General features: G+C 36.8%; 1 protein-coding gene and 1 long non-coding RNA gene across 2 annotated transcripts; one reads left to right on the forward strand and one right to left on the reverse strand.

The window, feature by feature from the left end:
* Positions 1-21,787: 21,787 nt before the first annotated feature.
* Positions 21,788-26,390, reverse strand: LOC113322619 (transmembrane protein 120 homolog). The gene is made up of 10 exons (XM_026570748.1): positions 25,945-26,390; positions 25,712-25,790; positions 25,522-25,616; positions 24,055-24,159; positions 23,830-23,909; positions 23,266-23,356; positions 23,078-23,185; positions 22,647-22,733; positions 22,423-22,491; positions 21,788-22,291 (listed from the first exon to the last, which is right to left on the reverse strand). The coding sequence occupies exons 1-10, from the start codon at positions 26,164-26,166 to the stop codon at positions 22,136-22,138; spliced, it is 1,092 nt and encodes a 363-aa protein (XP_026426533.1). The 5' UTR covers positions 26,167-26,390; the 3' UTR covers positions 21,788-22,135.
* On the forward strand, positions 26,120-33,419 carry LOC113322621. Its single transcript, XR_003347244.1, has 3 exons — positions 26,120-26,182; positions 29,729-29,731; positions 33,407-33,419. It is a non-coding gene; the product is annotated as an uncharacterized LOC113322621 (long non-coding RNA).
* The last annotated feature ends 38,670 nt before the right edge of the window (positions 33,420-72,089 follow it).

Here is a 72,089-nt window from a genome sequence, read left to right on the forward strand (position 1 = left end):
CCACCAGATTTGGCTCGTCTTATTTTTCTTTAGGTGGATCGGTTCGAACAGCTATCTTTACCGTCATCTTTCCGACTTGAAACGAGGTCGCTTTGACCACCATATCTCCGATTTGAAACGATTTTGGGTGTTGTGTTACCGTTTGAATCTTGGTCTCGTCAGTTTCGACTGCAGCTTTCAAATTCTTGGTGAAACGCTTGAATGGACCAGCGCCCCACTCACATCTCTTGACAGCGTCCGTGTTGGTAATTGTACTGAGTCCCCATGACGGGATAAGAGAAGAGATGACTGGTTGTAGAGAAGATTGTTCAACCAGACTTACTTGCGTTTGGAATCTATGAGTCAGCGCCAGCGGGCTTTCTCCGGGTGATCTAGTTCCGTTGATAAGTCGTTGACATGGAAGCAGGTTGGACGGCTTGTTGGAGATTCTTTCGGGTGTCGACATCGGCAGGGGAGATGTTCCCAGTTTTGCTTTGTTGACGAATACCCACGAGCTCCCCAAGATCATGTCGTAACTTAGTTCTTTGACAATGTGGAACTTGTTATGCGTTATGGCGTCTCCCATCTTAATCTCGAAGTTAACGTATCCGTACGCGTTCAGGGCTTCTCCCTACGGGTTCTTGATTACAGACGGGTAATGGGTAGCCTCCTGCTTCAAAATTCCCGCAGCTTTCAGAGTCTTGAAGGTAACGATGTTGAAGTCAGAGGCCGCGTTGATTAGTGTGTTGTCGAATTCAATGCCTCTTAAATAGGCCGTGGTCAGCAGTCCCCAGTTACGCTTTTCAGTACCGCTTCCTGTGAGAGCTTGGGCTCTTGGCGCGGCTTCCGTAGTAGGAAAGAGTCGCTTTCCCGACACGACACGATTGAAAGCCGTGAAGATATCTTGACGTTGCGCCTTGGAAAGTTAGCGAATTTCGCATACATGATGCATTATGGATTGTACAGTCTCATGCACGGAGTCCCCATAGACCCCTCAATTTCTGAATGTAAGTGGATCTTTATGCACTCCCTCATTTACCAGCTGAAGTTCCCTTGCTTCAACCTTTTCCTTGAAGATATGCTTTAGTCTATTGCAATCACTGGTTGGGTGATGAACAAATCTGTGATAGTGGCAGTATTTAGGGTTTGCCATCTCGGCCTTGGTCGGTGGGCGCTTGGGAGATGGTAGTCTGATAACATCATCTTGAATCCATGCCTCTAAGAGTTTGTTCACCTCCTCGATGGGAAATGGAAAATCCAAAACACTTCCTTCAGCTTCCTGATGAGGCATGGGAGCTTTAGCGGCGTCTCACCGTGGCGGAGCTGTTCATCGTGCTGGCGCCACGCGTTTAGGCTACTGGTCTGCAGCTGGGGCCTTCCTTTTTCCTCCCTCGTCTACTACGCTCACAGAGGAGGGACCGGTGTTGTACTGCTTGTTGACGAGACGTCTACTCCCGCGAGTTTCGCGTACGTCTTCGGCTCTGGTTGGTCTAGCTCTTTCTAATAATGTTGGTGATGTCCTGGTTGATCGCTTGGAAGTTTCATGGAGTACGGAAATTTCTGGAAACATAGGTTCTCTAGAAAGGCGCGGTAAATGGGAGCCATACCGTTGATGCAGGAATTCACCAACTGCTGCTCGGTCACGTTTGGGTCATGACAGTCTAGTGCTTGAACCCTGAATCTTTTGACAAAATCATTTGCATGTTCGTTGTCTCATTGGTACATCCTTCCCAGGTCCGAGAAGGTAACTTGCTCAGACACGAAGAAGTACTTCTTGTAAAATGCGGTAACCATGTCACCCCAGTTGGGGATGCTGTTTGGCACGATGTTTTTGTACCACGTGTATGCTCTTCCGGTAAGTGATTTCGAAAACTTCCTTAGACGAAGAACGTGATTGTATTCGTGTTCGCCTAGGGACTCCAGGAATCGAGAGATATGCTCACGTGCATTTCCGGTGCTGTCGTACAGAGTGAATTTAGGAGAAGAGTATCCTCTTGGAAAAGGAATTCTTTGTATTTCAGGTGGGTAAGGGGGTTGATGCTGATGCATGTCTATTTCATCACTTTTGATTCAATTCCGAAGAAGTTGCTCCAAATCCTCTCGTGTGACAAAATTGGACGGCTGATTTCTCTCCAATGGGGTTATGGCACGAAGCTCTTCGTCCGCGAAGATACGCTCTGTTGAGGTGCCAGCGCCAGGGATGTTGTAGGCATTTCCCATCGGTTCTGGATGGCGTGACTCCTGTGGTAGCCGTTCTATCAGGGCTTTGAGAAAGACGAGTACTTCTTTCTGAATCGAGACCATGTCCGTCTGGGCTCTAACAAGAACCTCCTTTGTAGTGATTACTGCTGCGGTGAAGCTCTGGATGGTATGAAAAAATGAATGGCAACATTTCTTGGTAGCAAATGTAATCAGAAGAGACTACATTGTCGTGGTAACAAAGTAGGTTGGCTAAAATTGTATGGGCATCCATGGAAGTAAAAGGATTGGATGGATGCGTAAGCGGGCAAACTTTCCATGGTCACGAGTTTTGGCAGGATGGATCAAAAAGTGGCCATGACTACGAAGATTGGCTGGCTGGGATCATGGTCCTTGACATGGGAAGTGTGGGACACGACCCTTTGCGGGAAGGAGTGATGTTGAAGCGGATTCGGCTCTTGGAGAGGACGTTGAAACTTAAGGATCCAAATACTGTTTCGGATCATGGAGCAGCTTATGGAGATATCGCTGAAGCGAGCGGCTGCTGGAGTGAACGTTGAAGCGGAGCGGCTGCTGAAGCGAACGTTGAAGTGGAGCCGCTACTGGAGAACGTTGAAGCGGAGCCACTTCTGGAGAGAACGTCGAAATGCCGCCTTGAAACTCTCAGAACCTTGACGGTTACAATGTTGAAGCCGGAGACTGCGTCACTCAGCGTTCTGTCAAACTAGACGTCCCTCAAGTGAATAGTGGTTAGAAGTCCCTAGTTCCATCTATCGATCGTGCTTTCCAGGAGAGGTTAGGATTTGGGAACGACTTCCCTGGATGGAAACAACTTCTTTCCTGATGTAGTGTGGTTGAGGGATGCAAATATGTCTAAAGGATACGCCTTGGAGAAATATAGAATCTCACATAACTGTTTCATCATAGACTGCACGATTTTGTGGGCGAGGTCCCCAGAAATCATGCATCTCCTGACTGGAAAAGGGTCTCTGTGAATTCAGGAGGGTTGCTGATTTCCTTTGCCTCGATTTTGGAGAAATTGTTCCTGATCTTTACGTGTGATGAAATTAGATTGTTGATTCCCTTCTACTGGGCGTTCAAGAGCAATACGAGCCCCTTCATCTGTAAACGCACATCCTGCTGAAGTGCCTGCGCCGGATGTTAAAAGTATTCTTTGTCATCTCCCTCTTGGGTTGACGTGACTCTTATGGTGGACGCTCCGTCAGTGTCTTGAGGAAATAAGTATCTCTTTCCGAGTTATAAACACGTATGTCTGAGCCTTACGAGAACCTTTTGTCTTTTCATCAAATCAACAGTGGTAAAAGGAGGTCGGCTTCTTCCGTCTCTTCCAGTATCTTGCCCTGATGGTGGAGTAGCAGCGTCTCTGGTGATGGTTGGATTTGTCATACTTAAAGAAACGTTGGGGTGGCGGAAGCGGCTCTGGTTCTAGTGATCGTAGGTGTATCGTGCAGAGATGGCATGGTTTTGATCACGGAGTGTTGGAGCCATGGCGCTGTTTCGAAGGGTGAGGATGGCACGACTTTGGATGGTTGTGGAGCGGAGAAGATGGCGCTGGAAGGGTATAAGTTGTTAGCGCTGGAAAGGATGCAATCTGCTGGCGCTGGAAAGATGCAAGATGTTAGTGCTGGAAGGATGCAAGTTGTTAGCGCTGGAAGGATGCAAGCTGCTGGCGCTGGAAGGATGCAAGTTATTAGCGATGGATCGGCTTCGAATAGGTGCTGGCTTGGCGTGGGCGCTGGCTTGGATTTGGTACGGCGCGGACTGTTGGTTGGGCATGGTGCGGACTGTTGGATTGGCACGGCGCTGGCTTGGCGTGGCGCGGATTTTTGACTTGGCACGACGCTGGCTTGGCGTGGCGTGGACTGTTGGGCACCGTGAGGCTTGTTCTTGCGAGCCCAGTTATCTCTTTTCATACGTAGCTCAAATAGGAAATCCTTTCCTTATTCAAATTCCAAAAGTGTTATGCCTATAAAAGGGGTTGGCTCTCCCTTTTTCTTTGAAAGGCAAACAAAGCGCCTAATTTATGGTTTTGGTTTGAATTGATAGATAAAACTGTTATCTATGAGGGTTTTGGATTATTCTTTTGGAATGAATTGTTTTAGAATAATGTTGTTTTGGTTATGACTATAACTAGCAGAAGTACCCCGGGAAATATACGGAATTGTGAATGTTGTGCGACAGTAGAAAGCATGAAATGAAACATGAGAACAATATAGCTATCGGTTTTTATCATCTCTGTGAAGATTTGAAGTAGTAGACCATATATTTTTCCTAACAAGACTTACTCGGTTTTTTGGATCTCCTAACGGAATTGGATCTCCCGGGTGCAAGTCCGAGTTTTGTAGGAAGCGTCGCCGTGATCGCGAGAAGTCTCCGGTCACTCCTTGTCGTGTGATAGCTGATAATTGAGCCATTGAATCCCGAGGGGATTTTTTTCCTTCTACCATCTTGAGATCAGCGTTTGAAAGATGAAATCAGGAATTGAAAATTAATATTGTAACCGAGAGATTAATCTCCTACTGTGGTCGCCAATTGTTTGAGGGTGAAAACGGTTTCTGCTAATTTCGGTAATTTCGCGTGAGTGGGTGAGAAACGAGTCTAAACCCTAAACAATGTACTGCACAGGAGTAATTTAGATTCGAGAGATCAATCTGTAAAAATCCGGCCTAAACCAAGAAATGGCCGTTCCAGACTTGATTCGGTCACAAAGTGAATGGGAAGGGTTGGTTTTGGGGAAGGAAGCGAAGAGAGTGTTGAAACCAGAATAGTTGATTCTGGAAGAGTAGTTGTTTGACGACTTGTATCAGTTAGTGGAAAGCTAACAGATGGGGAAGCTAAAAATTGATTTCTGAGTGTTGTATGCTCCTGACCCAAACTTGTTGTTCGGTGGCAATAGGTAAGACCTATTTATACAAGTCGATGTGAAACGTACTCTGATCTCGTAAGAAATGAAAACTGATGAGTAAATGGGAGGAGGTGGTAACTGGTAATGCCTGGAATTGAAGTTCCATAATGAAGGAAAGCGTTTCATCATTACTCCCTTTATTTACTAACCGCCTCATTCTTATGACACTGTCTTGTAACGAGCGTAGTGTACGTCGCACGCTGTAAACCGCCAAATCAATACCCTAATGAGCATCCCCCAGTTTGTGTCATGTGTTGATGTCTCGAGTATTTTCGTGGAAAACATATAGCATGTTGTTGTTGTTTGGAAAGTTGAGCTTGGGAGACTTGCCGGCTCGGTGGTGACCCTCGACGGTCGAGATTTGCATCTTGAGAGGAAAGGTAGTCGTTGATTATTGCAACCCTTCGTTTGGTAGCAAGCGGCGTGAAAGTATGGACGGCATGGCTTTGACATGGTTAGGCGTGGCCAAGCTTGGATTTTGGCATAATTTAGATGCGGCCGAGAACTAGGGTTTTGGCATAGTTTGGGAGCGGCCAAAATTAGGGCTTGGCGTTGGGCCAAAGGTCGCCACGCGTTAGCTGGTGACCTTGGACGGCTAAGATCTGCATCTTAAATGGAAGGGTGTCTGTTGATTGTCGCAACCCTTCGTTTTGGAAGCCAACGACATGGAGAAAGGCTGGCATGGCTTTGGCACAGCGTTGCGGCTGGCATGGTTGGCATGCCTTGGCGTGGAGATGTGGCTGGCATGCCATTGGCACATGTGGAGCGCCGGCATGGTTGGTATGCTTTGTGCGCGGAGATGTGGCGCGGCATGTCGTTGGCACATACAGCATGGTTGGCATGCCTTGGCGTACAGATGCGGCTGACACGGCATGCCATTGGCACATGTAGCACGGTTGGCATGCCTTGGCGCGGAAAGGTTGCACGGCATGCCATTGGCACAGGTGGTGCGGCTGGCATGGTTTAGGCGTGGCCAAGATAGGATTTTGGCATAGTTTAGGCACAGGCAAAAACTAGGGTTTTGGCAAAGTTTGGGCGCGGCCAAAATTGGGGCTTGGCGTTGGGCCAAAGGTTACCACGCGTTAGCTGGAGACCTTGGACGGATAAGATTTGCATCTTAGATGGAAGGGTGGTCGTTGATTGTTGCAACCCTTCGTTTTGGCAGCCGTGAAGGAAAGGCCGGTCATGGCATGATTTAGGCGTGGCCAAGCTAGAATTTTGGCATAGTTTAGGCGCAGCCAAAAACTAGGGTTTTGGCACAGTTTGGGCGCGACCAAAATTAGGGCTTGACGTTGGGCCAAAGGTTACCACGCGTTATCTGGCGACCTTGGACGGCTAAGATTTGCATCTTATATGGAACGACGCTCGTTGATTGTTGCAACCCTTCGTTTTGGATGCTGTGAAGGAAAGGCCGGTCATGGCATGATTTAGGTGTGGCTAAGCTAGGATTTTGGCATAGTTTAGGCGCGGCCAAAACTAGGGTTTTGGCATAGTTTGGGTGCGGCCAAAATTAGGGCTTGACGTTGGGCCAAAGGTTACCACGCGTTAGCTGGCGACCTTGGACGGCTAAGATTTGCATCTTAGATAGAAGGGTGGCCGTTGATTGTTGCAACCCTTCGTTTTGGCTGCCAGCGGCATGTAGTAGGGCCGACATGGCTTTGTCATGGAGATGTAGCTGGCATGGTTTTCCATTGGCACGGTGGCGCGGATGGCATGGTTGGCATGCCTTGGCGCGGAGACGTGGCTGGCATGGTTTGCCATTGGCACGGTGGCGCGGCTGTCATGGTTGGAATGCCTTGGCGCAGAGACGTAGATGGCATGGTTTTCCATTGGCACGGTGGCGCGGTTGGCATGGTTGGCATGCCTTGGCGCGGAGACGTGGCTGGCATGGTTTTCCATTGGCACGGTGGCGCGGCTGGCATGGTTGGCATGCCTTGGCGCGGAGACGTGGCTGGCACGGTTTGCCGTTGGCACATGTGGTGCGGCAGGCATGTGGGCATGCCTTGGCATGGAGGTGTGGCTGGCACGGCATGCCATTGACACATGTGATGCGGCTGGCATGGTTTTCATGCCTTGGCGCGGAGGTGTGGCTAGCACGGCATGCCATTGGCACATATGGTGCGGCTGGCATGCCTTGGCGTGGAGGTGTGGCTGGAACGGCATGCCATTGGCACATGTGGTGTGGCTAGCATGGTTGGCATGCCTTGGCGCGGAAGTGTGGCTGGCACAACATTCCATTGGCACATGTGGTGCGGATGGCATGGTTGGCATGCCTTGGCGCGGAGGTGTGGTTGGCACGGCATCTCATTAGCACATGTGGTGCGGCTGGCATGGTTGGCATGCCTTGGTGCGGAGATGTGGCTGGCACGGTATGCCATTGGCACATGTGGTGAGGCTGGCATGGTTGGCATGCCTTGGCGCGGAGGTGTGGCTGGCACGGCATGCCATTGGCACATGTAGTGTGGAAATTAGGGTTTGGCCTATCGAAACCCTAATTAGCATTAAAAAAAGGTACCCTGGTAATTTTCTCGCAGACATATTAAAGGGTTCAGTAAATACGCTTGGTGGAGACATTATCACTCAAGTTATGTGACGTCACTGTTTGACTAGAGTTTTACGATTTTAACCCTAAGCTAAAAACCACCATCAACAGCAGTATTAATCTTTATGGTTTTATATATTGCAATTTTTATAGGATATGTGTGTTTGCGTCTGTGAACTATGATTGTCCCATACCTTGTCAAAAGTTAAGTCTGTCATATGTTGATATGCATGTATTGATAAAAGAATGAATGGACTTTTGACAAATACAAAAGTTAAGCCTATTATGTCATTATTGATGGAAGATAGGTTAAAATCTTTTGTTTGCAAGGATTATGTCTATTGTATGTCGTTATGCAAATAGTGATGGAAATAGAATGAATCCTTGTGTATTCCGCAGTATTTATCTTCCCTGATCCATATTTTTTATGTATTACTGTGAGGCTCCGTAAGTATGCTTATGTTGAGCACTATCGACTGAGTTGATTATTCTCTTATGATTAACTTAGTTGTTGCTCCGTAAGTTCTCTTTTATCGAGCATGACAATTAAATTCATCACTTTTTGTGGTTAATTTGGTTGTATATTTCCGATTAGATTAATTATGAGTCTCTTGTGGTTAATCTAATTGAGTATTTTTGGATTCATTGTTGTTCTTTCGGGAATGACATATTATGGGGGAGAGTTCTTAATTGAACTTGTGCTTAGTTACCAAATCTTTGTGGGGATTGCGGCAGTGGAATATTATAGGGGTTATCTTGTATGTTTATAAACTTCTTGATGGAAGCATTTAGCTTCGGCTATATGATTGCATCTAAATAAGTTGATATGTGTTTTCTTTTGGTCATGAAATGTCTCTTTCGGAAATTTCATTAGGATCTTGTTCTTGTACCTTTGCCAATGACAAAAAGGGGGAGAATTAATATGTAGTTCACACCACAAATACGTATGGTTTACGGATCATTATGTAAGGTTGAGTGGTTTCCATGTGAGATGGAGTATTGACTAAGGAGGAGTGATACATATCACTATAGTATTGTTGTTGAAGTTGTGATACAATTGAACTTCGACGATGTGTAATGATATTATGACACTGTATAACAATGATCGAGAACTCTGTTTTCTCATTTTTATAGCTACGGATTTTCAACAACGATGATGTTGAACTTACAACCTTTGGGATCATTGGAGTACTTGGAAGTGACGAAGATTTCAAGTAATGTTGAAGATTAGGCATGTGGAATGGGAGCTACAAAAGTTTGTTTATATTTTTTGTATTCCATATGTATTGATAGTGTTGTCACTAAAATTGACAAAGGGGAGATTGTTAGAACATTTCTCGGTCGAACTCGCATGCGTTGCTATCTCAAGCATGTTTTTCAATGTTAGTGATCAAAACTATAAGTCTTTATTTCTAGTCTATTATAGCTAAGTCTCGGACAAGGATAGAAAGTGTAGTTGAGCTCAAGAACTCCATGGCGAATCATCATACAAGATAAAGAACTACTCAAGGAACCGGTGGAACTTCATCGACAAAAAGGTATGTGGAGACTTGAACTTATCTATCACTCAAAAGTCTATCTACTCTATCTCCTATCTAGAGACAAAATTCGTGTTGCTATATAGACTTTGATTATACACATTTGGTATTTCGAGGTGAGATATGTGTTGGTAAGCTTTCGCTTTGACCAAGTTCATCTTTACCTAGTGACGAAAGTCATGATATGTTTCAATCACTTTGAAAATTGTTTTGACGAGAAACTGTTTGTGAATAACAACTATATAACGTCCTCTAAAAATGTTTCAATGATTGAAATGAGATTTTAGATTATATAACCATTGACGGATATAAGCATTGTGTGGAAATACATATATGTATAAGTCTTTATTCCTTGAACCGAAGTTTGCGAACTTTGTTGATCAAGAGAACCAGAACAAGAGCTGGGAACTCGGTCCGCGAACTGGCGGAAGTTCTCGACCCGAGAATATCTACTGGAGTTTGAGAACTCCTTCCGGGAACTTAAGTCCGCGAACCCAGACCGCGAAACTGAGTTGGTTATATTTAAAGACGGTTGTTTGTGAACTTATATTTATATAAACTAAGGAATGCAAATTGCAAACTGTGGCTATAAAGTTCATGAACCGATTCGAGTGAATCAAATCGTTTTTTCTTCGATTGTGTCTTGTGTAGTTACATAAGATTTCCTTGCAATTGAACAACTCTCTAACTAGTTCATTTGAGTCATTTGAACTAGTTATGGTGAAGAAGAATATGGTTAATATGAAATTGTTCATATGGCTAACCATTTGGTTAACTATTGTTGAACCAACAAATGTACAAGTTTGGGTATGGTTACACAAACCTAGAAACGTGCATTTCATTTGTGTGTAACAAGCTAAGTTTTCGATCTAACGGTTGAAAGATCTTAGCTTGAATCTAATAAGGTTTTCATCTAACGGTGAATATTGAGTACTTTGTTACTAAGCTAACATTGATTGCAAACCCTGATTTGAAAGACTCTAACAACTGGGAAACCTAATCACCACACCTTCTGTGTGATACTAGTTATGTTAGCTAAAGTCGATTCTCCAATACATCAAAATAGGAAAACTAAACCTAAGTCCAAGTCTACTAAACAAGCCCATTATACAAGGCCTGGTCCACTAAGGTTAATTAACGTTCTCTAACAGTCAAAAGGATCAACTAACATTCAACGTCAAAGTCAAAAGGTTCACTGAGTCAAATCGGTCAAGGGTCTAACTCAGGTCAAGTCAGGGAAAATCGATGAGTCGACTCAATCCACAAGACTGATTCAGGTTATACAAATCAAAGCCCTTGCACAGGCCAAACTCTCTGTTGTCGTAGTTTCATTTCCAACTCTACTTCATTAACATTTCAAATCTACTAAACTCAAATTATACATTCATTCTTAAACAACTTTGAATTTCAATTACAAATGTAAACTAAATTTACCTGCATTTGCAGTTCCAAGCTTTCACGCTTCCTACTTACGACGAACTCTATGTTCAACCATCTAACCTCTCTTCATTCTACAACATCATACAATTTCACAATTCTCAAAGCATCAACACATTCTCATGAACTGTAATACCATCTCAGTTCCATCACCTAATACATCTTAAATACTAAATTCATCTCACACTTCTTGATCCACTAATCTTATCTCCAACTGTAATTCAAACTCAACACAAACAAACCCACCACCACTTGCAATATCAATTGCATTCATCTTGTTCATCCACAACCAAACCATTACAAAAACATTACCACTAATCATTCACCCAACACAGATCAAACAACATTCTCTTCTCTACTTACACTTCTCTTTCAGTTCATAACTTCCTTGCAACCACCACACCAGTAATAACATTAACAAACTGACTACTCCATTCATCACAATAAATCACCAAAGCTCAACATACCAGTTCATTCCATTCATCCGGACCTCACTGCAACTCTAAGCGATTCCAGCTCCATTCACATATTCTGCACCACTATCCCTGGAACTAAAGTTCAGCTCCATACTCAACTCAGATCAACTCCTCCACCAACAGTTCTATGCTTATATCTCAGGTCTCGTTCAACTTCAATCATTAACATCTCAACCTCAACTGACATTCATAACACAATAACACCATCACCAGTTACTCCCTGTAGCTCAATTATAATCTAAATCTCATCCCACAAGTTCATTGTAAAGTAATCCCAAACTTAATTCAATTCGTAATCACACAAGACCTCCAACAAGTACATCTCCAGCCAACCATTCTCCAGTGAATACTAACACTAACAGCTCCATCTCTAAAGCCATGTTACTCATAAACACCACCACTTGTAAACATTCTCATTCCTGCAACACTAATTCAACCTTCATATTTTCTTGCACTTTCTTTATTCAATCTAGTTCAAAGTAAATCAATACAAACCTACTTCATCCATAGTTCCACTCCATATCCATATCATAACACAATTTCAATAACAACTATACAACTCAACAATTCAATGATTCATCCTTCATGTATCAAAATTAAAGAAATTAAAAGCTTACCCCAGTAACAACATCCATTGAATTGACATTCCTTCACACTTGCATCTCAAACCCATGAACCCTAACTGAAATTGCTTCTTTCTTCTTTCCAGGAATATCAACTCCACAAACCCTAATCTCAATCTTTCTGCTACAACTTCTTTATCAACACCAGTTTCATCTTTGAAATACTCAATCCATGAAGTTCGAATCTCAGAAACTCTAATTATCTTTTCCTTTCAGTTCAACTTCAGAAGAACTTCACTTCATCAATTAAACACCAACTCTGTCCTCAATCAGCCAAACCCAATCTTTAATTCTTCTTATACATCATTAATTTGAACTTTAATTCAATTCTCTGAGAAACCCTAACTTGGTTTTCTGATTCATCTTCAAAACGATCTCAAAACTTCAATTAAACATCTACCCATGCTTTCTCATCCAATAGTAGCTCTTTAAATCATCTTCTTAATCTTCAGAACATCAAACAAATCTATAAACCTTAATTTCGATTTACAGCAACTCAATCTTCTCCTTCATCCCGTGCTTAATATACCACAACATCATCACCATATTCTACTTAATATTCTCTCCATCATCAACTAGATCTCTCAAACCAAACTCACAACTCTCAACTAACTCGCAGGCGAAGAACAGGAAGAAGAGAAGAAGAAAGAACGAAAAGAAGAAAGAAAATTGAAAAAAAAAAAAAAAAAAATAGAAATGAGAGTTTATCTTCTCGGTCAATTGGGGATAAGGCCGACCAGAAATTACTGAGGTACCCAAAAGCTTGTTTAAGGGCAGCCAGGTCGGTCTAAAGAGAATTACTAATTTTCCTTCAAACTAAGCGAATTATATCTTCTTCGTCCGGTATCTGAATGATGCGTTCGAATAGTCCATTCCACGTAACTTTTCGAGATCTACCTAATTACACTAGATTCGTATCTAAATCGTTGTTATATTAATTTCTATTAATTATCATTCGTGTTAAACTAATCGAGTTATTATTGACTAAAACATCTCTTGACCATTGCTAGACCAGTCAAATAGCGTTGACGAGCTTGAGGGTCCTTACATTCTCCCCACCTTCGTCCTCGAAAATCAAATCATCCTTCTGGTCTTCATAACTCCCCACCTTATAGAAATAATCCTATCTCTTATCTAAGCGCAAACAACAAGAAATCAAGCACAAACCTATAAGGCTTTCTACTACTAAAATTTGTGGCTTTATGTTCAATAGATAAATTTCTATTCCAGTAAGTTACTAATTCTAATTATGAGAGGATACTCTATAATAAAGTTTCTAAGTAAAATTTGGGATCTATCAGTCAACTAATAGAAGCAAGTCTCCCTTCAATGCCTAGTGATACAAGAATGCAGTTGCCCTGTCTAGGTTCGCGACGCCTGACAATGCCTACCTACGTAACAAGTATCACCCGAACACATCAGAATTACCAACCTCACTATTCCCCGGTGCTGGATTAACTAAGTATTAATTTATTAAGATTAATTAGTCTCTAAACTTTTATCGTAATAGGTGTAAGTCTTATAAATTTACTTCACAATATATATAAATAGTTTACATCAATTTAGGTACTTTAATCTTCCAAATTATTATTTTTATTTTTATTTTAATTATTTTTTTTTATTTTTTGTTAATTATAAAAGAGGACATCAGAGGCATATAAGTAATTGGTGTAAGTTTTAATTATTATTATTATTTATCTTATCAGTTAAGTAATCCAAATTCGATTTCACGTCAATTTATAATATCTGATATTTTAATTTTAGTGTAATACAATATATAAATTAAATTTTCCAAATAATATTTACTATAGATTTGCTACTAGCTTAATTGCTCAAATATTATTATCAACTGTAGTATTATTGTCATTATTCTTAAGTTGATAGTCCAGATGGTATACTAAGCATTAATCTTCTAATAAGACTCTACATTCACATAAAGATTGATATAATAGATTTTACTTATCAAGAATGAATCTGTATACTATATCTTGTTATAAATATTAGCGTTGGTAAGTTAATATGGTTTAAATTTGAGTCTGCATAAAATTATAATATACCTTAATAGTCTTTAGATTTTGCTACTAATGTAAAGTATTCTATTGATATACGAATTTACTTCCTTTTTAAGTCTAATATTACGCTAAGCATTCGTATACTATTATTACTATTTCATGTATATTTGTTTCATTCTAAAAATTTACTTCATCATTTGTAAAATTAAAGATAATTACGGTACAAGGTTACTAACAAGTTGAGTCCTTTTATTTTGTATGTTATATCCTCGCTTTCTTAAGTCTAACGCCTAACAAGTATTATATTAATTATCTAGTTTAAACGAAAAACATATATCCCTAATTTGTCGTTAGTTTAATTTACAAAACATAAACATAGATAAGCGCTATTCATTTTTCCATAACTATTTAATCATAATTATTATTTTCATCATTATATATCTTATTGAATTTTAGTTAAATTGAGGTCAATATGATACTAACTGAGAAATGCTAACATTACTTATTAAAATTATTATTACTATTATTATCATCTATATTTACTATAATAATATTTTTATTATTAACGTTGATGGTCAAACTATTATTCTAACTGCTCTTACAAATATTATTAAGTCCCAAATATACTAATAACATTGATGTAATTATAATTTGTTGACTCTACGTATAAGTCAAGGTACTCAATAAATTTCTATGTGACTTTCAAGATCTATCAATAATAGTAATCTCACTATTTTTATAATATTGGATTGTGTACGTGTTCATAATTTCAAACTAATTATTCTCCAATCTTTATTAGCTAAAGTTATTGGTGTACCCCACAATTTTTACTTCATTACACATGCAAACAACCAAACAAACAAATCTATCAATCAAATAATTTTTTTTTAATTATTGATAGCTTTTAGTGATTAAGATTTATCTCACAACCCAACCCAGTTCCAAACTAACCTATTTCACTAACTAGCAGTGGATATTCCTATCTTTTCCCATATAAGATCTAATAATGAGCTCTAATATCAACATTGTAGCACCCCCAAAGCTAGCAACTGACTAATCCAGGAGATTAATTAAAATACAAAGACACAAAGAATCTAAATCATATACTTAAGCATTCAATTAAGAAATCTAATACAAAACTTAACCCAAAAGCTAGCCCCGCTCTGAATATGCATATATACAAAAACTCCTCTCAAATAATACATATACGATAGTTGTTTGGTTTACAAATATAATATACAACATAATAAACATAGCAGAAATTAATCAACTAACGAACTCAACCCTTGAAGATTTCGCTGCGCAACTCTGATCTGTCTCTGAAACTGAAAGTGGGAATGGGTGAGCACATCATCCCTAAAAGGGGCGCCCAGTAAGAATAACAACTAACTTTCAAGTAATCATTGAAAACTGATGAAAACGCGGAATACAGTAAACCACAATGTATAAATTTTTCAAAGTAATTAAGAAGAACAACAAACATCCATGTATGATACATGTGTTTCCCGCACAATACTAAAGAATAATATTGAGGTGTATCTCCCTAGTCGTATAATATTGTGGTGTATCTCCCTAGCCGTGTAATATTGCGGTGTATCACCCTAGCCATAGAATACTAGATATGTAAAGTTTGGGGCACACGTCTCACACTCAACATTCAAACAAACAATCTTGTATATGGAACTAACTCCTTCATCAAACAATTTATAATATTTGTGTTAACCACACTCAATAATAATATTGCGGTGTATCGCTCTAGCCATGTGCATAAAAGATGAATTCATGTAGGTATAAAAGAAGGAGCGGTATTCTATATATTACAAATGGAAATTATTATTTCCCATAACAATTCATAATACAAACAAACATTACAAGTCCTTTCCAATCCATGGAAATATTAAAAGAATCAACAGAACTTTCATAAACCAAAACTAAACAATGTATGGAATGCATAAACAGACAATGTACGAATTCGATAAACATAAACTTTTGTAAAAGAAAACAACAATGGTCACAAAAGGGTTAAATGTAAATTCCCACCTCTTTCGATGACAAGCCATGCCTACCTCGAGATTCACGATCCACTGGTTCATCCTTTGAATCGATCGTTGTTAATATAGTCTAACTGTTAATCACACAAGAAGTCTAAGAAGCTAGCCAAAATGACTCACACAAGAATCATACAATTCTATCTAATGATTCTAAGTCCATTTAAAGTTCTACACCTTTTATTTATCTATCTCTAGCAAATATAAGGTTTACTAACTCAATTAGTTTGGTTTTATAGTCCATTAGCTAAGTTTTATGAGTATCTACAACTTTGTAAAAGAAACCAAAGGCCAAATCAGACCATAAGGGTCCAATACATCAAAATAGGAAAACTAAACCTAAGCCCATGTATACTAAACAAGCCCATTATACAAGGCATGGTCCACTGGGGTTAACAAACGTTTTCTAACAGTCAAAAGGCTCAACTAACAGTCAACGTCTAAGTCAAGGTCAAAGTCAAAAGGTCCACTGAGTCAAATCGATCATTCAGGGAAAATCGATGAGTCGACTCAGTGCACAAGACTGATTCAGCTTATACAAATCAAAGCCCTTGCACACGCCAAACTCTCTGCAGTCGTAGTTTCATTTCCAACTCTACTTCATTAACATTTCAAATCTAGTAAACTCAAATTATACATTCATTCTTAAAAAACTTTGAATTTCAATTACAAATGTAAACTAAGTTTACCTGCATTTGCAGTTCCAAGCTTTCACTCTTCCTACTGACTACCAACTCTATGTTCAACCATCTAACCTCTCTTCATTCTACAACATCACACAATTTCACAATTCTCAAAGCATCAACACATTCTCATGAACTGTAATACCATCTCAGTTCCATCACCTAATACATCTTAAATACTAAATTCATCTCATACTTCTTGATCCACTAATCTTACCTCCAACTGTAACTCAAACTCAACACAAACAAACCCACCACCACATGCAATATCAATTGCGTTCTTCTTGTTCATCCACAACCAACCCATTACAAAAACATTACCACTAATCTTTCACCCAACACAGATCAAACAACATTATCTTCTCCACTTACACTTCTCTTTCAGTTCATAACTTCCTTGCAACCACCACAGCAGTAATAACACTAACAAAATGACTACTCCATTCATCACAATAAACCACCAAAGCTCAACATACCAGTTCATTCCATTCATCCGGACCTCACTGCAACTCTAAGAGATTCCAGCTCCATTCACATATTATGCACCACTATCCATGGAACTAAAATTCAGCTCTATACTCAACTCAGATCAACTCCTCCACCAACAGGTCTATGCTTATATCTCAGTCTCATTCAACTTCAATCATTAACATCCCAACCTCAACTGACATTCATAACACAACAACACCATCACCGGTTACTCCATATAGCTCAATTATAATCTAAATCTCACCCACGGCTTCATTGTAAACTAATCCCAAACTTAGTTTAATTCGTAATCACACAAGAACTCCAACAAGTACATCTCCAGCCATCCCTTCTCCAGTGAGTACTAACACTAACAGCTCCATCTTTAAAGCCATGTTACTCATAAACACCATCACTTGTAAACATTCTCATTCCTGCAACACCAATTCAACCTTCATATTTTCTTGCACTTTCTCTATTCAATCTAGTTCACAGTAAATTAATACAAACCTACTTCATCCACAGTTCTACTCCATATCCATATCATAACACAATTTCAATAACAACTATACAACTCAACAATTCAATGATTCATCCTTCATGTATCAAAATTAAAGCAATTAAAAGCTTACCCCAGTAACAACATCCATTGAATTGACATTCCTTCACACTTTCATCTCAAACCCATGAACCCTAACTGAAATTGCTTCTTTCTTCTTTCATAATTCAATTCTAGGAATATCAACTCTACAAACCCTAATCTCTATCTTTCTGCTACAACTTCATTATCAACACCAGTTTCATCTTTGAAATACTAAAGGGTTATTTTGTTTTTGGTACTAAGGTTTTGTCCAAATTTTGAGTTTGGTCTAACATTTGTCCAGCTTGGTGTTTGGTACTTGGAATAAACGTTGACTAGCGTTGACTCTTTAAAAACTGTACTTCTGTTTAATGTTTATAAATAAATTTAAATAAAATTTAATTACTATGGATAATTACTATTATACCCTTCCATTTTATTAATATGGACCAAGAAGTATAATCTACAGATTCCTTCGTTCTTTCTCTTTCTTTTAGAAGCTGTGAGAAAAAGAGATGATTCTCCTAGTGGCGGTTTTGATGGTTTTGGTTTAATCGACAATGAAATCGATAGGAGAGTTAGTGAATGCTGGTATTGTTGTAGTTGTTGTTGGTAGTACTGTTTTGATACATGTATTATGATTCTAGGGTTTTGTCAGTGAGGAAGAAGAGTTTAGGTTCTCGGAGACTGTCGCTGCATGATGAGTTGAAGCAGTGTATGAAGAGATAGTCCACAACAACAAAAAGAAGAAGACGTCCAAATGATGAAATGAGTAGTTGTAAAAATTGATGATTTCTTTTGATTCATTTTGGGAATTTTGTTAAATTAGGGTTCTTTTGTTCCTCATGAGATTAATTTTTTTGATTTTATTTTATTTATTCATTATGATTTTGAGTTGATTTATTGAACTGAAGAAGAGGTGAATTTGGTTTAATTTGAAATCCGCTGGAGCTTATTCAGTGTATTTAAGCTTATTTTTCTTTTATGATTTGATTAAATTGATTCAGTTCGAGATATGGGTTTCAATTAGGGTTCTTGAGAAATTAAATGGGTTTGACACTTTCAGTGTTACTGAAATTGAGAATCTGGTGGTGAATCTGAAATCAAGTTTGGCGAGATGGAATTGGGGAAGAACATGATAGATCGGGGTCAACTCAGTGGGTATACTTGTAATATTCTCATCTCTCTAATCAGTTCAATTAAAAATCATAAACAAAATCAGAACATGTATTTCTTCGTTCTTAGCTTCATCACCTCAATCATTATCAATAAAGTTAGCTCATGTTGATTGTGATAGTAAGATATATTAAAGAATGATTTGTCAGGTAAGACTTTATTTCTTAGATTGATTTGTGTTGTTTTTTAGAATACAATGGGTATAATTTGTTGAGTTTGTGGACCATGTAAGACATGAGTTATCCCAGAATGGGATTGAACTAAGTCTTGATGTTATCTGTTACAAGAAAAACTTACATGTTTAAGATTACAAATACTGTACTATCAACTTCGATTAGTTTTGGAATTCAAGGTCATAATTTAAAGTTCGTTGAATAGTGGTGGTGGAGGTGATGGTGACAGATATCAAAAGACGGAGAAGAAGATTTTCCAAACATAATATTTTTTTGTCAATATTTGTAAAGTAGAAGGATATAATAGTAAATTTGTATATTAATTAGATTTTATATAATATTTTTAATAATTACTAAACATAAGTCAAAAGTTAACCAAGTCAACCCTAGTCAACGTCTTTTCCAAGTACCAAACACCAAGCTGGACAAATATTAGACTAAACTCAAAAGTTGGACAAAACCTGAGTACCAAAAACAAAATAACCCAATACTAAATCCATGAAGTTCGAATCTCAGAAACTCTAATTATCTTTTCCTTTCAGTTCAACTTCAGAACAACTTCACTCCAACCCTTTCCTCAATCAGCCAAACCCAATCTTTAATCCTCTTATACATCATTAATTTGAACTTTAATTAAATTCTCTGAGAAACCTAACTTGGTTTTCTGATTCATCTTCAAAACGATTTCAGAACTTCAATTAAACATCTACCCCCTCATCCAACAGTAGCTCTTTAAATCATCTTCTTAATCTTCAGAACATCAAACAAATCTATAAACCTTAATTTTTATTTACAGCAACTCAATCTTCTTCTTCATCCCGTGCTTAATAGACCACAACATCATCACCATATTATACTTAATATTCTCTCCATCATCAACTAGATCTCTCAAACCAAACTAACAACTCTAAACTGACTCGCAGGCGAAGAACAGGAAGAAGAGAAGAAGAAAGAACGAAAAGAAGAAAGAAGAATGAAGAAAAAGAAAAATAGAAATGAGAGTTTATCTTCTCGGTCGATTGGGGATAAGGCCGACCAGAAATTATTGAGGCACCCAAAAGATTGGATAAGGGCAGCCAGGTCGGTCTAAAGAGAATTACTAATTTTCTTTCAAACTAAACCAATTATATCTTCTTCATCCGGTATCTGAATGACACGTTCGAATAGTCCATTCCACGTAACTTTTCGAGATCTACCTAACGACACTAGATTCGTATCTAAATCGTTGTTATATTAATTTCTATTAATTAACATTCATGTTAAACTAATCGAGTTATTATTGACTAAAACATCTCTTGACCATCGCTAGACCAGTCAAATAGCGTTGACGATGTCCTTACAAGTAGTATTGTCTCGACTTAGTCCATAGACAATCACTTTCGGAGAAAGGATTTATAGGTGGAAAAGTTTCTGATTGAGGTATATTTGGGTACCATCGTCTTTTCAGCTTTCAACAACTGTAAGAGAATCATTGATTAGGCATATACGGTACGAAGGAAAAATCAAGCAATAATAACATAAGCAAAGAATTTTATAGACAATTGAAACACACTTTTTGCGAATATATTTCAATCCTAAGAGTTCTAATAGGGTAGCAAGTATTTTAGCAAAGAAGGCAACGAGGCAAGAAGCACAAAAACAATAGTGGAATCATATGCAAACTTCCTTCTTAATTTTATTTGTTTCGATTAACATAGTTTAATCAATATAGGATCATGTTATGCTGGAATTCTTAATTTTATTTCTTTTGATTAAGTTATGGTGGGTTTGTTTGCAGAATTCATGATTTCGAGGATTATAATTTCATGGGATTACAAATTTAGGAATTCATGTAAATCCTTCGTGTGTTTGGTAACTCATTTAAAATTTCTAGATTTATAGAAGTATCTTGTTTCGAAGTAAATATATTCTTTGGCATTACCCTCGAAATCTTAAAATTATATATATATATATATATATATATATATATATATAGGGGTTGGATCCTTTGACATGGTTATATTGACATAATCTTCACATTTTAACGCCATTTTTTCTACTGAGCCCAACCGGCAATGAATTTGAAGCTAATTTTTGGTGACATGTTCCTCATAAAACTCCACATTCCTACCAAAAATGAGAGTATTCCAAAATATGAAACTTCTCCATCCACAAATTTTAATTTCAACCGTTAATCTTCAATGGTTGATACTCAAAATCATAGATGGTGGCTTTACACATCTCGGAATGCTCTCATTTTTGGTTGGAATGTAATGACTTATAAAAAGAACATGTCACCAAAAACTTAGCTTCAAATATATGAGATTTAGTGTTAAAAAAAGTGAGTCCATAAATCAGTTGATAAGTTTCCTAGTAAATTTTAGGGGGAGAAGTCGGACTCCATATGAAGGATTTGCTGAAAAATTGATTCTCATGGAAACCGTGATTCCAGGAATTTGGGTAACCAAACGTAATAAGAAAACTTAATCAATGTAGGACCACGTTCTGCTGGGAGTAACTCTTATTTTTCTTTTTTCTGCTCTGTTATAATGTATCGTCTAAATTCCAAAACAAAACAAAACAATAAATCAACACAATTTCAACAATAAATGAGCCGTTAACTGGACTACTAGCTCAGTAGTCGGTAGTATTAATCTTTTTTCTGAATTTGATGACCCCGAATTGTGGTCATGTTCCTACAGAGGCCATTCTTTAAAATTCCCCATCATGTTCCTCGGTTATTAACCCATCCTCTGGTCTTTAGAGGTTCACTTTAAACATCCTAATTACCAAAATCTTGGATCACTAATTAAGGAGTATATTGTTTAAGCCTTAAATCAACGGTGTTAAATGTTTACCAAATTTTATGGTTGGAGATCAATTTTGATTCAAAGAAACTTGGTTTCACATTCATAAAGAAATGGTTTCACATAGGACTCACGCCAAAGTTACCATTGGAGATGCTCTTAGGTAAACAAATAAAATGAAGAGAAAATTCAAGCGTATACAATTTGTTTAGAAAGGGAAAAATCAAGGAAAACTTCTCATGCTTCCTAGTCAGCAATTTGCAATAACTAATTATTCATCAAGCCAAGGCATCTCATACATTCCATGGTCAACCCAAACAAAAACAAAAAATGAAATCAAAATGTTGTATGCTTACATGGAACAATATGAGAAATCAATTTGGTGGGACAAAACCTGGAAAGAAACCCACATAACACATTTCACAAGGTATAGATGATCAAGCCGACTAACAAACAGAATGTTGGGGACATTTTGTAAGGTATTGCGGATTATGATCTCGAATCCTTGGGAGAGCCTTCCAACTCTTGCTTGCTCTTGCTTTTCTTCATTTTTGCCTTGAACCTTGATTTTGCCATCAAAGTTTGTACTGTGTTGGCAAAGTTGCCAACCGCCATTAACACCAGGAGGATCCCACAAACTATTACCTTTAACCATAAGCAAATAAGAATTTGTATGAATGCACCATTGTTTAAGTATGAGAACAACTCTGGATAAGAGTTATATGAAGTAAAGGAGATGATAGCATGCGCGCTGGTGAATCTAAACTAATTCTTACCTGCCACTCCGAGACAACACCAACCATTGCAGTCTTAAGTAGCAATAATCCAACATATGCTTCGAAACCCTGAAAGAAGTTAAGTACCAAACAACCAATCAGATGTGAACATGATTCAACTCGTTTTCCTCCAAATAATATTTTTATACTACCACCATATTATTAAGCTATTGTGCTTCAGGCTAGTGACATAAAATCCGCTGCCGTGTAACCACTTCAATCACCTGTAGAATGAATAATATGGGGCATAACAGCCACAATTGACCATCTACACCAGCAGTTTCTCCCCACACCACATCCATTCTTTTTGCCTGCAAATGGTAAAATGCAGTAAGACAAAGCTCACACAAATAAGAATAAACCGGGAACACCATAGTCAATGACCTGTATGAAATTGTTCGCTGAAAGGGCCAACAAATGGCATCCATTTCATTGCAAATTATAAGAAAGTTAAACAAGCGAGGCCAGACTTGCCAAACATGGTAGTATTAAAAAAAGAAAGATAAAAGGTAAGTAGGTTTCTAAAGAGCTGGTGACAGCTAACTGAAGACATTGTTTTGGGAAGAAACGAGACATAAGGCACATAAACTGACACAAACAGAACACCTAGAATGGTTACAAAACCTAAGTGCAGCACTCAATCGCAATCCAGTACCTTTCCCAACGCAATACGAGTATACAGTCTCTGACGCTGATACCTATTTTGTAGTAGCATGGCAACTCCTTGCATTATTGCCCATTGAAGAAAAAGTTGAACACCTCTCTGCTTAAACCATAAGGATCGGGAGTCCCCATCAGGAAATAAACACAAATCTGATCTATTTCTACTGGAGGAACACTGACCTGCTTCTGCGAACAATCAGGTTGACCTTTAATCTCCCATGTGAGACTGACAAGCGCCATCACCATAGCACAATAGTGATGATATATCCACCTACAAGAACATAATAGGCACTTTGAGTGTTTACCATCTTCTCTATTGGTTATTTAGGCGGATTCAATAGAACAAAAAAGAGTATAAACAAGGCGCCTGGTCTTCAGGGTAGTCGCTTAAGACTCCGAAGCCAACAGTGACAGTGTCTTCACATGTGGTGCTGACATTGCAGGACTAAGCTTCACCACTTTATTCCTCCATGTGCAGTAAATATTTCAGCAGTAATAACCTTCACCAAGCGGCAAGTTGAGCTCTGTTTTCCATATGCAAAGAGGCCAGACCTCAGTGCGTGAAAGAGCATTAAAGATGATTTGGACCTGTACCCTACATATGTCAAATACGGAAGGTCCAGCGCCAATAAACTGTGATTTGACTAAAAACCATAAGCCCGCATAGTAGGAAACCCACTGCCACTGTTGCCTTCTAGGCGCAAAGCCACTTCCCAGATTACCTTCCGCCTTGTATCCAATTACCATGCACGAATATCACTTCCATTCACTCTCAATATGTTCTCACGCAAAGCCAAACTTGTATAGAGAAACAAAAGCCAGGCCTGAAACAGTGGTATAGTAAATATTGACATCATAGATCAAAAAAATAAATTTTAACATCATCAGTATACATTTAACATAACACTATCGATACAGATCAAATATTTGGTATGCAATGAAGAACTATGCAGGCCCAACTTATGGTACCTGGTAGAGCTGAACTGGTAACGTTGGCAGGCACCCACTCCAAACATATGCTCTTAATAGTAGTAAAGCAGATGGGAACAGAAGAAACATAAACGCCGTTCTATCCTGTTTATAAAGAGACAGTGTTATTGATCATATACCTTTAAAATAAGAAGAGACTGGCATGGAAACCAGAACCTCCAAAACAAGCATACTGCAGTTTCAGAAGAAAAACAATGAAAGGATAGTGGTCATTCACCATAACCTATTAAAGCTTCATATATAATAAAAACAATATCCATTGTTTGCAATCATCATTGAGGATTATAAAATAAATCTTTGCATTTAACAGACAAATACAAACAGGTTCTGGAAAGACGAATATTACAACGGTTTCGAGTACAACAAAAATTATACGGACAACTTTGCTATCAGCAACAACTGAAATGATCACAGACACAATGCACTAACGGGTATTCCCTTTGAATTACAAAGTGCTACAGATAGAGCTTTCTTTGGTAATACAAAGAGATTTCGAGAGACAACTCCAACAACACTACCAGAAACTCTACTCCTAGCAGCAGTTCTATTCTACGCTATTCCATAGAAATGGTTCTTGAAACAACTTTACCTTTCTAAAAGATGACTCTCAATATTTCTCCAACTAAGGAGATGGTCCTTTCTATTGAAGCGTTCATTTAGATTTGCCAACAGAAGTTTCATGTTCCAGCCAATGACCATTTGGCAAAGACTCATACAACTAATCTTTGATTTTAACACGTAAAGAACCAAGACCGCATCATCGCCATTGTTTCTTTTTTTCGTTCAACCCACATTTCTAGCTACAAAATACTGTAGTCTGTAGCTCCTCCGGAAAAATATTAGTTATGCATATTACCAGTTACTTTTAGCATAGGAGAGTTGAATTGTGTTTCACCACCCAATATCCATACCTCTATAGCTTCATGCTATTTGTGATGGTGTCTTTAAACTCTTCCTACAGACCTAAAATCGAGTCATTTGAGGACATAAATGTCACCCTTCTACAATTTCAAATTGGACTGAAGCACCCCTGCGCATACATGTGGTTTTGTACATGCTCTAAACCTTTCCATCAACCATATTTTATCATACCTGAAACTAACCATAATTTAATTTATTTTCATTTCACTCTTCCTTTCTTTCCAGAAAACCATCTAAAATTGTGTTCGTCTCTGCTATGCTCTAACTGGAGATATGTTCCTTGGCGTCATTTCTTTACACACTCATAAATTTTGTTTTTAAAATCAGTTATAATTATCAAATCCCCCGCTCAAGATGCAGCGTAAGTAACCGGGCAGATTGATTTCTTTCCTGCTCTCCATTTAACTTAGAAATCTAAAGTGAATTCTACTTTTGTGGATGTTAATTATTCAACCATCAATGAATAAAACAAGCTTTTGCAAAACCAAAAAGAAAAAAGAAAAAAAAATGCAGTAAGAATCATACTCTATAACTATTGTATTCCTCTTTAACTTTCAATTGAACATCTTTCTTGTTTGCGCGTACACATATGGGTCCAAGAAACATTCTCAGAAAACCACCTATCACCACAAGCAGTTCCATTAGACTTCCAAAAATAAACCAATAACAATAGATTTGAGCAAGACCAAGCTACAGAGAAAGAAAGTGAAATCACCATGCTGTTTGATAGGAAGAAATGACGCAACATCTCCATCATTCAAAAGGCACTTGGCTCTATACAATTCTTCGTCCAGCTTATAAACAAAGCAAAATAAAATCAGAACCAACGAACAAGAAATATCCCCAAAATACAAAACTAAAATCCTAGTAATCAAAATTAGGTTCTATTCAATACAACATGCAGCTTTATCAAAATGAGATCTATAATAAAAACGAGACTTTAAATACCTTTTCAGCATCTTTTCGATCAATAACTCCATTTTGAACAGCAGAAGCAATAGAAGAATGAAGCGTGCGAATATTAGAACCAAGAGCTATAGCTCGTTGTCTAATAGATTGTTCTTCATGTGTACTTTTCGAAATCAAATTTGATGCTGAATCTTGTAACTCCTTTGCTAAATCACTAACTCCTGAGACTTCTTCAATAATCTTCCTTTCTGAATCCGCCATATCTCCCTCCCCTCTAGTGTAACACACACAGATTTGCTTGATTTACGCAAGTCGGAAGTCCTTAAAACCTCAAATCGAGAACGAATTGAATTCGAGATAATGTAATGATGAGATCGAGAATATTATGAATGAAGTATTCACACACTTATTATTGTTTTTAGTATTTATTTATTATATTCGAAAAATAAACCAAATTCTAGATTTTCTTTTTCTAGAACAAACACAGAAAGAGAGAGACGAGTAGAAAAAGTAGGGTTTTTGCCTTTTTGGTGATGCATAGATACTGGACCGGATCCGAATCCACCAGATCACTCTAATATATTTTCTATATAAAAACAGAGTTTTTTCGAGTATATATAGTACAATTTCATTAATGTACTGGTTCTTTTTGTGATGTAAGATCAATGATTACATGCCCACGGGTAATATACACTATTCGCATTGGTATATTGTCATTGTCAATCAATCCATGCTTAGTATTACTTATAGACAATTAGACATAGTTCTGATTCTTCTTAATTTATGTGTGGTTTTCTTTTATACACATAGTTATGACTAATTTTTCTTGATTATTTGTTATCAGGTGAGGTGTTCAGCCCATGTTCTTGCTCTTGTCATAAAAGATGCAGTACGACTCTTTAATGAATCGGTTAAAAGGATAAGGTTGGTTGTAAAATATGTTCTTGGTTCTCCTTCTAGGTATGAAAAGTTTAAACAATGTGCTTCCCCTAGCAGAGGTAGATTACAAGAAAGCACTGACTTTAGATGTATCCACCCGATGGAATAGCACTTACTTGATGTTAGAAGCTGCTCAAAGATATGAAAAAGTTTTTGGAATGTTAGCACAGATTGATAAGGACTTTCAAGAGAGGTTTATTTTTGAGCAAGACAAGGAATTTGTTTTACCAAGTGATGTTGATATTGAGGAAGCTATAGCTAGTGATGATACTGTGGAAGAAGTGGTTGAGGATATGGAAGAAGATGAAGAGGTTGAGGATATGGAAGAAGAGGTTGAAGAGGTAGATACAGCAGGCAAGAACAAGGCAAATAAGAAGAGTAAAAAGAAAGTACAGACTCATGCTCCTTATACAGAAGATTGGAAATATGCTAGAGGTCTACGATGCAACTGTGAGTTTTTCTGCTTTTACACAAGTCACTACTCATTATTTCTTATGGGAATTGGTATTCATCCATGAACAATTAATTGAATTTAGAGAAAATGTAGCATCAGATCCATTTATTGCACGTATTTCTCCTCTTATGGTTTCCAAGTACAATAAGTATTGGGGTGTGTATGAGAAAATCAATTCTGTTATGTTTTTTGCTCAATTGTTGGATACAAGAGAGAAACTAAAGGGGCTAGAATTTACTCTTAACTGTTTATTTGAGAACAGTTCGTGGGAGGTTCAAAGAATCATGAGAAAGGTGAAATTAGAATTTCAGGAACTCTTTGATGATTATAAGTCAGTGTATTCAACTCATGAGGAAGGGTCATCTAGTGCTGCTCCAGTAGTTGCCAGTTCAGTTAGCACGCAATCTCAAGGCTTGAAATCTAGAATTCAATCAAGGAAGAGACAGCATTGGGACAACCCAAGTTCTGTTGAAGAAGCAAGAACAACGGAGTTAGATAGGTACTTGACAGATGTGATGAATGGAAAAATGCGTGAAGTAGATCAAGATGATGACTTTGACATATTGGCTTGGTGGCAGGCTCATGCAAACAGGTATAAATGCCCATATCGCTTAGGGGGCGCTACATATCGCTTCAAGTGTAAATGCCCATTGCTTTAGAGCTAGACCAACCATCCTAGAGAAAGTTATATATCCAATGCTCCAGGGATATACCAACTATCCTAGGAGCAATTAAAAACCTTGCTGATAGATACATGGAACAACTGGCCTGAAGTTGGTTGCTTAAGTTTTTGAGGTGCCAAATTTTTGTGCTCGCGAACCGACGATTTAGACAATCCAAAATGTAATTATAATTTAAAAATTACTAAATAAGATTCTATAAATATTCGCTTATAATTGAGATTAAAACTAACCAAAACATCTTATATAGTATTAATTAACTGCTGCTTCATTGTACGTGATATGTACTTCAGTTTCCCCACCCTAGCAAAAGACATTAACTGGTTTGCAACCCATCCCCGAAAAGAACAAAAACCTTACAGGTCCGAACAAAAGGCAAAAAAGGATCCATTAAAAGGTATTGGACCTGTATGTTCACCAAAATAGATTTGTAGATACATCATTCATTAATTTTCCTCACCATCGTCCTCCCCATATGGTTTATTTTTCTGGTTAACATCAACACATCCATCATCCCGCAAATCATCATCTTCGCCAGCATAGTCATTCTCACCTTCTTGCAAATCACCCCATGTAAATCCATCTTCAACTTCATGTTCACGTTCATCTCCAGACTCATCTGGCACAGGTTGACATCCAATCATGTTCAAAGCCTCATTCAAATACTCTTTGATCTTACGATCGCTCCGTTAAAGTTTTAAGATTTCTTTGTCTTGCTTTGCAAATTTCTTCTTTTTAGAGTCCAATTGTTCTTGAAGAGTAGCCATTTGTGCTCATTTTTCTCGTATAGACTGAAGTGGGTAGCAATTTTTGACTTACGAGCACGCTTAATACTAGTACAAAGAGGATCAACAACCATTGCATATATTTTCTCAGGCGTGTAGTTGACTTCCCCTAGACGAACTTGCTCACTAATTTGTTTCATCTCTGTCGGCATACACAACATAATAACATGCAACTAATTCAAAATTCAAACTTATGTAACTATTATGAAATAAGACAAAACAACACAATAGTTATAAAACTATCCTTGGCTTATAAATAGAATTTTCATTCAAAGTTCAGTAACTAACATAAAAAAAACAAAAGATGGATGGATCAAATAGTATGTTAAAAATATATTTATACAACTAAGGTTCTATTGTATGATCAAAGAAACCATTGTCTAAAAAAATAAAAAGTTTACAACAAATCATATTTTGACAACACAAAAACATGCAAACATCGAAGATATCAACCAACAAAGAATTAATGGATCCCGTACATGGAAAACCATTCGAAATCATCATATCTTCCCGGGTTACTTGAAAATATTGCTATATCACCAACAATAAGAAATGCATAGCCAAAAAACTATACAAATTTGAAGTACACACCGATATCATAACAACGATAAAAAATGACACATCTTACACATTTGTACCTTGTAGCTTGGGGTGCTTAGTTCGCATTTAGACCAACAGTATGTCTCAAGCATTATTCGAATGTATTAGTAGTGAATGAAGAAAATTTGTACTTTCCAATATTTACACGGTTTACCGAGCTTACTAGCCTTGTGGGTTACCGTGAACATACTGAGTGGATCAAGTGGGAGAATTTTGCACGCCTAATGAAAGTGAACTTGTGAGTGTACCACAATTACAATTAATTTACACAAAGAACAAGGAAAATACATCGATGAACAATTTAAGATTTACCATATCATACGCTTTTCTAGCAAAGCTCTGTGTACCATTGGTTTGGTTTAGAGCTTGTGCCTTCCGCGTAGCCTGTGCTTTTTCCAATGAGCTTTAATATGAAAAATGCAAATTAGGAGATATGGACTTCACCAAAAATAAAAACTTCTTTTTTTTTCTGTTTCTTATGATAGAGAAAACATAATATCATATTTACGAGCAACTACCAAATATCTGGACACAACAACTTTATTCTAAAGGTCAAAATACATTGCAAATGGATCGACTAGCAATTACATTCCTTAAGCTTCACATCAGTGTTAAAGAAGTCACACATAAAAGCCCAATCATCAACATTGTGGATTCTTGGAGATGGATGTAGCAAAGCTTCCTTATGACTATCAAAAAATATGTAATGCTTAGCCAACTCAGATCGATATCTCACATAAGTCAGCCTCGCTCATCTGTGTTCGTGGATGGGCAGAATCAACATCCAAAGGAGAATTGGAAGCTTCTTGCGAGGAATACGACGACTTAACTCGGATAATATATGTTCGTTATCAACCAACTGAGTTTGGTGTCGAAAAGAAAACTGAGGACTTTTATTGGAAGTCGATTCATGCTCATTACGAACCATAATATTCCATATCTTTCCTAAATTTTTCAGGAGTATGTGTTTCTTGAATTGGTGCTTTATGTATCATATCACCATGGGCAAAATATTATTTTGCTACAAGATCTACAAGATATGGAAAGCTATTAATCTTTTTTTTCTTTAAAAAAAATGAAAATATATACTTCCACGCTGCACACAAACAAGCGTTAAAAACAAAATGTGTTTTGCATTTAACAAGATCAATGAAGGAAAAACTCATGTAAACTTCGTGACTTGTCGAAGCAATAACTTGAATACCATTTATTTTTTTGAAAGATGGAATTTATTTATTAAGAAACCGAACTTACATATTTGGAATATCAAAATGGTTCTTAACTCCTAATAGCCTAAGAGGTAAGGAATGTAGTTGAGTGATATCCGCTTTTTGGTTAGAGGACTTTGTCGGTTTTTCCACGCTAAACTTACCTAACTTACATAGAAACATATTGGTGATTAGAAACTTATCTAGCTTGTTGGTGATTTGAGACTGCCTGGTTGTATGACACACCCGGATTCTTCTTGATTCCGATGTCAGGTGCTTGTTGAAGGTGCGGTAATACACACTCTACTTCGATATTGGTAGAAGGCGAAGGCTAAGATTATTAGCGCTTATTGAAAGACTACCCATAAGAGCAGCCCAAAATTTTCTGGACGCAACGGTTCCGAGACTTTGTCATCCCTAATTGGCAAACGAAGTACCCGTCGGAGATAACCAACCCCAATTTCCTCGCAGTCATCATCCCTAGTTGGTACACTAATTACCCGCCAGAGAAAGTCGTCATGAGAGAGGGATCACTTGGAACTGAAGCTGAGGATGGCTTATGTACAGGTTGTTGTGGAAGCACGCTGATGTAGAATCGGAGTCGAACGGATCTTAAACCTGCATAGTAACAGGTTGTCTGACCAAATTTTATATCTTCACCCAGAGCTAGATTTTCATGGTAATTGTTACACATAATCGCAGACATGTTTACGGACATAGTAACTAAGACAGACACGAAGCAACTAAATGACACGTAAACTAAAACAGACACATACTGGAAGCAACTAAAGGGGTTTAACTTCACCTCCTTAGTTATATACATGACATGAGGAGTTGATCTAACATTACTCACTAGTTCATGAGTAATTTGGAATGTCAAAAACTGGAGTTTTCTTTGATAGTCCTCCCAACTATTACTCATTTTTCATGCGAGAGTTGGGTCCTGCCAACATCTCGCATGTATCCATAAAGTGACTCAACAAGCCTCTTGTTAGAGCATGGCTCGGTTGAACCCACCAAGCGTTGGTATGTCAAGTTTGGTTGTCATATATTAGTGAATTAAAAATCATGTTAAGAGTCGCTTGATTATGTACTAGAGTCAACTTCGTATAGGTTAGCTTGAAAGTGTTAGGATATGAGACATTACAAGTATTGCGAAGTCTTGAAGATGTGAAGAAGCAAAGAGCTACAACGACAACAATCATCCTTCCACTTGAGGTTTGTGATATTTGACTTGAACTGTTTCATTCCCTAACGTATCTTTCAAGTCGTGCATATTGAAAACATAACTGCGAAGCATATATGAACTCTAGATAGATATAGTATTAAGGACTACAATACGAGGATTATTGCTTAACCATTAAACTTTGTAGATAAGACATCGCCATAATCATTTGAATGCTATTGTGATTATGTATGGGTATAAGGTGAGGATTTCATCATAGGGAACAATGTTTACATGTGTTTTAAGGAAGTAAGTTCATAAACTTGTTTGTGAACCGAAAAGGAAATTGCAAGGCGTTATTGGTTTTGTTATTCATTGCATATCTTATGAACAACCAATATGTGTGATTGAGTATAACCGCTCTCAACTTGTTGTGTTCTTGGTAGAATGATTCACAAAGACCTGACTTATGTATTGGTGTAACTTTTATTAGTAAAACCTATCTTAAATAATCACCTGTGGTATGGTCGGGTTTGTATGTCTGACAACTTTTGGGAAAGGGGAACCAGACCTAGTAAGGGGTGCAGTACATCAAAGGGAACCGATCCTTGTATGGGGTGCAACAAGATTTATAACAGAAAGGGGGATCGATCATATGGACATGTGCAACACGTTTTTAGGAAAAGGGGAACCGATCCTATGGACATGTTCAACACATATAAGTTAGATAACATATATACGTGGGGAACCGATCCTAGTACCTAGTCAACCGAATTTTTGGAAAGCTAGTGTGACTATGCACAATACTCACATGGAGGTAGAACCGAAACTTGTTTTGGTAGATCCGTTAAACCCATGATTGTGATTGAATGTTGGTTTGATCAATCACGTAGTTCTTGAAAGTCAGATGAACCAATTCTAAACTTGTTTGGAAGTGTGGCAAATCGGTTTCAAGGTTGTAAGTGTGAAAGAGAACTTACAAAGTAAAGATGTCGACAAACTTTGAACACGTACTGTGAATGTTTATTTTTATAATTGTTCAAAGATATTCCTTAACGGCTAAGGGAAGAGAATCCCAGGATCGAAACATAAGTAAGTTAAAAATACTTTAATTAAGGTTATTAATTTCATTTTGTAGGGAAATTACAGAATTAGTAATGTGCATTTACTAATTATATTTTCCGAGAGATTTCGATCGTTATTTTTGGACAGAGCATTTCTAGGAATTATGGAAACCGAAATTGTGCTTTAATGAATATCTTGAGAATATTTTCGGTTTTGGAAATTCCTCGGTACCCAAACTTCCTTGTCATACACGAAGTTTTCCTTTCTAGCAAACTAATCCTTCGTAACAACAGATTTACTCTTTTGTTGTTGTTACTGGTGTAGCCGCCTATTCGGAGAGGAGAGTAACCTAATTAGGCAAATCTCTTACGGCCGCTCAATTTAAAGTCTTCTTTGGGATTGAGAAGCTCTAGCGCGACCTGTTGGTGGGAAACTAGATAATTGTGGTTTATCTTTGTTTTTGATTGATTTGATTGACTAGCGGTGGTTGAAATCTGATTGCACCTAGTTTGTTTATTCTTGAGAATCTTCTCTTCTGATATAAGATTCACTCAAACTAGTTCAGAGTTTCGACAGGGATCTTTAGACTGTTGTTAGTTCTAAAGATGATCTTGTGATAATCCATTGTTAACAGACTCTGTTCTGTGCGTGATTGATCACAAGAGATTCAAGTGATTGTGTGCAGGTTTTTATTGAAGATTTAAGAAGATTTGAAGACAAAGAAGATATTGAAGATATGACTTGGGTTTTATAATCTTTTTTGTGCACAATACTTGTTTGGGAAAAAGATGATCCAATTAATAATTGGTTTATCATTGTGGCAGATTGGATTGATTAATTGAGTAGATCGGCATCAACACGATTCTTCGGATTAAAGGTGTTGTTGGCTTAATCTTAAACGATTACCTTTGGGTAATTGAACATAAGATAGATCTAAGGAACTAACGAAGTAGTTTATGTTAAGATAAACGGAAGAGCCTTTGTCCGACTCATATCACTTGGTTGAATAGAGTTGATACCAAACAAATTTGTTGTTCGTTTACTGTTTGGAATACGAACCAAACGAATTGTTCCAAGTACGTGACTTATTCATAAGTTGGAGGCGTGGGAATACAGACGGAACTAAGTGAACTATAGGGTTAGTTACTTGGTCTCAACTATACGAAGTTAGGTGTAATTTTGTGTAGCGTCTTAATCCTGAGAGTATTCAATTCTGGACAAGGTCCCCGGGTTTTTCTGCATTTGTGGTTATCCTCGTTAACAAAATCTTGTTGTGTCATTTACTTTTATATTCAGCATTATAATTGTTTTATTATAATTAAAGTAAATTACACAAACGTTAATTCCTATTTACTTGATAAGCAATCCTATTGTGTTTGGTTAAGTCCGAACCTTTGTATCAAGTAAATATACTTCGTTGTTGTATTGTCTCGATCTCCTATCCATAGACGATCACACGAAGTGTGAACTGATTAGTTGTATTAGATCGACTCAGTCCATAGACAATCACTTTCAGAGAAAGGACTTATAGGTAGGAAAAATATTTTAGCTTGAGGTATATTTGGGTGCCCTCGCCTTTTCAATTGGTATCAGAGCAGGCAAACACGAAAAGATCTAACAATTTGTGTTTGGTGCGATTCAACCTATAAGATTGAATCTAATGATCGATTCAATTAACGTCTCAAGATCTTCAGTAGATCCTTCACAGGACCCTGATGAATACTCTGCAGGTCTTTTCAAGACCTTAGACAAAGAGATGGAACAAATCCAGTCCCTTGTTGATGAGATCAGTATTATCATGAGTGATAAAAAACGGAAAAAACTTTAGATGGTTCCAAGGATCCTCTAAACTGTTCTATTCCGACATGTAGATGTTGTAAACAGACTAAGAAGAAACAATCCAGGAATTTCTTTCCAGAAGGATGGAGTCATCTATGTCAGAAAATTTGTTTTGCAAAAAATTTGATGAATCTTCATAAGAATCTAACAATCCTTCCTAAACCTGGTGAACAATGTCTGGGAGCTTTTTCTTTAAAAACAACTTCACCGTTCCAGTGGTTTTTAGATAGTGGTCGTAGTAGACATATGACATGTGATCTCTCTTGGTTCACAAGGACAGAAGACTATAAGGGAGGGTCTGTAACACTCAGAGATGGAAGCAGCTGTCTTATCAGCAAGAAAGGTACAATCAAACTTCCTGGCATTCCTGAAATTCATGATGTTGTCTATGTTAAAGGTATGAAAGCAAACCTCCTGTCTGTAAGTCAAATTTGTGACAAAGGTAACAAAGTTATCTTCAATATGAAAGGTTGTGATATTGAAGACAAGTCTGGAAAAATAATTTTTCGAGGACGAAGAAGCATGAATAATTGTTACCTTCTTGATATACAGTCCAATCTGTATTGTAACTTGACTAAGGTTGAGTCAACCCATTTGTGGCATGAATGGTTTGGTCATATCAATTATCGTATGCTATGAAAGCTCATTAACCGTAAACTTGTCAAAGGTGTTCCAAAAATTAACACTAAAGTAGAAGGTGTTTGTGGAGCATGCCAAAAAGGTAAGCAAGGAAAAATTCCTCGCAAATATTCTCGAGACATAGACACTCGTGCTCCTCTCGATCTTATTCATATGGATCTATTTGGTCCAATTCAATAAGCTTATGTTTGAGGTAATAAGTATGTCTTGGTAATGGTAGATAACTATACTCGGTTCACATGGGTTGCTTTTCTAAAAAACAAGAATGACACTCTTGAAGAATTCAGGATTATTGTAAATAGGATACAAAATGAACAAGGTCGCGAGCTTAAGAAAATAAGAAGCTATCGAGGTACATAATAGAAATATTCAAATGAATATTTGTGAGGAAAGTATATGAATACTGTAATGGTATTAAGATCACCCAACAATTTCTTCTCCGATTACACCTCAATCGAATGGTGTAGCTGAGAGAAAGAATAGAAATATTCAAGAAATGGCAAGAGTAATGCTTCACAATAAAAACCTACCTTTAAGTTTCTAGGGGGAGTAGTTTTTACTGCATGTTATCTAATAAACAGAGTTTACTTAAGATCCAAAACTCTAAATACTCCATATGAACTATGGTATGGAAGAAAACCCAATCCGAGCTACCTAAGGGTTTTCAGAAGCAAATGCTATATTCTCAAGGATAGAGAACATAGAGGAAAATTTGATTCCAAAAGTGATGAAGGAATTTTTCTTGGATATGTATCTGATAGCCGTGCCCTCCGGTATATAATATCAGGACCAAAGTCATGAAGGAATCAATTAATGTTGTTATCGATGACATTAGTGACTTTAGTCAAGACAACCACACTACAACAGAGCTTTCTCCCTCTGAAACTGTTGTTAAAGAAAAACAGATTGTAGAAGAACCATATGTGGTTCCTCTAATTAGTGACAATGATGATAAGGATGATAATGAAAGTATTGTTGAACAACCTAATGATACTGAACATATTGTTCAAAAACCTGCTAAGTGGGTACATCAAACACACTCTACTTAAGACATTATTGGAGATGCCAATGCAAGGGTTATGACTCGAAGAAAGCTTCAGAATGTCTCTCACTATTCATGTTTATTATCTTCAATAGAACCAAAGAATATTGAGGAAGCACTCAGTGAACCTGCTTGGGTAAACTCTATGCATGAGGAACTCAATCAGTTTAAAAGGCAAGATGTATGGGAACTTGTTCCAAAGCCAGCAGGAGTCAACATTGTTGGAACGAAGTGGATCTACAAAAACAAATCAGATGAATTCGGAACAATTGTTAGAAACAAAGCCAGACTAGTTTCTCAAGGATACTTTCAACTTGAAGGTATTGATTTTGATGAAACTTTTGCTCATGTTGCTCGTTTAGAATCTATTATACTTTTACTTGCTTATGCCTGCTATCTTAAGATAAAATTATTTCAAATGGATATCAAGTCTGCATTCTTAAATAGGGATTTAAAAGAAGAAGTTTTCATATCTCAACCGAAAGGGTTTGAAGACCCATCGTTCCAGATCATGTCTTTAAACTTAAGAAGGCCTTGTATGGTCTAAAACAATCTCCACGAGCTTGGTATGACAAATTGATATCCTTTCTACTCCAAAAAGGATTCTCTAAAGGTGGAGCTGATTAAACTGTTTTCACCAGGTGGTGTGGTAAAAACATTCTTATAGCGCAAATATATGTAGATGATATCATATATGGATCCACCTCAAAAACTCTAACAGATGAATTCCTAAGTCTTATGAGTGGAGAATTTGAAATGAGTAATGTCGGGGAATTGTCATACTTTCTTGGTTTACAAATACAACAACAAAAAGAAAATATTCTTCTTTCTCACGAAAAATATGCAAGGAACCTTGTTCAAAAATTCAAACTGAACAAGTCAACACCTATGGCAACTCCAATGCCGACTACTGGGAAACTCGAATCCAACCCAGGAGAAAAATATGTTGATCAGAAAATGTATAGATCCATGATTGGAAGCTTGCTATACTTAACTGCAACAAGGCCATCCATTGCTTTCAGTGTGGGATGTTATGCCAGATTTCAAGCGGATCCTAAAGAATCACATCTTAAAGCTGTAAAATGTATCATACGATATGTTAGTGATATTGTAGATTATGGTCTATCATATTCAATGGATACAAACAACAAGCTTGTTGCCTATTCAGATGCTGATTGGGAAGGGTGTGTGGAAGATCGCAAAAGCACCTCAGGTGGTTGCTTCTACGTTGGTCAAAATTTTGTTGCTTGGCACAGCAAGAAACAAAATTCACAGTCTTTATTAACATGTGAAGCAGAATACATTGTTGCTGGTACATGCTGTACCTAACTATTGTGGATGAAACAGATACTCATTGACTATGGAATAAATATTTCAACCATGAACATCCTTTGTGATAACTCAAGTGCTATTCGCTTGACTGAAAATCTTGTTGAACATTCTCGTACTAAGCACATAGATATTAGATATCACTTTACTAGAGAAGTGTATGAGAATGGTGTTATTAAGTTAGAGTATGTTCCATCCGAGCGTCAACTAGATGATATTCTCACTAAACCCTTAGATAGATCAACCTTCGAAAATCTAAGGAAATCCGTAGGGATTGTCAAGGTAAATTAGTACCTTGTGGATCCGGTTTTCAACTTTTGCTTGCAATTGTTAAAATCGGTTTTCAACCTTTCTCTGGTAAAGGTTGAGGTGTGTTATTATTATTTTGTTCACGCATAAGGATGACAACATGGTGATATTTCGATATCAATTCTCCCTGGACGAATAAGCAATCATATTGGAGAAGTGGATGCAAAATTTGAGGTAACAATCTTGTTATTTAATTGTTTTCCTGTTTAAGAAAAGCCTGAGTTTATATTATATATATTTGTTGCTTTTTCTTAACAAAATCTCGGTTCAATTGATAATTATTCCATGATGTGTGTGTGTATGTGTGTTTCAATTGGTTCCGGTTAAGAAAAAGTATTATTATCTTGGTTTATTGTGTGATATCAATTGTATAGGCTTACAAAATTTCGGTGCAATTGATGTGTGTGTGTGATTCAATTGGTTCCGGTTAAGAAAAAATATTGTTATATTGCTTTTGTATGGTATCAATCGTTTAGGCTTACAAAATTACGGTGCAATTGCGATGCTTATAATGTCTATGTTGTTTCAATTGCTTCCGGTTGAGGTGAATAATTATGCAAGTTGATTTATTTTGGTTTGTATGAATTATTTATGGCCTAATGAAATAATTTTTGTACGAGATGAGTTGTTTAGTCCAATTCGATTCCGGATAAAAAACTAAGTTAATTCTGATGTTAGTTAGACTTATCGAAGTGAGATTTCGGTTATTCAAGTCTAATCGAATGCCTAAACAAGAAATTCTAGTTACTAACCTAGTACTTTTCTTGTTTAAAATTGAAAGGTCTAAGTTTATGGATAATTAGAACCTGATGAGAAAAATGGAGTTTATCTTTATTTTGGTCTAATCGAATTAAGCGGTTGTTTTTGAACAATCGGTTTAGCAAAGGGACTAATATGCTTAGTTGTTTTTGGTTTGCTAAACTAAATTGGAAAAATTGTTTCAGACAATTGTTTCCTTGGTAACATATCAAAATAAGGCTACTTGTAGTTTCGGTTTTGATATTGGTTATCAGAACATGATGTGTGGAACCCTCATGCCTAACTCTACAGGTTTGCAAGTCTATTCTGAGAACTGTAACTTTTCGTGTTGTCCTTTATTTTTTTGTTTCTTTGTCATTTTTGTGACAAAAAGGGGGAGAAATATATGGAGTAAACATGTGATGCCGGCATTGATATTTTATATTGAATGGCATCGCTAGGGAAAAGAACATTGGTACTTGAATGTTTTATCTAACGAAAGAGTGAAAGCACAGACTAAGGAGGAGTAACATGTCATATAAAGTGGTATAACAAAGACGTGCAGATTGAATATCTACCTATCTTCCTTAGAGGGAGTAATAGCTTTATTATTATAATGTCAATAGCGACATTTTCAAGGATTGAATGTAAGTAGTTTTACTGTGTTGTTGAATCCGGAATCAAGCGGATTGTAATGAATTATTGTAATTTGTTTATCCATACGATGTAAGAGTTTTATCACTAAAATTGACAAAGAGGGAGATTGTTAGAGCATGGCTCGGTTGAACCCACCAAGCGTTGGTATGTCAAGTTTGGTTGTCATATTTTAGTGAATCAAAACTCATCTTAAGAGTCGCTTGATTATGTACTAGAGTCAACTTCGTATAGGTTAGCTTCAAAGTATTCGGATATGAGACATTACAAGTAGAAATCTTGAAGATGTGAAGAAGCAAGGAGCTACAACGACAACAATCATACTTCCACTTGAGGTTTGTGATATTTGACTTGAACTGTTTCATTCCCTAACGTATCTTTCAAGTCGTGCATATTGAAAACATAACTGCGAAACATATATGAACTCTAGATAGACATAGTATTAAGGAATACAATAGGAGGTTTATTACTTAACCATTATACTTTATAGATAAGACATCGCCATAATCATTTGAATGCTATTGTGATTATGTATGGGTATAAGGTGAGGATTTCATCCTAGGGAACAATGTTTACATGTGTTCTAAGGAAGTAAGTTCATAAACTTGTCTGTGAACCGAAAAGGAAATTGCCAGGCGTTATTGGTCTTGTTATTCATTGCATATATTATGAACAACCAATATGTGTGATTGAGTATAACCTCCCACAACTTGTTGTGTTCTTGGTAGAACGATTTACAAAGGCCTGACTTATGTATTGGTATAACTTTTATTAGTAAAACCGATCTTAAGTAATCAGCTGTGGTATGATCGGGTTTGTATGTCTGACAACTTTTTGGAAAGGGGAACCGATCCTAGCAAGGCGTGCAGTACATCAAGGGGAACCGATCCTTGTGTGGGGTGCAGCAAGGTTTATAGCAGATCCTATGGACATGTGCAACACGTTTTTAGGCAAAAGGAAACTGATACTATGGACATGTACAACACATATAAGTTAGATACCATATATATGTGGGGAACCGATCCTAGTGCCTAGTCAACCGAATTTTTGGAAAGCTAGTGTGACTATGCACAATACTCACATGGAGGTAGAACCGAAACTTGTTTTGGTAGAACCGTCACATCCATGATTGTGATTGAATGTTGGTTTGATCAATCACATAGTTCTTGAAAGTCAGATGAACCAATTCTAAACTTGTTTGGAAGTGTGGCAAATCAGTTTCAAGGTTGTAAGTGTGAAAGAGAACTTACAAAGTAAAGATGCTACAAACTTTGAACACGTGTTGTGAATGTTTATTTTTTTAATTGTTGAAAGATATTCCTTAACGTCTAAGGGAAGAGAATCCCAGGATCGAAACATGGGTAATTTAAGAATCTTTAATTAAGGTTATTAATTTCATTTTAGAGAAATTTCAGAATTAGTAATGTGCATTTACTAATTAGATTTTCCGAGAGATTTTGATCGTTATTTTTGGAGAGAGCATTTCCAGGAATTATGCGAATTTGTGCTTTAATGAATATCTTGAGAATATTTCTGGTTTTGGAAATTCCTTGGTGTCCATACTTCCTTGTCTATAAATACTCGAAGTTTGCCTTTCTAGCAAACTAATCCTTCGTAACAACAAACTTCCTCTTTTGTTGTTGTTACTGGTGTAGCCGCCTATTCGGAAAGGAGAGTAACCTAATTAGGCGAAATCTCTTACGATCACTCAGTTTAACGTCTTCTTTGGGATTGAGAATATCTAGCGTGTACCGTTGGTGAGAAACTAGATAATTGCGGTTTATCTTTTGTTTTCGGTTGATTTGATTGACTAACGGTGGTTGAAATCTGATTGCACCTAGTTTGTTTATTCTTGAGAATATTCTCTTTTGATATAAAATTCACTCAAACTGGTTCAGAGTTTCGAAAGGGATCTTTAGACTGTTGTTAGTTCTAAAGACGATCTTGTGATAATCCATTGTTAACAGACTCCGTTCTGTGCGTGATTGATCACAAAAGATTCAAGTGATTGTGTGCAGGTTTTTATTGAAGATTTAAGAAGATTTGAAGACAAAGAAGATATTGAAGATCTGACTTGGGTTTTATAATCTTTGGTGTGCACAATACTTGTTTGGGTAAAAGAGGATCCAATTAATAATCGGTCTATCCTTGTGGTAGATTGGATTGATTAATTGAGTAGATCTTATACTTTAAAATATGGTGCACAAACAATTGATCACTTGAAATCTGGTGCAAAATACAATTTTCACCGTATACAATTTTTTGTACACTAACTTAAATCATATACTACTAAGCAGAAGCGCGATAATGTAATCATGAACCTCATCCTTTGTGGATACATTTTTTTTAAAACTTAAATGATGCATTGGTTCGCAAAGTAACCGCACCTCAGTCTCTCAACTGTCGCACAATACTCTGGTTAGGCACAAGTCATCATCATTTTGTAGCTCCGTAGACTTTTGTCAAACAACAGATCTGGAAAAGACACATCTTGGTTGGTACATATATTTTAGAGTGACGTAAACTACTTAAGTGAGTGGTTGTTTCAAAAGAAAATAATTACACTCACTCTTCGTTGGATGAGGATTTAATCTTTATCATAGAGATTATGTAATTATAAACCTAATACTTTGTGGATATATTTTTGTCTGGTGAAATGATGTGTTGTTGTCGTAAGGTAAACGCACCTCGTTATCTCATCTATCGCACAAAAGAATGGTTGGAGCACACGTCGTCATCATTTTGTAACTCCGTGCAGTTTTGTCAAGTTACAACTATGGAAAAGACACATCTTAGAGTGACGTAAACTATTTAAGTGTGCGGATGTTTAAAAAGAAAATACTCTGTTAAAGACACATCTTAGAGTGACGTAAACTTTTGTAACATCATCATCATCGTCATTTTACATTCTCATCCATTTAAATAGTATAAAATTTTATATGTGTTTTTCACCCAGGAATTATCGTTATTGGGTTAATTAACCAATTTTGTGCAAAGACTGCCACCAAACATTTCTAATATTTTTATCAAATTGCAAATTTGCGTTATGCTTCATATTACAAAAAAGTGGCCATAAAATGGACTCTCTTCCTTATATATACCACAAAGCAGGAAAAAATATAGTATAGAATTAAGAGGATGTGGTGTTTACAACCGGAAATTGCACATTAATATCCCCTTCATCGCACATTATTAAGAACTTAAACTTACTAAAAATTGATTTACATTACATTACATAAGACTAGAGGAGTATTTCATGAGATCTCCAAACTCTTGAGCGGAGACTCGACCGATGACCTCCTCTCGATCCGCTAACCTTCCATCATTGCATTTTTCAGTTGAATGTTAAATAGTTGAATCACGAAAGAAAATTGTATATCTTGTAGATATGCAGAAACATTTACAAAAGATGCGACAATTATTATCTAAATGTGGTGGTTGTTGTGTAAGTAGAATTTAATATATTTATGTGAAAAAAAAAAAGAGAAGAAATGTTCTTGGTAATTGTGGTGCTTAGGATACTTGAACATTTAAAGTTACACTTAGTATAATACTCCCTAAATTGGATTTTGCACAAGGATTAAGAAATCCAGAGAATAATTTTTTTTCCATAATTACAATAGGCTAGTATTATTTAAGGTACCTAGTTTTTAGTTGTAGAGAAAAATCTTGGGTTTTTAACTCAAGAAAATGGCCTAGAGAATAAAGAATATACAGAGAGAAGTATTTAAGATTGTGTATAGAAAATAGAACTATTAATTCCCCATATAATGACTTGATTCCAACGTAGGTGTAGATTAGGATAAAAAGTGGGAAAATATAATCTAACAAGTAATTAGGACAAAAAAAATCTCAATATAGGTATCTAAACTAGGACGGAGGGAGTAGGAAGAAAATGCGCAGTTCGTTCTGCAAAGTTGTTAAATATATTATTAAAAATAGGATATACAAAAACATTTACAAAGGAGGAAACAATGATTTTGTATGGGTAAAAAGGACTATGTATCTTTTAAAGTGAAATTCTCCATTCCACGAGTTTTCACGTGATTAATTGTTTGTGCACCACATGATGGTGCAATTTTACGTGTGTAAACCACCACAGCTGAAATTATTCCGCTATGACACAAGAATTGAGAAAGCTTTGAAACATTTCGACCTGAAGTCTTGAATGATTACTCCAACAATTTTAAACAATCACAACGCTTCAGATTGACAAATAATTAAATAATTACTAAGAAAATAGATAAGCAAATTATATTTAGCATGTTATTTCTATATTGTATTATAGTTTTAAGTGCAAACTCTAATTTGCACAACATTCCCTCTCCATTTAATTTGAACCAGGGACGGGCCCTAGCAATGGGCTAACCCGCGCTATAGCCCGTCCCTTCATTTTGTAGGAAATTTTTTTAGTACATACAGTTAATAGATTTTTATTATTATCCCGGTAGATAAACAGGTAATAGCCCATTAATACGAAAACTTAGCCCAATAGAAAGTAACAAATGGTACGTACTACTTCAAAATTGTGTTTCTATGGTCTTCGAGTTATCAAAGCATAGACACTTGAACTTATATGCAAGTTTTCAGACTCTTGATTTAATTTGGTTGGTCCATTTAGCCTATTGTTATTACAAGAATTAAAAAAATTTCCTAACCATTACAATTATTAAATATATGAACATCTTTTTATTTGTTTTTTTGATAGGAAATAAATGAACATCTTAATTGTATCTCCATTTAACAATCCTGCTACATGACCCGTTTGATAACAGCTATACTTAACAGCTGATCCCATGTGACAGGTACAATTGTCGAAAAGTATCTATAATTAGGGTTTGAAAAAACTCAAGGATCTTGAAGAGGCATAAAAAGAAAAAAAAGAAACCAAACCATAAAAGTTTTAATCTAGCAGATAAATATCATATTCATGGAGTTATTGTTGAAGAAAGGAATTAATACCGTGTCGTAAACTTAAGACAAGTGGTGAAAGATAAAAATCACACTTCTCGCCACTGTACATGACACATATAATCATTAGCTAGGTGCCGAACTACGGGTCAATGGGTATACGTGAGGAATATATGTGCTCATTACTTCCTTGGTAATTGGGAATGATGTAACTGCACATCTTGTGGGGAAATGATAAAGAAGAGACAGAGGTCTGGGCATTAGAAACAACATTGATTATTGTGTAAACTGAAAAGTGTTTTTATTTTTATTTTTCAGAGAATAGGAATTAAAAAATATTTTCTGAAGAATGTTCTCCTTGGAGGCAGGTTTTTAACTATTTCCCCGTATACATACCCTATAAAATCAAGGTCGTCCGTGTTATGAAAATTTTCTCCCTAGAAGGGTTAAGTGGAAGTGGTTGTTTAATGTAGTAAATGATCTTAATGTTTTTGATATTCCCAATCCATCACCGATTCACCGGCTTAGTTATCTCTTGATCCATCTATGCTATAAATACAAGAGTTTTCTTCTACAGGTTTGCTCACAAAAGTAAAAAAATTCAGGGATTAGATTTTTTTAGAGAGAGAGATATAAAACTAAGACAATGGCTGATCAACAGAGAAATTATGTTCGAAGGTATAAGAAAGGGATTGATGGTGAGATGCTTGAGGTGGTCTCGCTTCCGCGAGAGAGAGTCAGAGAACCCTCTCCCATTCGTAAAAATATTTCCAGGACCTTCATTTTTGAAACTATTCCAAAAGAATAAATAGTCACTGAAGAGCCTCCACCTTCTCCGTACAAGACTTGGTATACTTTTTTTTCGCAGTTTCATGCGCTTCGGAAGGAGTGTGATGAAGAGATAGCTGATGATAAATACGACGAAGAGAATTTCTATAGGCATCTTTTTCCAAAGGTAAGGAGGTTCCGAGTGATCAACGATGTGAAGACTGAGATCCTGGAGGAACAACCCAGCCTATTGGATAGGTTAAAATCACGAGTACTTTGCATGTAATTGATATCTCACAGTTGCATGTGTTAGGGTTTGTTAAGGGGAAAAGGGTATCTAGGAAGAATCTTGCAAGATTTATTTAAATTAGGGGATTTTAATAAAGTGCCATACTTTCAATTCCATGTTTAAGAAAATGCCACCGTTTTTTCAGAATTTATTTAATGTCACGCATTTGACCTTTTCCATCCAAAAAAACTGTTCACATCAGTTAGTGCATAGGTGGCCGTTATCCATCTTAGTAAAAGACATCTACGCCCTCAAATCGTCCCAATACAACTGAGTTAAATCAATACAACTATAAAAGATGATTACTACAATGTACAAAGCCATGAGAACATTTCGTATGGAAATAACTCCTCTTAAAGCTTGGTCTAGACCCAGACGAACACAATCAGAAGGAAAAAAATACGTTGCCAAATTTCCATCTCCTCTTAAAGTCATAAACATTCACCATTCAGTCCTCTTTGAACATCATCTTTTCTGGTTCAACTGGTCTTGAAACTCCATCAACTGCTCGGTATTTTGAACCCAATTCTGCCTGCAGTTTTCGGATACAAACTCAACCCATCACCCTTCAAATACGTCGACAAATCTCAAGTATTTGTAACATTCCCTTGACTGATTTTTGGCAACAAGTTAAGATCAGACCCACAGGTGACATAGAATCAAATTTTATACTATGTTCTAATTAGAAAAAAAAATCCATACAAAGAACTAAAACAGAACGGTTCATGCATCCAATCCAATAAGTGAGGAGATTGTTTCGCAAAAACCAAAGATGTACTGTAGTTTTGAGCTGATCATTTCCTATGGAGTAAATGGGGAACATCAAGTTCTCACAAATAAATTGAGTAAATGGGAAACACAATTAATCCCTTAAACTGTCACGTCTGTACATTCCTACAAATCAAAATTTGGTTGTATTTGCATAAATGGGTCAATACAAAAACATAGCTTCAAATACTAAATCAAGCACCGTCAACTGATACTTGACAATTTTGTAATATCAACTGCGAGCTCCTAAGGTGAGCTATGCTTAACATCCACATAATATGCAAAACATAATCAATCTTATTATTAAATTTAAGAAAACCCAAATTCGTTAAGAACCCTAACTGACAAAAATATCAAATTAGCATTCAGAAACCTAATTATGAATTCAGCTTCAAAGAAACATGCATGTATCAAATTAACATAAACCCATCATCTCAATTTGGGTTTTTTTAAATAAACAATTACAAATTTGACGAATCATTCAGCAAACTGTAAATATGAAGAATCACAACAACTGAGATTTTCTCTATTTCTAAGCAATTAATTGAAATCTGATTTTGAAATTTCAGAACCTGGTTGATGTTTAAGTATATAATGTTGTTGATAAGAAATTAGGGCTAAGATTGGAGTTTCTTCTGCATATTTTCTTCTCGTGATAGATGAAAACTACATGAGCAGCAGCAGCGGCATTATAAGAGAGGAAGAGGAAGACGGGTTTTCTTATTTACTGGTGGGCTACTAAATTTGTGATAAGTATAATTCAAGGGTAAGTATGTAAAGTGCCACAGATTTCTCGACCAAGTCAACAAAAAAAGACCAAACATGTGGGTCCAGAAGGATAAGTTAACGACAGTGGCACTTTATAAATTTTGAAAAAAACAGTGGCGCTTTCTTAAATCGGAAATTGGAAGTGTGGCAGTTTGTTAAAATTCCCTTTAAATTATGCTCTTATTTTTTAGATAACATAAAGATGGAGGAAATTACCGTAAGTGTCTATTTTATTTTAGGTATTACCAAAAATGTTGCATGGTACTTGGTTATGTAGGGGTATGGTGAAGGACATACTTCAATTTTCCTCCTTTTTTGATCAAGTTGTTTTCCTACATCACTACATGGAAGGTAATCATGCGGCTGATATCTTGTCTAAGAAAGCTGCACATGACGGCCTTAGTTCTAGTTGGGTGACTAATCCCCCTGATTTTTTGTGTAATGTTTTGTTTGGTGATGAATTCGGGGAGAGCCTTCCCCAGATATGTAAGGCTCGTGTAGCTTTTTGTTTAATATATTGCTATTATAAAAAATGTTATAAATTCCCGAAAATTTAACCATTGATCTAAAATCCGATACTTGGAGACTATCTTTTTGTTAAAACTCTTCTAAAGCTGGTCAAAAAGTCAAAACTCAAAACGTATACAATACATTTTGACTCATGTGCATTACCGACAATTCTAATTAATTTGCAAATTAGTAACTAGGGCTTCTTTGCAGAGAGTACTGTAAATGCAGATGTTGATCTCGATTGTAATGAACTGGATATTTTCTGTGGAAATTCTATTTTGCATTAGACTCCCTCTCCATTTAATTTTGAATTCTTCTCTGTACTTGATTAATTAATTAATTTGATACTCCCTTAGTCCCTAATATAAAGGAAGGGAAGTCCATTTACTTTCCTATTTTATCCTTTGTACAAAAATGTTCCTATAAAATGGACTCTCTTCCTTAGAAATTTATACCACCAAGCATAAAAAAGATTAGAGCATATTCATAATAAATAGGATGTGGTGTTTACAAACCGCAATCACACATTAATATCTCCTTCATCGCACTTGTATTACATATTTTACACTTTTAAATATGGTGCTCAAACAGTGTATCACGTCAAATGTGGTGCAATTAAGCCAAGGAGGGGCGATAGGTTCGAAGAGGTGTAATTAAGCCTGAATTGAAAGGTTAGATAAAATTGATTATGGATGGAAGTTTCCAAAGAGTCATGATGGTTCTGGATACCGTGTATGAGGTATCGAACCGGCATGCAAGGTCTAGAGACACTGAGATAGGTGTCTAGAATTAAGTTTTGAAAATATGCTTGCATGGAGCAATGATATTTTTGGAGAAGGTGCGCATGTCTTTGAATTCTTGTTAATAGCAAAGAGATGGGACGTTTAACCAAACGCCATAAATAGCTATTAATGGTGCTATACTCTCTATCTATGAGGCTTCTCTCCGATCCTAAGTTGGCAGAGAACAAAGCAATTTTTTAAATCGGTAATATGGCCTATCAGGCCATTCTACAGAATCTAAAAAGGGAGGTCTGCCAGTGTAACTTTCTGTCGTACAACCTCTCTTGGTCATTTCGTAAGCTGTAAAATTTATCTCACGATAAACTTTCACTGCTCAAATGTTATGCGCGCATAATCAGCTTTCACTTCTAATCATCTCTGTCGTACAATCCATGGCATAGAGTCAGCGAAGAATGCATGCACTGCACTTTTGGAGTCCGAACGCACACGGATTTTCTCATGGAAAAACTGCTTAGCCCATTCTAATCCGCTAATTAGTTGTGCAGCCCAGACTGATGCTCAGCGCCCCAAGCACTTCACAACTGCTACTTCTTGCCACTGTACCCGAGCCAGCATGTCCCAGATTACCTTCTGAGACCCCATCACAGCAAATTAAAATTTCTTCACATTCTGGTGGCCTCCATAAACACTCCATTGGGATTATAAGCTTTACAATCCTATGTGAAACTCGAAAATACCGTAGAATTCGCAAATCCGGGAATATGTTGAACATGTGGCCTATCATTCATTCATTCATAAATAGAAGTATTGACACTGATTCATAATCTTGGAAACGCAAGCCAATTTTTGTTAGTCATGTATTTGACAGAAGATATAAAGATCAAACATATACGGATGTTCGTAATTTGTCCCTTTGCGAGATTGTAGATTAAGACTAGGTATGTATATGCCTCTCCTTCAAGTGAATTAGACTGGATATATAATCAAATATGCAATTTCAAACACGCTGTACCTTATGCGAACCCAGAGCATTGCAGGGAAACTATTAAGAAACACTTGTTTTCAATACATTTTAGTCTTGTACATGTTCCATTTCTTTGATTGTAGTTTTAGTTTATAAAATACATCCTGCATCTCCAGCATTATCGACACACAATCGTCGGAAAATATGAATAAGATGACTTCATCATATTGCATTTAAAAAAGTTACAACCGTTCTGCTCATTCAGTGTTGAGCACCATTTAGCAGCAACATTATCATTTCATATCCAGTTATTACATGTTCATAAACCAAAACATACCCAGTTATTAATCCCAAGTCTCTCATCTTCGCGAAATTCCTCAATTCTCTCTTTTAGGAGAGGTTTAGCTCCGTCAACATTAGCAATCCCAAGGCCGCCTCTAGATTTTGGACAATACAATACAAGATGCATGATTTGAGCTATACTGTAAATGCTAGGCAATTAAAAACTAGGGCTTCTTTGTAGAGAGTGCCGTAAATGCAGATGTTGATCTCGGTTGTAATGAACTGGGTCTTTTCTGCACAAATAGTATTCTTGTAAGGAATCCAGTTAGAACTGTAATATTGACTTTGTGAGAACTTTTAATGAATTGAGTTTTTTGAAATGGATGTTTGATGAGGCTAACAAGGTAACTTAATCTCTATAGATAGTGTTGAATTATCGAAGGTAGATTCAATCAGGAGAGAATTTAATTTTGCAGGATGTTGTAGCATTGCAGGAGAAAAAAAACTCGGGAGAACATGCATACAATTTTGAGGATTTAATATAGTTTGAAGGTAGTTACCCTTCTGATTAGAAGATGATGTTGAGGAAGAAGGTTTTGGAAGCGACGATGAAGATGAAGATAAGGGTTATGATTAGAGTTCTCCAGAGATTCAGAAAGATCGACAATTTGTACATAGTTTCAAGCTTAAATATGATTAACAAGTTTTTCTCCAGAGGTTCTTATGTCTGATCTTCTTGTTGCTGGTAAGAATCATCTTGTTCTTGTGTGAAGTTCATGCAAGTCGGCCGGTACAAGTAGTTGTTTTCATTTTTTTGTCTTGATAAACTATATCAGTGTAGTTATAGTAAATGTGGGTGTTTTTCTTTTTAGGAGTTTGAAAAGGGTGTGAATGGATATTTTGAATGCTATGCTGTAAATGCTAGCAATTAGTAACTAGAGCTTCTTTGCCGAGAGTACCGTAAATGCAGATGTTGATCTCGGTTGTAATGAACTGGGTCTTTTCTGCGCAATTAGTAATCTTGTAAGAAATCCAGTTAGAACTATAATATTGGCTATGTGAGAACTATTAATGAATTGAGTTTTTTGAAATGGATGTTTAATGAGTCTAACAAGGTAACTTAATCTCTGTAGATAGTGTTAAAGGTAGATTCAATCAGGAGAGAATTTAATTCTGCTGGATGTTGTAGCATTGCAGGAGAAAAAAACTTGGGATAACATGCAGAAGATGCATACAATTTTCAGGATTTAATATAGTTTGAAGGTAGTTACAAACAATTTTCTTCGGTCAACCAATCAAAATCGAGGGTTTTGTCCACCTACATATTTACTCTTTTATCTTACAAAATACCACTGAATACGCGTCACATGTGCAACTCATTTGCGAAACGAGTGTAATTTTCCTAGCAAAAAGTAGCACTGAATACGCGACTCCAGTGAGATTGGTTAACGACACTCAAAATAATGTGCGACCCCGAGCCGAATGGTTCTTAACTTCATAACACTGTTTTTTCGATTCTTATTTGATGGATATGCTACACATGAACTACGTGGGTCCCAAAGCCGTTTAAGCCGAGTAAACGCTGGCATGCTCTTAACTTAATAGCACCATATTTGTGTTACCCTAGTGATGGGTGTATGACACATCTACGAGGAATTTTAATGGCCAGATTAAGGAAAATTAATAACTAATGGATATTGTTTCTGGTTCGCATTAGGGGTTCTACTATTTGAAGAAGAAGTAAAACTAACTGAAACAACATCTTATTGAAGTCTCACGAATTGAGATTTCAAATCAGTTACACAAGATACTATTTTTGATTGACATGAATCATCATAACAAATCAATTTTAAACTTTCTTATACCAAACAGTTAATCGGCTGCAACACAAACTTACTTCTGCTGAACCAACATGAATGAGAATCCTAAGTAGTCATTCAACAAACGAACCCCACTAGAAACGATGTAAATTATGATCAGAACCTTAAATGACCATTAGGAGTTTTCCATCACGAGCCTAATTAAAACTCTTTTACTGGAAACCCTTTCTCACAAACTTACCGACCAAATCAATACTCTTTCATTACAACGACCCTCTATTTTATCGATCAAAAAAAGATCAACCGTCCCTGTCCCAGCTATTGATTGAGCTGAATGAAGTGATGTCTGAAAATTGGAAAACTCTGATCTCCAATAACCCAAATCAATCATGCCTGAAAACTAGATCCCATATCGTTATGTATGTGCGACCCAAACTTTATGTTTTGTTGGGGGAAAATTACTCAAAAAAAAATGGAATGCTATTATGTTAAGTTGTGGTATTTTGTGTTTCGTTAACTTCTATTGTGGTATCAAACGTCATTGGCCCAATTGACGGAACAGTAAACTTTCAGGAGGTTTTCAGGAAATTTTCAGCTGTCATATAGTCCAAAGTTTTGGACACATATTTTTGCTCGTTTCTCCAATTGCTGTGAATTTTGGATATGCTATAAAGGACATCCATACAAAGATAATGGTATATGACCCATCCCTAGATTCTTAACCAATTTTTCCCAGCTTGCTGATCCGTGAGGGACAGTGTAAAATCATCTCGGACGAGCTTGTTGTAAAACACTCCTATTATGTCTTTATACTATTCGCTTGTGTCTTGAACGGTTGGTGAAGGATTTTAATGTAGTTGAGTCATTTGAGATCAGTACCCCTTGATTGATACATGAGCATGGTGCTTGCAGTGCCAACTTGTTTCTGTCAGTCGTGAAAACATCACTTCTGAAACCTTGGTCACGGGACCATAACTGAGATTGCTCTCAAGAGGGGGTGATGTAATGACCATGGTTGCATGTCCCGGTGTAACATTCCTTTTATGATGAATGGTCAGCACATGATAGTTTTTGCTACGGGTCTTGGACCGCGAAACTGATCGGCATGATCAATGGACCGTCAGTCCCCAGTATTTTGTTGAATCTCTCCTTTTCATTTTCCCTTCTTTTGGAAAGACATTGATAGAGGACCCATGCAGAAAAATTGATGTAAAGATCTAATTGGTAGAAGTTGGGGGTAACTTGATGAAGGACTTAGTGGAAAGACCTGGTGGACACCGATCGACTGTGGGAGTTATGAATCCCGTCTAAGGATTGTTGCTTGCATGTTGTATGCTCTGGAAGCTGTAGGGACCTCATACGACGTCGGAATTTGGTGCTTGACCCCAAATTTTGAATCTAAGAGACTGAGTTATCATATGGGGGAAGAAGCACTCAATTCGGAGTTATCTGGGTCAGGCAACGAAGCGTGCACATTTGTAATTTGTAATCCCGTGCAAGTTTTCAGATTCCATGAACTTGCGTGTGGAGGCCATATCTTTCAGATTGTATGTCCGATTGATGCGCCCTTTTGGTATATTGTAGAAGAGACAGAGACAAACATCTTCTGTTGAGGAAGCATTGTCCCATTCCCCATCCATTGGTACGTTTTTGTAAATCTATGGGCTGAAGTATGTTGTATCTCATTTGTAGAGGTGATGAGAACATCTTGTAGAAGGCTTTGGCTTGTGCCTACCAGTCGTGAAAGCTTTGGAAAGACTTTTATGGGAACATATTTTCATGTCTACACATCTTGATATGAATCATTAGTGCTTGGAGAAGTCCGATCCATTGAGTAACAATTCAGAGAATGGATAGTTGATGAAGCGAGGATGTTGCTCATGAGACCGTTGTTGATGCTGAGATCACGATTGAATTTTCTCCATAAATTCTTGTTGATGCTGGGACCATGGATGGAGTTCCTCCAGATATCCTTGTTGATGTCAGTTCAAAGTTTCTTCAGAGAACGAAAAGGCTAGAACCATGGTTTTATGTGATCAATGAAGAGAAGAAGTTCCTTAGTCGTGCAGGGACTTGTGATGTAGAGAAGTCTCGTTGATGAAGTTTCAAGGAATCACCTCAAGTTTCCAAATGCATATTGAAGGAGTTAGTGTCATTCATATATGAATGATGTTGCATCTGCTTCAGAAGTCTTATCATGAGATAATGAAGAATTATCGATTGTAGTTATGTTACACTTTGATCGTGCTGTTGTTGAATCAGTGTGTCACCGTCGAGATATTTGTGCTGAAGCCAGATGCGCCGAAGGCGTACTCTTTGATTGGGAATACAATTTGAATCATTCTTAGATGCTTGAGCGTTGAAGCATATATTCCTTAAGCATCGAATGTCTTAGGTTTGATCGTCTCGACCTTGAGTATCTTCTGTTGATTCAGCATTCTTTTTATTGTTGTTGTGGGGTTCCACACTTGTGCAGACATCAGAGCTTTTTGATTTTGTGGCACACATTGACACTCCTGCAAGGCTATGGAGAATCTCCCAAAGTGTTCTTTTCCATGCTTGGATATCATCTCCGTAATGAATGTCTCAGTGAGGTGATCGATCTAGAGAGATGTCAGATTTAACCACTTGGTAAAATATTAATGTGGTGAAGCTACCCACCCATAACATCTTGCAGAGTTACTAGTAGAATTGAGTCACCATGTTAGGATAGAAATGACTTAGACATGGGAGGAATGAAACTTGCCTGAGTGCGGAACCTCTTAATGAATGTCTACGCATATTTTACAGGTTCTTGCTTCAACCTCGTCGATGTTCGAAATTCCTCCAAGTTCCCTGGTGATGGAATGGCCACAAAATCTTCTGGATCAGAACTTTCTTCGTTTGAGAGATGTGCAACCAAAGGCGCTTTATCAGTACTCATCTTTTCAGCGTGGATCCACGCTCGTCTGAAGAACATATCATATCCTGGATCTTCCTGATTATGTGGAACTTGGTTTATGTACAGGTTGAACTTATGTTCACTTTGAGAGTGATGTATCCATAAGTATTTCTGAGCGTTCCTTCAAGGTCTCTGATTAAGATGGGATCACGAGTAGCTTCTTGTCGAGTGATTCTTGTGGATCTGATAGTTTTCAGTGGAATATTGTTGATGCCAGTGTCAGCATCGATGAACATTTTTCCGAATTCATTTCCTATGAGATGGACTGTGGTAAGCAGTCCCTAGTCGTGCATCTCCTTGGTTGTGGATGAAGGTTCAAGGAGTATTTCCGGGATGGAAAAACGTCTAACACATGTAATTCAGTGTTGTGAACATATCTTTCCTTTGTGTCTTAGACATATAGAACAATTTCACAGATATGCTCGATCAACGATTGAACTGCTTCTTTGACTGGTTGTTCAGAGAAAGTGAAGGTTTTAATTGGGAGAAGGTCTTGTGTATTCTTTCAGTCCATAGTTGAAGCTATTGTGAATCAACCTTCTCTTTGAAGATGTGCTTCAAAATATTGCAGTTACTTGTTGAATGATTGATGAATCTATGAAGGTGATAATACTTGGGATTCTCCATTTCTTCTTCATTCGGTTCTCTCCTGATGAACGTCAATTTGATTGCAACATCTTGAACCCAGACTTCCAGTAACTCGATCACTCCTTCATGAGAAGAGAAGTTTGAGTCTCTCTGATATTTTCCCCGTTCGTTGATGCCGGGTCAAGGTTTGCGCATTTCAGGATCGGTTATCTTTTCTTTGCGCCTTCAGAGGAGCCTAGGATTTTGGAAAAGTGCTATGATGCAGTGTCTCAACTTTCCTTTCATTCCTTTTAGCAACAACATTTATTGAAGTCTGGAGATTGTACTGATTGTTGATTGGGCGTTGACTGTTCGAGGTTCCTCGACTTGCATACTTTGCTCTCTCTATTAAAGCAGTTGCAGTAGTCGCTGATCGTTTGGCTGTTTCATGAATCTCTGAGAAAGTATGGAACCGGAGATTTTCCAGCAAGGCACTGTAGACCGAGATTATTCAGTTGATGCACAAGTCCACCAGTTGTTATTCAGCGACATCCGGGTCATGGCAATCCAAAGCTTGGACTCTGAACCTCTTCACATAATCGTTGGGATGTTCATTGTTCTTCTGAGATATACTTCCTAAATCAGAGAGAGTGATCTGCTCTGAGAAAAAATATTTCCGGTAGAAGGCATTAACCATTTACCCCAACTAGCAATGCTCCCAGGTGCAAATGTTGTTGTACCAGGTATATGCTCGGCCTGCCAGAGATTTTGAGAATTCCTCCAGACGGACAACATGGTTGTGTTCGTGCTCCCATAGTGCCTCCTGGAATCGAGAGATGTGATCATTCCCTGTTCCGTTGTACATCGTGAACTTTGGAGAAGTGTGGCCTTTTGGGAGAAGGATTCTTTGCGTAGCAGCAGGGTATGGAGGTTGATGAATGTGGACAGATGATGTTTTGTATTTTCCTCGATTCTCCACGAAGCGTTCCAGATCTTCACGAGTGATGAAATTCGATGGCTCTTTCGCTGGCGGATTGTCTGCAGCTTTTTGGATTTCCTCATCATATTCTACATGAATTGGGGTGACTTCAGGATCAGCATCTGAGGATGTTCCTTTGGCTTTTCCTTTCTCCTTCTCTGACTGACGCCTGGGTTGAGTTTGTTCAGGAGACAACTTGTCTGTGAGATCCTTGAGATGAGCACATAGTTCCTACTGTGTTATTGCCATCTCTACTTGATTCTTGGCGAGAATTTCCTGAATCTTCAGGAGATCAGTTATGGTAGGCGGATTTTCTCTGATTTCCTCAGGAGACCAACCGAAGAGAGGATTACTTACGATGTTGGTTTGAGGGGGAGTGGTACCATCAGTGCCATTGTTGGAAGTAGGAACGGTTGTACCACCATTGTTGCTAGTGCTAGCGTTGTTTGTGTTAGGATTTGTAACAGAACCTGACCTAAGATCAACCATTTTGTGAAAGTTTGAGATTGCAACCGAAAGAATGATCTCCCACTGTGGTTTCCAATCTGTGGATGGGAAAAAACGGTTTGATGGTTTTTTAGGAAAGTGAAGAATCGAGCGTGCAGACGAGACTCCTCGACCGAGCAAACTGCTGAACCTCACACATATACATTACAAAGGGAGTGCTTAGATTCGAGAGATCAATCTGTAGGACTCCAGCCTAAATCAAGTCAATGGTCGTTCCAGAGTCAATTCATTCACAAAGAGGGAGATGGGTTGTCTGTAGGAGGGAAGCTGAGAATTGTGTGGGATCAATGATGATCAAGGATTGTGGATGTGTTGAAGGTTTCTGCAAAGTTGATGAACTGTTGAGTTCGAATAAGTTCTGGTCGATTGATGGAATTTCTTAGAGTGATTGCTCGAAAAATTGTTGTCCTCAATCGTGAATTCAGAGACTTATTTATATTGTCAGAGTAGTAAAACACATTGATCCCTGTAAGTGTGACGGTTTCTTGAGTGAAAGAGAGGGAAAGTGGGAGATCGTCGTGAAACCAGTTCCAGGTCATGCGGAGACTTGGTTAATCGTCCACCCACTACTTTGCTAACTCCCTCAACCGTTGCACGACTTACTCACATTTCTCATCGTGGATGAATCCACGTGTTGTACGCCGCCAGACCAAAACCCTAAGTGATATCCCCCCATGTGACGTGATTGGTTCCACACGAATCGTGGAGTCTGCAAGGCAGACGTTTATTTAATTAGTCATGTTGACTGATAGGCAATGAGTCTAGGTTTTGTTGAATTGAGCATGAGTGATGAATGCTCAGTGATTCATGGATCAAACATGTCTGCTGAGACGTATAGTTCTAAATATTAGCAAAGATTGAAAATTTTCCGAGGAATTACTGAATATTGATAGTTGGATCAATATTCGAGCAACTGAGAAAGTATTGCTCAATTCGACGAATTACTGAATATTGATGGTTGGATCAATATTCGACCAACTGAGCAAGCATTGCTCGATTCGACGAATTACTGATAAATTACTGAATATTGATAGTTGGATCAATATTCGAGCAACTGAGCAAGTATTGCTCGATTCGACGAATTATTTATTGGTAACGTGACCCAATAAAATATTAATTAAAATATTGGTAGACTACCGAATATTATAATTAATCCAGATGTTGATTGATGGACCAATCATAAATTTATTAGTGTTTGAACTTGCTCAGAATGATGATTTGTGGAGTGTTTGTTCGAAACCCTAATTTTTGATCAATTGTTCATTAATTGATGAATTGCTGAAAATAAGTTATGGGTGAGGGAGAGACCGGCCACACGAGATGATGGACGACCATGTGATTCCCAAGTGCTCGAGTGAGCATGGTCCAGGGTCCTTAGTTGACCGGTTGGCAAAAGAATGGTAATAAAATGTCGGTTTCATAATTTATTAAAATTGTGCTCGTCCGAGCATTAGGTATTAAAACCTAATTTATGGGGAAGTGAGGTACCGGACAAGAAGGCATGAAACCGGCCCTTGAGGGTGTGGGACCAGCTGATGGTCGATTGAGCAAATCCCAAGTTAGTTGGAAAGAGTTTGGACCCAATATGAGCAATTGAGCAAATTAGGTCAAAATTATGAAAACGTGTGTGACCGGCTCGTTGCAAGCCTTAGAGCCGCTCTTGGTTGGTCAAGGGGGCATGTCCATATCACCATAATGCCCATATCTCAGTCCTGAGAGTTTCAGTATTTTCTGATGTGCGTGTGAGCAATATGTTGGATTTTCAGAAGAGTTCGATATTTGACTGAAATTCTTGATTTTGTTCGAATGAGAAAGTAGAACCTTGCTCGTTTGATCAAAAATTTGGAATATATTAAAATAATAATATTTTAGTATTTGGCGTGAATAGCCTAATCGTTCATGTGACCATTTGAATTTTTGGCTTGTTCATGGTTTGAGCAATATTTGAGAAAATATGAAGAAACCATGATTTTTGCTCAAACGGAGGAGTTTCATGAGATGAGGGAAATAATAATTATGAAAGACCTTTCCCTATTGCAAGGTGTGGGACTGGCCATGGCTAGGGCATGGCCGTCCGGCTATGTTGCACGATCTCGCAACACCTTTTCCTATTTTATATTATTATTTTTCATGAAACCATGAAGATAAACCATGAGTTTTGCCCAAACAAGGAAAGTTGCTAGAATGGAGGAGTTTTCATGAGTTCATGAAAATAAAAAAAAAAATAGGAAAAATAATGGAAAAAAGGCATGGGACTGGCCGGATGGTGGTCCCGTCCCATGGGCACCTCTTTATTATTTTAATGTTATTATTTTATCTCTCCTCTTATGTGTAGGATTCCTCATTCTCCCATATTTTCGTATGCTCATTCGTGCATTTTTGTGCTCGTTCATGCATCATTGTTGAGTACATTTGCACCATTTAATGGGGCTTACTCAGTGATAGTCCATATGCCCGGTTGTTGAGTATTTATTACTAATTCATGAAATTCAGTGGAGAATGATTCATGAAACTGAGTAATAAAGATTAGTAGTTATTTATTATCAATCCATAGGATCGACTGTGGATTCGACCATGAATTCGGAATAATAAAATGAGCATTACCATTCCATGGGATCGTGGATTCGACCATAGAATCGGAGTAATAATATTATATGTTACCATTTCATGAGATCATCCATGGAATCGATCATGAAATCGGAGTAATGAGATAAAACGATTATCTATTACCATTCCATGAGATCAGGCATCGATTCAACCATGGAATTGGAGTAATGAGATAAAATAGATTATCTTCTAGGAATTCAGGGGTGAATGTCACGGTAGAATTAATCTATTGCAGAAGGGATATTAGCCAGTTAAAGCGTCTTACCCATTCTGAAAGGTGCATAGTCAGGGAACAGCGAGCGTTGCCGAAGCGCTGAAGGAGTTTTGCTCTCAATCTTACGGAGAACCGCCTGGATCTATACACGGTATCTGTAAGTAATCAGGGAACAGTGAGTGTCACTGAAAAAGCAGGGGTACAACAACCACACCTAATATTTCGCTTAGCAATATGTATGGACAAACTCCAATATACTTTCTAGAGAATCAAATAGATGGTCAGACTCAATCTAGATAAAAATATCAAAAAGTTTATATCTCAATCTCTCGATTTGATCTTTACTCAAGCAAATAGAAATCTGCGAGTCTTTATCAAAGAGAGATAACTTGGATGGTAGCAAAAACCAATATATAAGTGTCAATCAATTTAAATCAACAACCTAAAAGGTCGGATATTCTAATTGATTGATTAACACACGACCTGTGTATTTCAATTATATAAACAAATATAATGCGAAAATAGAAATAACAATGACACCAGAATTTTATTAACGAGGAAACCGCGAATGCAGAAAAACCCCGGGACCTAGTCCAGATTGAACACACATTGTATTCAGCCGCTACGGACACTAGCCTACTTCAAACTAACTTTGGTCTGGACTTTTGTTGAACCCCAATCAATCTCACACTGATCCAATGTACATTTATGCTCCTACGTCTCTGATCCCAGCAGGATGCTACGTACTTGATTCCCTTAGCTGATCTCATCCACAACTAAGACTTGCTACGACCCAAAGTCGAAGACTTTAATAAACAAATTTGTATCACACAGAAAAGTATACGGTAATAGATAAATCCGTCTCCCACGAATAAACCTATGAGTTTTGTTCCGTCTTTTGATAAATCAAGGTGAACAGGAACCAATCAATAATACCAGACTTATATTCCCGAAGAACAACTTAGTATTATCAATCACCTCACAATAATCTTAATCGACACAGTGAAAAAGATATTGCGGAATCACAAACGATGAGACGAAGTGTTTGTGATTACTTTTTATCTTGCCTATCGGAGATATCAATCTCAAGCCAATTATTACAAATGTACTCGTACGATAGAAACTACAAGATCAGATCACACAACTACGATAAAATTAGTATCGGTCTGGCTTCACAATCCCAATGAAGTCTTTAAGTCGTTAACCTGGTTTAGAGAAGAAACCAAAGGTTAAAGGAGAATCGACTCTATCTTATCACAACTAGTATCACACGGAAGGTGTGGGGATTAGGTTTCTCAGTTGTTGGAGTTCTCCCTTATATAGTCTTTCAAATCAGGGTTTGCAATCTAAGTTACCTTGGTAACAAAGCATTCAATACTCAACGTTAGATGAAAAACCTGATTAGATTCAAGCTAATATCTTTCAACCGTTAGATCGAAAACTAGCTTGTTACACACAAATGAAATGCACGTTTCTAGGCTTATGTAATCGTACCCAAACTTGTACATTTGTTGGTTCAACAATAGTTAACCAAATGGTTAGCCATATGATCACTTTCATATCAACCATATTCTTCTTCACCATAACTAGTTCAAATGACTCAAATGAACTATTTAGAGAGTTGTTCAATTGCAAGGAAATCTTATGTAACTACACGAGACACAGTCGAAGCAAAAACGATTTGATTCACTCGAATAGGTTCATGAACTATATATCCACGGTTTGCAATTGCATTCCTTAGTCTTTGTAAATAAGTTCAAGAACATCGTTTTTAGATATAACTTACTCAAGTTCGCGGACTTAAGTTCCCATATGGAGTTCACAAACTCCAACAGAAATTCTCGGGTCGAGAACTTCCGCCAGTTCGAGGACTTAGATCACACCACTATTCCGGTTCTCTTGATCAACAAAGTTCGCAAACTTCGGTTCAACGAATATGACTTATACATATATGTGCTTCCAGAACAATGCTTATATCCACCAATGGTTATATAACCTAAACTCTCATTTCAATCATTGAAATATTCTCAAAGGACGTTATATAATTGTTATTCACAAACCATTTCTCGTCAGAGCAATTTCCAAAGTGATTGAAACATAACATGACATAAGTCACTAGGTAAAGATGAATTCGGCTAAAGCGAAAGCTTACCAACACATATTTCGAGAAACAGATAGGCGAGATAAACTCGGCTCGAAATATCAAATGTATATAATCTAAGTCAATAGAGCAAAACGACTTTTGTCTCAAGATAGGAGATAAATAGACTTTTGAGTGATAGATAAGTTCAAGTCTCCATATAACTTTTAGTCGATGAAGTTCCACCGGTTCCTTGAGTAGTTCTTCGTTTTGTATGATGATTGCCATGGAGTTCTTGAGCTCAACTAAACTTTCTATCCTAGTACGAGACCTTCCCTATAATAGACTAGAAATCAAGACTTATAGTTTTGATCACTAACATTGACAAACATGCTTGAGATAGCAACGCATCCGAGTTCGATCGAGCAATCCTCTAACAGTCACCGACGTCCTGAAGGCGTTAAGTCCTCAATCATACAAAGAACCGTCCAATTATGTTATTCTAAATCGAGGTCATGATGAAATGCGAGGCATCGAACGCTTAGCTAGTGGAGGATTTTCCAAAAACAAATTCATCATGGCTCGTAAAATATGAACCGTCACATGCCTGAAAGTCGTGTCAAAAACATGCAGTATCATGATTTTACGATTTTTACCTTTGTTGAAAATCCACCATCTACACTACCTTGAGCATAAATATCAGAAATTCAATATTTCTCTATTATAATGTTTGAAATATTCCCACGTGATAAAATCATTTGCATGGGAAATTTTCAATTGACTCGCAAATTAATTCAAACAACAAATTCCTTAGAACTAATATTGTTAAGAATCGTTGAACATCTTTTGCTAAAATCATATGTCGAGATTTTTAACAAGACAAGCTTGAATCGAACTTCGTCCTTGTAAATCTACTAGAACTCATACGACATCATCTCAATAGATATAATGGTAATATAAGTGAGTAAAATAGAATGGTTCAGTCTTCACATACCTAATACATAAGTTCTCCAAATATTTTCGTCGATCTTCAGTCTTCGAGGGTGATGTTTGATACTCAACTACCAAATTCTAACCTAGTTTGAGTCTTGACTTAGTAGACTAGAAATCAAGATATAGTTTTGATCATCTAACATTGACAACGAGCTTGAGATAAAACTGGTAGGTTCAACCGAACAGCGCTCTAACACGAATGATTAAGCGTCTATTGTATCGTTGGCGCCTAATAGTATGGAATATGGCATCTAATTGTTAGTCGTTGATCCTTCTTTGTAGAGAATATTCAATTTGAAACCTAACCATTTAGCATTAAACTCTTTCTACGGCGCCAAACCGCCTTCGTCCCAGTGCTGATTCTATCTGCTGCGTTGGATGTTCGTTGGAAAAAGGAGAAACGACAACGAGTGCGAATTCGTGCACACTCTTTAATGAGTATATATTTCACATTTCAATATGTACCTTTGATCTAATTTAGGGAGTTATGTAATGAGGGTCATGATTGTAAACATGGAGAGTAATGGAGCCATCAGTTAAATAATCAACCAATCAGAAGAATATGTGAAATACACACTCGCTAGAGCAGTGTGAACAAATTTGGACTCAATGACAACGCTTTTCGGATTTAATCTTAAATCTTGGAGACCTATAAAAAAAACCTTAGGAAAAATTTAAATCAATAAAATAAGGGGAAAATACGGTTTAGTCCAAAAGGCAGTCCAAAAATATAGTTTAGTCCAGTCCTAGTCAACTAGGTACAAATTAGTCCAAAATATGGGAAAGTACATTAATAACCCTTATCATTTACAATTTAGTCCAAATATTTGCAATTTAGCCCGCAGTGACTTATGTTTAGCCCGCAGTGACTTATGATGATGTCAGCAATTTTAATTAACATAAAAAAATTAAAAAATAATTTATCTTTTGAATTGTTTGTCCAAAATTTACAAACTTGATAGATTTGGGAAGCTCTTTCCGATAGCTACAAAAAGAGTACCCATATGACTATATAATTTTTATTTTCTAAAAAATCTTAGTTTACACTAGTGTACAAACTTGTACACATCTACAAAAATTCAGAAAATCCAAAGACAAGTCAAGTTGCACTAAATCCACATACACCTTGAATCGTCCACCTAAATACCACTAATGCTTTTCCCTGGACCTGCAAAAAGAGTACCCATATGAATATTATTTTAATTTTTTAAAAACTAATTGTCTTTATCCAAGAAATGAATAGAATTAGTCACAAAAATAACCTAAGATAAGTAAGCTCAAGATTTTGGGGTATAACACCCAATTTACCAATTGATTTCAAATTAGGAAAACTCTAATATGAAGTATACCTTTTTGATTAAGAATTTGGAGTAAAAATGTATCCTAAACATCAAAATTACTGACACTGTCATCTTGTTTCAGTGTCACTTCTCTTCAACAGGTGAGTGAATTATTACCTACCCCTATAACTGAAGTTTTATGGGAATAGAAGTTAAGTGAATTACCTCCATGGAACTCGCTGGTGCACATTCCAGCTCGGTGAAGCTCGTTGACATACTCGGTGTTTCTCGGCACTCTTCTTTACCATCAAAAAATTCTTTCTTTTCACCTTCTATCTGAAATGATTCATCGCGTTTTCACGCGGCCACTTGCAACAAAAATATTGGCAATAATGTTAGCGAAAAGGCTTACACCTTGCGCAAGTAGAAACTAAGGTGTATCGATCGACCACCAGATCCAGTACCTCCTTGATCATCAATTAGGAAAATGAATAAAAAATCAAAGGGTTTGAATGAAAGTAAAAATACCACACGACATATATATAAATTCCTTCCAAATGCAAGTATCGCTAACACCTTTCATAACGTGTTCAGACACAACTAAGAAACCATGTGTACACAAAAAATGAGTTAAAATGTCCTAACAGTTGACAGCGATCTTGGATCCATATTTCTAAACTTGCAACTACATGTTACTACTGAATACCCCGCTATTAACGGATTTGAATAAGAAAAACTATTGATAATCAGCATGTGTACAACTATGTACACATCGGAAATAAAAAGGTGTACAACTATGTACACACTAAGAATCAACTGGTGTGCACTAACAACTTTGGCTCACGTATTTCCTTACATAAAATACACTTTCAATGAATACACTGCAACAAGATCCTATGTCAATAAAAACACTGTCTCAGAGAATATCATGTGCCATATTTTTGTATCACTTTGACAAAGACCAACATCAGCTCTGATTTTACTTTAGAATATACTAAGTCACCACTTCGAAACAAGCGTGCATCCGGAGAGATGTATCCAGATGCCTAAGCAACTTACGAGTCATGGAACCCAGTATATGAAAGTAGAATAAAAAAGAAAGAAAATAAAAGAAGGATAGATGCGAGGTAATGTTTACCTAGAATCGTATTATATATTCGATAAGCAAATATTTCTACAATTAGCAATATAAAGTTTGGGTATAATTTCCTTCTATAGTTCATACACAACAACAAAAATCTTGTAAGACATGGTGTACAATTGCGTACGCATTAACAATCAACGGGTATACAACTATGTACACATGAAAAATCAACAGGTATACAATCATGTACACATTCAAAAACATGTGTATAATTATGTACACATTAAGAATCAACATGTGTACAACTATGTACACATCAAAAACATTAGCATCGACCATGTAATTCTTTTTAAAATTTAAAGTGCCCGTAGGAACAAACCAAAGGAAATTTTAAAATTAGTAAAAGAATTCACAGCTGCTAAAAGTGGAAGAGGCATGGGTAAAAAAAGAGAAACTACTTTTGTGGTCACAATGTATAGATCGGTTCCTTATTAAATAAAAAAATATACAATTATTTCAACCCTAAGAACGCATTAAAGTTTAAAGAACAAGAAAGTTCAATTGTAAAAAGATCCGAGAGGAGATCAGAGACATCCGAAGGAATCAGATGGAAAAAATGAACCCATAAAAGCAACAACATAGAAAAGAGCTCAGGTTCTTGTACTTCTCAGAAAAGTCATCTTTGCTCTTTAAATTCATAGGGATTAGAAGATGACACAAGTCTCAGTTACCAAAAAAGTATAAAAAAGAAATCCAATAACTTTTGGTGTTTAATTCCTATATAAAAGTTTATACCAAAATAGATTATGGTTAGAAGGAGTTGTAGGAAGATGTTGAAGGGAAACTAGAAATGAAAAACTAAATCATCAATGTCCAATAACTTGTCTTATGAATCTTATCCAACTTCAATCCAGACATTTTTATTTTTAGTTTCTTTCTATTATCCAAAGAAAAGCTTCCTCTCCAACTAACGTAAATAATTTGGATTTCACAACATATATTTAGATCAGGTCAAACTACATATTTTATAGAGACATTACATTTAATGTGGCAATTATATTGTATGGAAGTGACAATAACAAATTAAAGGTGTTTAAAACTCAAAAAGTGGAAAGACAAAGACGACTTACAAGCCAAAGAAATCTAGACGACGATATCGACAGCTGAAGCAATGTGATTTTAGATAAAAGCAATCAACTCTGTCAGCCTTCAAAGGTTCATATATCAGATCCTGATACCGATGCTTCAGGGATACCGCATTTCTTTGCTACAATCCATCAACTGCAATACATAATTTGTCTATAAGCTACATAATACATGGACTCGATGAAAAAATTATAATGTTCGTAAAGCTAATTAAGAAATCATTCATAAAGTGAAAACAGACAAGGACATACAGATGTGTACACATATACAAATATGATTCATAGAGTGGGAACATGTAAAAGAAGATAGCTGGTTAAAAGGTGAATAATCATTGAAACTAACAACAAGAATGAACAATAATCATGATAATCAACAAATGTACAATTATGTACACATTAAGAATCAATGTGTACAATTATGTACACATTAGATTTTCCAAAGCTAGTCATCCATAGGCAGTTGACACTAACTTGTCTAACATTAAGCGTTGGCGACTACAAAAATTCTAAATCTTCACATGCATGACATTTGAGAAAAAAAGCTGATTTGTTAGTTGGATATTCAAATAAGTTTTGACTATTTTTAATAATTGAAATACTTAAATATCGAGTAAACGACAGCCTCTGCTTTAATTATAGATATCATTGCATATCATAACCAACTCAACATTTTCCGCTAAGCAGTAAAGTGTCATAATTTCCCTATCTAGAAATAAAACCTCCACAAAAAGATCTTATGTCAAACTAAAAGGACGCCGATAATATTAGTTTTTCTTGCTAAAATGTTCGTAGTTTTATCTAGTTTACATGAGCATTAGACAAGTTGGCTTTTCCTCTGGTTGAACATACAGAAGACTTTTCACATTTGCAAAGTTTTAAGAACACCTAATAGTCTGCGAACACGGTTTTCTTGCTAAATTTTACTTAGTTTATCTAATTTAAAAGAAGTATAGCCACGCCATCTTGTTACTTGAATTTTCTAAAAATGGGGTTTACCTATCTTTTTTCATACCTAGGCATAAATCCAAACAAGATAAATATGGTCATGCCACTTATTTCCTTAACAATTTCTCTTTGCCACTTCATATCCATATATAGGAAGCACAGAAGGAAGAAACAATACAGTGGGAGATTAATAATACCTGCAGTGAATCCGCTAATTCCATCTTTAACAAACTTTCCTATCAATTGAGAATCTCTCTCCAATGCATCGTTATTTTTATTTTAGAAGATTCATGGGGTGGTCCTGTAGGAGAGATATTAGCAAGAGGATTTTGCGCCATAATCCATGTTCATCTCACAACAGGATCAACTGGCATCATCCTATGACCTTCACAATTATGAGTGTCTTCTTAATCAGCTGACAAGGTACTTCGTCAACATAAGCAAGGAGCTTATATGTTAACTTAAGTTATATTATTGTCAAAATGAAATAGTTCCTCCTATCCCAAAAATGAGCATCCATCTTTTACAAATAAAAAAATTCCAAACAATCTCAATAAACTCTAATTACGAATGAAAGTACATTTGATTAGTTTTTAAACACTACATTAAAAAAAATATAATTAAACCCAACATCATCAACCCTATCAACTAAGTATACTCTTCACTGCATATACCCAAAAAGTTGAGATCCTTGGAAAAAAAAACCTAAAATTGATACTCAATTAACTACATAAACTCAATAAAACATCTTACGATCAACAAAAATCCCCCAAATCAAGAAAACAAATAGTGAATAATTTCTTCCAAGAATACATAACAAGATCGTAAATAAATGAATAACATACCTGTAGATTGTTGTAGTTACGATGAACGCATCACTCAACCTCGAAAAATATTATATGTAAAAACAATTGATCTCAGTAGAACCCTAAATTGATGACTTAACCCTAAACCAAATTTTTACATTACGAAAATTGTAAAACCAATTTGATGAATCAAGTGAAACGAAATCAATCAATCGACAAAAAAAAGAAGAAAAACGAGATGAACTAGTAACATCGTCTTCAACAGGAGCGGCTGGAAAAAAATTTCGCGACGGACGCTGGAAATAAAGAAATGAAAACCTAGTTACGAAGAAATAATATCTGATGGGTATTTTTGTCATTGATTTTTTTTATTTTGAACTGAATCATATAGGAAAGGATTAACTCGTTTCAGATTCCGTTAATTTGGACCTCCTGATACTAGGCTTGAGAGTGTAGAACTAGAGTGTCCAAAATCCAATAACTTTGGAATTAAATATTAATTTCTACATAAAAAGGTCTTAACGTGCACCCTGGTTTAGTGCAAGTACAAAATTTTGGAGTCAAGTATAGGGAGTGAGTCCTGGCTAACCAGTTTAAGAGCAAAAATCATACTCAATACATGCACAAATTTGGGTACCACGAACCGTGAATGTTGTTTGCACTTCTTTTTTTTTTGCACACTTAAAAAGTTCAAAATTCGTTAAGCTTAAGCCTGCTTAACTTTAAAATTTAACAAAAATCTCCCAAATCAAGAAAACAAATAGTGAATAATTTTTTCCAAAAATACATAACAAGATCGTAAATAAATGAATAACATACCTGTAGATTGCTGTAGTGACGATGAACGCATCACTCAACCTCGAAAAATATTATATATAAAAACAATTGATCTAAGTAGAACCCTAAATTGATGACTTAACCCTAAACCAAAATTTTACATTACGAAAATTGTAAAACCAATTTGATGAATCAAGTGAAACGAGATCAATCAATCGACAAAAAAAAAAAAGAAAAACGAGATGAACTAGTAACATCGTCTTCAACAGGAGCGGCTGGAAAAAAATTCTCAACGGACGCTGGAAATAAAGAAATGAAAACCAAGTTACGAAGAAATAATATCTGATGGGTATTTTTGTCATTGATTTTTTTTATTTTAAACTGAATCGTATTGGAAAGAATTAACTCGTTTCAGATTCCGTTAATTTGGACCTCCAGATACTAGGCTTGAAAGTGTAGAACTAGAGTGTCCAAAATCCAATAACTTTGGGATTAAATATTAATTTCTACATAAAATAAGTCTTAACGTGCACCCTGGTTTAGTGCAGGTACAAAATTTTGGAGTCAAATATACGGAGTGAGTCCTGGCTAACCAGTTTACGAGCAAAAATCATACTCAATACATGCACAAATTTGGGTACCACGAACCGTGAATGTTGTTTGCACTTTTTTTTTGCACGCTTAAAAAGTTCAAAATTCGTTAAGCTTAAGCCTGCTTAACTTTAAAATTTAAAAAACAATTTATTCTTTGATTTTCCTAATCACCTTTATATTGCACACTTTAAAAGTTTAAACCGGTCGAGTGATGATTATTATGCCATCTAATCTTAGACTATATCATACTATTTCAAAAATGAACCTAAATATATATTAAAAAATAAAACTTATTCTCCACTTCGAAATCTCCCTGGAACTTTTTTTTTTTTTTTTTTTTTTTTTTTTTTTGTAGAAATCACATTTCAATTCATTCAAACCAAAATGATGATTACATGATTATAAAAAACGCCAAAATACAAGATAATCAAAACTCAAATACAAATGACGACACCAACTGCAAGTACATCGCGAAGAGAAAGAGCCATGAACCGCAAAGACATCCAATTTTTGTAGATGTAGTGGTGATGAATGATGGTGTGAACCGGGATCAACTCCAACCATTTAAAATGATTATCTTCTTTAATAAGAGATGCTCCAAATGAAATGGAGTATTTTGCCCAAAATCTTGTAGATCCAATCGAATCCGGGTGTCCTAAATCCATCTTGTTGAAGATGAATCCAAAGCGACGACGAGCAGAATTGTTGATGTTCTTGATAAATCGAGAATAGCAAGCCAATGAACACCATGTAGATTTGAAAGAATTGCTATTAAAGCTAAGAGAAAGTCGTCCAAAAAACGAATAAAAGATCGCCCAAACAACGAAGAAATGTGTTCATAAACACCAAAAACAAAGATAAAAAATAAAAACATAAATTAGATTATTCTTATTCATAAAAAACTAAAAAATCCTTGTTTGAATCTAATCCAAAAAAGACTAGATCCGACCAAGAAGAAGAAGAAGGAAGTTCTAAAGATTTTCTCTTTTAGAAGAGAGGGAGGAGAGAAGAAGATGGAGATAGTTAGCTCCTTGGAATAATAGTAGATCCCTAAAAAGTTATTGCTTAGTAATTATCCACTTTGTATGCTTCTTGTGTCACCAAATTCCTTCTTGGGATTAAAGGATGTCTCATCGTAAGATACAAACAATTGGTGATGCTGTCAAATATTAGCTAGCTTAAAATGTTTTGTTTATCGTGAGCTAGCCATAGGTCTTATTATGACTATGAATAGAGCTTGAAAGTAGAGAGAAAGAAATTATAATCCATATCGTGATTTTGTTATAATTATGGACAAAGTTGTTTGAAGATATAGAGGAGAAGAATTAGAAAATCATAGCGTTTTCTTATTATCAACATCACAGCTATAAAGTTCAAATGGTACGTACGAGTATTAAGCTTTTGAGTTTTTGATGAGTGCCAAATATTGTATATATTTATTCCTTTTTGATGGTATTTAACTCATCTTTTGTGCATTAATTCTACATTTTATCCCATATTCTGTATTTTCATTGTTTTCAAGAATAAATATTTTTCTTACTTAATTTTGCATTTTTAGGTAATAAATAAAGTTCAGATGACTTGCGGAGCAAAAAGAGCAGAAAAGTAGTGAAAAGCCGGGAGAAATCACGCAAGGAAGCCGCGAAGAATGGTGCGCACAACCTCATTTTCTACACACAAAAACGCCTCCGTTCTCAGCCATCAGATCAGTTCTCAGAAGCATCCGATGGTCGCTCCTTCATAGAGCATCAAAATCTGAAGTCTCTGCCAAGCACCACAGCGCTGAAATTCCAAGCCTTCAGATTAGATGGTAGTTGAATCCAACGGTTGCTCCCTTGCTGTTCATCAAAGTTTGATATCTCCGCCTTACACTACAGCACCTAACCTAATCTAGCACCGTTCGTTTCGTTGTATCCCTTCATCCGACGGTCGCTCCTCGCTTGCCTCCGCATCACCTTCCGATCTACCTACCAGCTCCACATCTCACGGCTTAGTCTCGCTGAACATCAAAAATCGATGAACTCGCCTCACACCCAAGTGTCGAACACCCTAGACCTCAAGCCAAACAGACCCTATCCCTAAAACTATCGGCTTCTCCTTCTTCTCCCCCTTCCTTCTCCTCTGCAACTCCACGACCACCACCCATTCCGCCACCATACCTCTGCCATAACCACCTAACCACCTCCAATTCAGTAAACCCATCATCCCATACTGCAAAACCTATTCACCTAGCCTTTATTGTTTCATCAAACCCACACTCACGCCTCTGAACCCTAGGGTGTGGAGTTGATGAAGTAATTCATGCTAGACACAAAGCAGGAGCGTGAGAAGAATCAGAGCAGAGAGATAAAGCATGGGTCGACGATGTGGTGAAGACCTTTCAATCAAATTAGGTAAAAAATCAAACCCTAGGTCTGTAAAATTAGGGTTTTTAATTTAGGGTTCATAGGTCCTTTTTTGTATAAATTGAACACAAGGGTGTCGAATAGAGGGGGTTCTTGGACTAGCCAAGTTACCAATTAGGTTTAATTTTAGTTTGTAAAATTTTAATTTCAATTTATGCCTGTTACTGTTTTAATTTAGTGTTAATTTCTTGTTTGCATGTTGTTTTAATCCCACTGATAATTCCATGTTAATGTCTACTTTCAATTTCTTTTGATTTTCAACTTCAATTTCTTTATCAATTCCACTGTCTTATATACACTGTCCATGTTTAGTCTAATTTTTAGTATCATGTTTAAGTGTCACTGTTAGTATTGTGTTAGTGTGACTGTTAATTCTCTAGGTTCATTGTTAATGTTAGTATTTTATCCCTCTTTAGTTCACTGTTAGTTGTTGTTCACTGTTGAGTAATGGAATGATAAGTTAAAACCTTTGATGCATTGTGTTGATTGAGTAGTGGGGAGAAACTAGTGCTCACTAGTGACAATGAGCAAGCTAGTTCTCTTCCCACTCTGGAAGAATGCCTAGAGCCATTGACTTGGCTTTGTTTCTTTTTCTTATTCATTTTCCTTAGCTATCTCCACATCCCTGCCCTTGGCCTTAGGCCTTGGTTTGTATTGTCATCTTTCTTTGCTGTCTAGTATTTGCTTTGTTTAGTTCTTGGCTGTTCTTTTGTTTTCTTCATTTGCTTCATTGTCTTTGCTTCACTGCTATCTCTTTTTTCTTCCTTGCCTTGCACTGCTGCATTGCCTTTTCCTTCCCATACTGCTGCTGTTGCTGCAGCTGCTGTTGCTGCAGCTGCCTTTTCCTTCCTACCACTGTCTGCTGCTCCTCCAAAGCTCACTTCAACACTGAGCCCAAGTTCAAATCATTGAAACCAAAGGCTAAAAGCCCAGGTTCAAAGCCCACTCACTGGTAATTCCATAGTCCACTGAGCCCAAGCCTAAGTTTAAG

The sequence above is a fragment of the Papaver somniferum genome, chromosome 11 (genome assembly GCF_003573695.1).
Source record: "Papaver somniferum cultivar HN1 chromosome 11, ASM357369v1, whole genome shotgun sequence".
NCBI classification, from domain to species: domain Eukaryota; kingdom Viridiplantae; phylum Streptophyta; class Magnoliopsida; order Ranunculales; family Papaveraceae; genus Papaver; species Papaver somniferum.

Coding starts and splice junctions, on each gene's coding strand:
- LOC113322619 (XM_026570748.1), bottom strand. CDS start 26,166: ATGGCGGATTCAGAAAGGAAGATTATTGAAGAAGTCTCAGGAGTTAGT. Junction 23,910..24,054: donor TACCAGTTCAGCTCTACCAG/GTACCATAAGTT, acceptor CCACTGTTTCAG/GCCTGGCTTTTGTTTCTCTA. Junction 23,186..23,265: donor CTGATTGTTCGCAGAAGCAG/GTCAGTGTTCCT, acceptor TGGTTTAAGCAG/AGAGGTGTTCAACTTTTTCT.